Source organism: Tasmannia lanceolata, unplaced genomic scaffold (assembly GCF_043159265.1).
Source record: "Tasmannia lanceolata isolate RefF3 unplaced genomic scaffold, GAP_Taslan_0.1 ptg000023l, whole genome shotgun sequence".
NCBI classification, from domain to species: domain Eukaryota; kingdom Viridiplantae; phylum Streptophyta; class Magnoliopsida; order Canellales; family Winteraceae; genus Tasmannia; species Tasmannia lanceolata.
The window spans coordinates 7,177,982-7,250,070 of record NW_027518700.1 but is presented as its reverse complement, the minus strand read 5'-3'; the positions used below and the strand labels follow the sequence as shown (position 1 = coordinate 7,250,070).

General features: G+C 39.1%; 2 protein-coding genes across 2 annotated transcripts; one reads left to right on the top strand and one right to left on the bottom strand.

Annotated features, from left to right (window-relative positions):
• The first annotated feature begins 4,573 nt into the window (after positions 1-4,573).
• LOC143856253 (putative xyloglucan glycosyltransferase 5) lies at positions 4,574-9,318 on the top strand. The gene is made up of 5 exons (XM_077366415.1): positions 4,574-5,993; positions 6,764-7,072; positions 7,167-7,457; positions 7,548-7,661; positions 8,260-9,318. Exons 1-5 carry the CDS (start codon positions 5,274-5,276, stop codon positions 8,896-8,898), a joined length of 2,073 nt encoding a protein of 690 aa, XP_077222530.1. The 5' UTR covers positions 4,574-5,273; the 3' UTR covers positions 8,899-9,318.
• Positions 9,319-14,853: 5,535 nt separating this feature from the next.
• LOC143856670 (cyclic nucleotide-gated ion channel 17-like) lies at positions 14,854-39,707 on the bottom strand. The gene is made up of 7 exons (XM_077366937.1): positions 39,182-39,707; positions 38,200-38,746; positions 37,302-37,514; positions 36,813-37,123; positions 25,812-25,923; positions 19,904-20,140; positions 14,854-15,807 (listed from the first exon to the last, which is right to left on the bottom strand). Exons 1-7 carry the CDS (start codon positions 39,208-39,210, stop codon positions 15,070-15,072), a joined length of 2,187 nt encoding a protein of 728 aa, XP_077223052.1. The 5' UTR covers positions 39,211-39,707; the 3' UTR covers positions 14,854-15,069.
• Between the last annotated feature and the right edge of the window lie 32,382 nt (positions 39,708-72,089).

Below are 72,089 nucleotides of genomic sequence, written 5' to 3'. Positions count from 1 at the left end.
GAAAGGGATTATTTTTTTTGGTGGGTAAGATGGGGTTAGGCAGGACCCTACCAGATATATGATATGAAAAGAGATTACATCTAGGGGGCTCAAAAGCCAACAAAAAGGGAACAAGGTCCCACTTACAACCCACACACCCAAAATAGGCAAAGTAGACAAGAAAAAAGCTACAAGCGAGGGTATATATTCCCATTAGAATCAGCGACAATGATGTCCAGCAAATCTATAGAGAGGTCAACCACGGGAATATCCACTCCCTCAATGCAACAAGTGGGTTTAGAAAGAAAATCAGCAGCAACGTAAGCTTCCCTCCACACATGGGATAACTTCCAATTATTCAGACAGAAAAGAGCATCCCGACTATCAGCAAGAACCGGGATGGCTTTCTAGGGACATGTCCAAACTTCATTGATAACATTCACAGAAGTTAGAGAACCAGATTCAAGCAAAGTATAAGTGAGACCCTTCTCCGCTCCGAGTCTAGCCCCCAAAGGGATTAGGTTATTGATATGAAGGCCATCTCACTATCTTACCCCCATCCAATCAAAGTCTTGTAGATGGAACGGTCTGGGTGGTCAGATATCACAAAAGGTTTCAGTGGTATGGCCCACACTTTTATTGTTTTGTGCACGGAATTCTAGAATACATAGTGAAGTGGGCCCTCAGGCAGTTTTTTTTCTGGCAGTGGGACCCACTATTGTGTTTGTTTATGGCAAAGCACTTTTCTGCCTAAAGACCACTTCTTGGAAAAAAATTCCTCGGAAAATGAACTTTCCAGTATTTGATTTGACTCATTTTCTATGGAATTTTTTCCACTTCTAGAGATGGTGAAAGTTGGATGAATGGACGATGGATGTATGGTATGAATCTCATATGGTTTTGAACTGTCGGTGACCTTACTCGGCAAAATACACGGCAAAAACAATAATATGAGTGAGATAGGCGGCATGTCATGAATGTGGGTGGATCATATACATACAGGTGAGACATGTATACACTGATAAGGATCGTGTTATGGTGAGCCATTGCATTTACAAAGTGATCTTAGCCGTCCAATCGAGAGGATAAAACAATGTCCATCTATGGGTGGCCCTCTAGATGAAGTTTGTGTCACACTACAGAAACTAGTAGCCATGTTTTTTCTCAATGATTGAAGATCTTCTCAATGAAAACGAGTGTTTTTATCTAATACTTTGATGTTCAATGTGATATAAATGCGGTTCTATTGGATGTAGGGAAAAAATTTCAGATTTTTTCCATGGAAAATGAATTTTTTCAGTGCTTGGTACTTATTTTTCATAGAATTTTCTTCAAAATTGAAAAGGGCAATGATATTTTCACTCCCCCTACACTACGCATTCGCTCCCCTTTTAATGTGATTTGACGTCAAAAAGCGTTAATGAGGGGAGCGAATGCGTACTGCAGGGGAGTGAAAATATCATCGCCCAATCGAAAACTGTCATTGTTTTTAAAGAAAAAACTACACAAACCTACGAGTCCTTGGAGTTTTTTTTTATAGAATATTTTTCATAAAAATATCATATTCCATATTTTTTTTCCTTATTTACAAACACCTCCTAATCTACTATAATATAGCAAAACGATCCGATGTGGATTTTTGTCGATTTTTGTTGGTTTTTTCTTTATTTCGCAATTCCTGCGCCACTTGGGCGTACCCCACATACTCTCCTTATACTGTCTCTCTCCCCTTTTCCATGTCTCTCTCAAGCCACCACCACTGCAACCAAACCCTCTTCGGCACCGCTATCACACCTCCCTCTTAGCACTCTTTGCCGCCCCTTGCCTTCTCTCTTGGGCAGCCACCACCTTTTATCATCAACCCTGGCTCTTCCTGCAAACCCCGTCCCTCTTTACTCAAGGAAAGAAAGATGATGGGGAGTTGATTGGAATGAGCACCAAATACTTTTCGAAAGATCTCCTCCAAATCGCTAGTATGGCTCTCGAAATCAGGTTAATGTGTTCCAATGATTTTGAAGACATTTAGTGACGATGCAGTGCCTTGCACGTGTGCGGTCTAGCCCACATGCAAGGCGTGTTACTGGTGTCCTCATTGCAATGGCCTTATCTATAGGGAAATGATATCCTCCCCCCCCCCCCCCCCCGGGGTGAATTTATCCTAAAGCAGCGAACCACTCTCATGGAAACCGTTAACGGTGGGGGATTTTCTCTGTTTTGGTTGTGCGGGGGTGGGGGTATATCAGCGCCCTATCTGTAATATATACTAACCATGTTTCTCTCTCTTTCTATTGTCATTTGTTATCTTTTCGGCTCTGTTCACTTCTTTTCCCCGGAAAGGAAAGGAAAGGAAAGAATTTTGTTTTCCTTTCCTTTCCAGGTGACATGACAGAAGGAAAAGGAATCCAGGGAAATTGTCAAGGAAAATGTTTTGTTTTCCTTGGAAAGCCTCTTTCCGATATATTTAATCGGAAACCAAATATCGAGTAGCAGGGAAAAAGTTAATTTCCACGTCATTTTTAGCTTTTAAATAAGAAATTTCACATCTGATAATATTTTTCCCTGGAAAAGAAGTGAACACAGAAATTCTGTCTTGTCAAGGCCTTGTCAGGGAAAAAAGTTGTTTTCTAGGGAAAACAGCACCAGGGAAAAGAAGTGAACACAGAAATTCTGTCTTGTCAAGGTCTTGTTAGGGTAAAAAAGGCTGTTTTCCAGGAAAAACAGCACCAGGGAAAAGAAGTGAACAGAGCCTTCAAGAAAAGTTAATATTTAGAAACCTTTCCTTCTAAAAATTTGGTATAGCATTGATTTTAAAACGAGAAGGGCTTACCATTTTTCACCTCATGCTATGAATGGGACGGGGCCACTGTTTACCATTTTGCACCACAAATTTGGATACAGATTTTGATGGGGCGGGGACCAAGATGTTACCCCTATAACATTAAGGTGGGCCCCACAATTTTACACCTTATGTTTTGATGGAGTTGGGCCACCATTTACATGGAATACTAGTAGCACTTAACTTCCTGATATTTTAACATGTCAGAGGCCAACTTAGGCTCTGTTCTTTGAGAAATTATATGATTAAAGGCCCTATGAACACGGAAAGGTGGTATGATAAAGCTACCACCTGTTTGATTGTACGCTTCTCATTCTTCAATCTACATTAGGGGGGTGAAATGTGCTAAACACAAGTGATATTTACGCCCCTTTTCATCACCAGGGACACCCAGCGTCAGTGTATCAATGGCAAAAAGGGGGCTCATGTACTTTATGTCAGAAAAATCCAGAGGCTTTGATTGCAAAGTACACTGGCAAATGGGTGTCCCTGTGATAAAAGGGGCGTAGATATCATTTCCCTAAACAGAATTGCTTGGAGAGACTCTTCTTCGCACTGAAAATTTGGCTCAAATCCAATCTAAAAGGGTTAAAGAATGCTAAGCTTCTTTCTAATTACGTTTACAAGAAATGGGAAAAATGCTAGAAATTTTTTTCTGTAGTCCAAGGGCTATGATCATCGAATCAAGGTGGGACCAGTGATACTTTCATTGTGGAAAAGGTTAGTAACCATCCCTTTGAGCAGAGAATATGCCAGAGTTGGTGAGGAATTGCCAGAGGAGTATGCCGTTATGATTCACACTTTATTAAAATGTTGATAAATACTAATTCTTCTATTATTGCAAGGGATTTGCTAGGGACCATCACATAAGCTTATTGCAATCATAGACTCTAGTAATTAAAATCATAATAAATAATCAATGCTTTCTAGAAGAAACACCTTAGTGAAGTCATTAATACTAAAATGCCCGAAATCAAATATAAACTTAGGGAAATATATCAGCACAACCATGTTTTAATACTTGCACAGACCCAGCTTGTCTTTTGTTTTTTAATTGCCTCTGTTGGTTGCCGGGTTTTTTTTGGTTCTTGAGATTTATGTGGGAGAAAAAAAATCCAAGGAAATTGGTGGGAAAAAAGAGAGTCTTAGAAGTATCCCTGTAAAATAAAAAGCCCATGTTTGGTTGACCGGACTATGGTGGGAAAAAAAAAAACTTTGCTTGGTTGGTTGAACTGTTGGGAAGAAAAAAAATCTTCTCAAGCTTATTTTTGGTTCCTGGGATTATTTTGGGATTATTTTGGGATGGGATGAAAAGGCAATCATTACAAGAGTGGGATTAAAAAAATTCTAGTGCTAAAAGGCAACCAAACATTAGACCGGGACCAAAATTTTACTAAAACTACTTAGGACAAAAATTTTACTGGCAACCAAACGGGCTTCGGGGGAAGTGTAATAACCTTTTGACAGCTCTTTAAATACTAAAAGACAAGATGCATTAGTAAAAATATCAAAACATAGCTGTGCTGATATCATTTCCCTAAACATATACTCATTAAGGGGATAGTTTTGTCATTTCCCTCACCTCAGATATTTTCATACATCACATGGAAGCATGCGTGATGGCATTATTACATTAGTAAGCCATGACATCATAAAGTCGGTCCTTTTACACACTGTTAGAAAGATGTTAAAAAAAATAAAAAAATCCTCATTTTCTTTTTCTTGTTTCTAGATTTCGCTTAATTTATGCAATCTATGGCATATCTAAGGGAAAGCAAAAGGAAGGTTAATGACATTTGAGCTCAGATTTGGAGGAAATCAAAATCAGTTGGGATCTACATTGTCTGTAACTATTTATTTCTACCCATTTTTTCTACTTTTACTTCTACATGTTTGTGTTTGCTATTTTACTGCCATTTAGACTATTTTTTCATGTTCTGTGACTTGGATTCTACTCTACTATCAAAACCCAAACTGGGTTCTTTTCCTTTTTACAAAGTGGTGGAGTAATCTGGTAGTTCTAGGGTTTTTTCTTTTATGGTTTGTGGGTAATATTTTGTAAAGTTAAAATGTAGGATTTATTTGTTTTGGCGTTATTGAATAATACCCACATGGTTTAGAGCTTTACAACTGCAGATACCTTTCTCTATTATGCTGTTTTCCCAATGGTAGCTTGTAGAACAGGGTAGTAGATAGAGCTCTAGTTCCTTAGGTTTTACTTGCAACATTGGGTCTGAAATGCAGTTTTAGAAGTGGGTTTTTGAGGCTTTGAAGGGGGATCTGGTTTTTGATGGGGAAACTTGAAATGGGTTCTTTGAATATTTTGATTTTGAGATCTGGGTTATGAAGGCTTGGGGCATTGGGGAAGATTTAGGGTTTTGTTAGACTATTTAAAAAAATAAATTAGGGTTTTGTTTCTTGGATTGGGCCTTTCTCTCTACTGTAAATCTGAGGAGATATGGCTCCAAGCTTTGATTTCTCTGACTGGTGGGCGAAGGAATCACGAAAAGGAACCCCTGTTATAGTGACAATGGAGAACCCTAGTTATTCAGTTGTGGAAATTGATGGCCCCGATTCCACATTCCAACAGGTCGATAAGGATCGTGGGAAGAATGCGAAACAATTCACATGGGTTTTGCTTCTTAGGGCTCATCGAGCCGTTGGTTGCGTTGCTTGGGTTGCCACGGTTTTGTGGGCTTTGCTTGGGGCGGTTAAGAAACGGTTGATTTTCCAACAGGGAGTGGCTGTGGAGTCGGACAAATCGAGTAAAGGACGGTTACTGTTCAAGTTCATCAGAGGGTTTCTAGTGGTTTCATTGTTAGTTCTTGTGTTTGAGGTGATAGCCCACTATAAAGGTTGGAATTTTAGGAAACCCAATTTGCACATCCCACAGACGTCCGAGATCCAAGGGTGGATGCACACGGCTTATCTCGCATGGTTGTCGTTTCGAGCTGACTACATTGCTGTGCTAATTCAATTCTTGTCGAATTTCTGCGTCGCCCTCTTCATTACCCAGTCTGTGGATCGGTTAATCTTATGTATCGGGTGTTTTTGGATCAAGTACAAGAAAATCAAGCCTAGAATTGAAGGGGATCCTTTCAAATCCGAGGATGTGGAAGGGTCTGGTTATGAGTATCCCATGGTTCTTGTTCAGATACCAATGTGCAATGAGAGAGAGGTAAGAAACTCAGCTGTGTTTTTGTTTTCTTGTTATATTATTTTCCTTTTATTCGGAAATAATAGTCTCTTTCCTTCTCGGATCTCTGATAGCTTAGTTTAAGCTCATAATCCAGTATAAGGCCCTATTTGATTAGGATTATGACAAGCGATTGTGAGTGGTAAACCGATTATTGTACTCAAATTTAAATGTAATTTTGAGTCCAATAATCGGTTTGGCACTCACAGTCGTTTGCCATAATCTTAAACGAACAGGGCCTAAGAAGTAAACCTGTGGATTGCATATTAAGTGGATTTTAGTACCCATTTTATCCTTATTAAAGACACAGATTCTAAGTAGTAATGATAGCAATAGATCCAACTATATTCTAGAATGAGTGATGTTGTCGGCACTGATAGCGTTACTGAGCAGGGGAACCCATCCAATCTCCTCTCAGCACATGGCATGGATGGCAAGGCTGTTCCATTCATTTTTTTTTGAATGGTGACTGTTCCATTCATTTTGAATATGAAAAGCGTAGTTTTAGAATTTTTTAGCAACAAAAGGAGATAGAGCAGTAGGGTTCTCCAATTTCTCCACGCGTCATTATGTGATTCTCAGGTTCTGAGTTGGTTATACACCGGATTCCCATATCATATTTGTTATAGAATTCCTAGCAGACTTCGGAGGAAATAGGAACTCGTATCAACTTACCGGTGTTCTTTTTTATGATATTCATCCCCCAAAGGAACACTTCCTGAATTTTGATAGCAATCTGGCTTTGCCTCCAGGTATACGAGCAATCCATTTCTGCTGTCTGCCAGATTGATTGGCCGAAAGAAAGACTCTTGATTCAAGTTCTCGACGACTCTGATGATGAAAACGTAGTACGCTTGATAAAAGCGGAGGTTACCAATTGGAGTCAAAAGGGCATCAATATTATCTATCGCCATCGCTTGGTTAGAACTGGTTATAAAGCTGGGAATCTCAAGTCTGCCATGAATTGTGACTACGTCAAAGGGTATGAGTTTGTTGCAATTTTTGATGCTGATTTCCAACCAAATCCAGATTTCCTCCAACAAACAGTTCCATATTTTAAGGTAAACAAATCCCCCCGTTTTAGCAAATTTCACAAGGGCTATGCAATTCTTCTAGTGTATAGTGTATCAGTTCCTCCTCTATTGTGTGGTGCAGGACAATCCCGAACTAGGGTTGGTTCAGGCTCGATGGTCTTTCGTAAACAAGGATGAGAATTTGTTAACTCGCCTCCAAAACATTAATTTGTGCTTCCACTTTGAAGTGGAGCAGCAGGTTAATGGCGTTTTCTTGAACTTCTTTGGTTTTAATGGTACCGCCGGTGTTTGGAGAATCAAAGCTTTGGAGGAGTCTGGTGGTTGGCTTGAGAGGACTACAGTTGAGGATATGGATATTGCTGTTCGCGCCCATCTCAATGGGTGGAAATTTATCTTCCTCAATGATGTCAAGGTATTGTTTCTTCATGGAAAGCTGTAAGTTCTATAATGCTCGCTTTAGTCACTATTGCTTGTTGATCTTACTTGTGAGAGTGCTTTCCAGGTCCTCTGTGAAGTTCCGGAGTCTTATGAAGCCTACCGGAAACAGCAACATCGTTGGCATTCTGGTCCAATGCACCTTTTCCGCTTATGTCTTCCTGCTATTATAAGATCCAAGGTTTGTCATCTTGCTAGATTTTTAACCTTGCCGTTACCATCACTTTCCTAGTTTTGATAAGCGGATGGCTCTCAAATAGATGCATCTAATGTTTTGACCAAGGTTTCGGTGGAAATTTCAGCTGAAATCATGTAATACTATAACAAAAAATTCGGCTATTTTAAAATTTCCACCGAAATGTATAAATTTTCGTTGGAAATTTCTGGCTTTAAATTCAGTGAAAATTTTAAAAATTTCGGTGGAAATCTTTAACATTTCACAGAAATTTTGTAAATAAGGGTAAAAAACGAGATTTCAAGGCAAAATTTCGGGGAAATCCTGTAAAAAACTGATTCAATGTACTTTCAGTTTCGGTCTTCAGCCAAAATTTTGGATTTCGGCCTAAATTTAAAACTATGGTTTTGAAAAGGGTAGAAAGGAGAATTGTTTTCACTGGAAGAAGATATCTTGTCCCATTCCTTAATCAGTTTTTATGAATAAAATTTCGTTTCCATTTCTGAAAAAAACTTACTAGTTTTGATTATAAATAGCATCATAGCTTTTCCCATCCAGTTGCCGTCGCTTATGTTTTTTCTGAGACCTTAATTTTGTTTTGCAGATATCAGTTTGGAAGAAAGCAAACTTAATATTGCTATTTTTTCTTTTGAGGAAGCTGATCCTTCCCTTCTATTCGTTCACATTGTTTTGTATAATTCTTCCTCTAACAATGTTCGTGCCAGAGGCCGAGTTACCCATGTGGGTGATTTGCTATATCCCTGTTTTCATGTCGTTTCTCAACATTCTACCTGCCCCTAGATCATTCCCTTTCATTGTCCCCTACCTTTTATTCGAGAACACCATGTCTGTGACCAAGTTCAATGCCATGGTATCTGGACTCTTCCAATTAGGGAGTTCGTACGAGTGGGTTGTCACGAAAAAAGGAGGTAGATCATCCGAATCCGATTTAATAGCTGCCGCTGAGAGAGAATCAAAGATCATAAGCCATCCACAACTTCACAGAGGTGCTTCGGAGAGTGAGCTTGCCGAGCTGAACAGATTGAAGGAGCAATCAGAAGCTCCTCCCGTGAAAAAGATAAACAAAATCTACAAGAAAGAGCTCGCGTTAGCTTTTCTCCTACTCACCGCGTCGGTCAGGAGCCTGTTATCTGCTCAAGGAGTCCATTTCTATTTCCTACTCTTCCAAGGAGTGTCTTTTCTCCTCGTGGGTCTTGATCTAATTGGGGAGCAAATGAGCTAATATGAGAGAAAAAAAAATCCCATCTGTTCAATCATCCAATCGGAAATTCGAAGCCACAATGCTTTCCATTCACTCAATGAAGCTTGTTCAATATCTTCCCATTGAATTTTCGATTCTTCTCCTTCATTCTAATAAATAAGTTTCTCGTATTCAAGGTACCCAGATAGGATTTTTGTGAATCTTTCTCCCCTTTGAGCTCTCTTGTCTTCACTGTATGTCACAAACATTTTTCTCTTGAATTGATTGTGTTATATGTAGGATCAGTCTTTATTCTTGCTTGGGTGTGGTTTGGTATTCAGATTAAGCCATATATGTATTTGAAGAAGCTGAAGTTAGCTTCTGTTTTCCAATCCATTTATACTGAGATGTGTAACAGTTATCTGTACATTTGAATCAATTCAGTTTATTTTTAAAGTTAAAGATATCTGATGCCTCTTTCTTTTTTCTCTTTATGGCTTCTCTTCCTTTATTTTTTTATTCTTTTTGTTCCTTTTGCTGGATATGGCTTTGGTTTGGTAAAAGAAAGTGTCGGCAGGCAGTGAAGGATAAGGTTTGGGAAACCAAGGTTTTTTGGATATACCCATCTCTCTTCAATGATGGTTAAATGATATATATATTTGATAGGTGTGGTTAAATGATATATATAAGAGGGTAGAAAGAGATCCTGCTGTTGAAGCATGTGGGGCCCTCTCCAAGCATCTTTTTGTGACACACAACAGCCAAACATGCCATGTTCTAGTTTTAACAGCAGAGGTTTAAATCTCCTAATGTTCAGTCACTGTAGACAGATAACATGACAGTGCTCCTCCCTTAGTATAGTCACACATATTTTACCTTTGGAATTCCTGGGGAAGTGTATATCATGGGAGATCTTAGTTATTTTTTTTTAGCTGCTTTGGGTTTATATCAGGAAAAAGCTGGAAAATTTTGAAAATATATAATTTAAGAAAAATATAAAATAAACATATCATAAATTTATTGTGATATTTTTCACAATAAATGAAAAAAAAAGAAAGAAGTAGCCCTAGATTATTTTGGGTTTTTTAGGTTTACCAAAATGTCACTATGAAGTCATGATATTTTGAAAACAAAATGGAGATATTTGTGACTATGTCCCATAGTAGCATATATGTCTTGTCATTTTCGTTGGAGAAAGGGTTATACTAGTTGACGGAGATATTTCTGACTATGTCTCTTATCCCTTAGTGGGAATTGCTAGTCCATCGCAAAAGGCATTTTGCGGCTGCCAAAAGGCATTTCGCGGCTGGTCTGTTGCATGTCAGACCATCCACCTCGTGAATGAAGACAATAGACGAGCCACCTCGTGAATGAAGACAATAGACGAGCCGTGAAATGCCTTTTGCAATGGACCCTAGCAAATCCCGTAGTATATATATATATATCTTGTCATTTTCATTGGAGAAAAAGGTATACTTGAGTTCCAATAGAGGAAAAAGTTAGAAGGAAAAAAGAAGATGTGAGGTTCAACTTTATATTTGCTTACTAATAGTTTGGCCATGGGCCAAAGTTGTTATCAGGCCCTACCACACCCTTAGGCTCTGTTCACTTGTTTTTCTGGGAAAGGAAAAGAAAATGTTTCCCGGAATGTGACGTGGCATTAGGAAAAGAAATCCAGGGAATCTGTGCAGGAAAAGGCTTCCCTGGACTGTTCACTTGCACAGGAAAAGGTTTCCAGGGAAACTGATTGCCCTTCTTTTTGCACTAGTTTCCTAGGGAAATGAAATCCGTGTGTTTTTGGTTGGAAATGAAATCCCTAAAGGGGGGAAAATGGGCTTTTCCATGTCATTTTTTGACTTATTGCAGAAATTCCACATTTGTAATTCTATTTTCCCAGGAAAGCAAGTGAATACTAGAATTCTGTCTTGTTAAAGTCTTGTCAAGGAAAAAAGAGGTTGTTTTCCAGGGAACGCAAGTGAACAGATCCTTAGGCCCTTTTTGGATTGCAGGAAATTCTTTCTTTGTTTCCACTATTTAGGTGGAAATGATATAGTTATGGCTTATTTAGAGGGATATATTATAAATTAGAGGCCCTATTCGTTTAAGATTATGACAATAGATGGTGAGGGCCAAACCGATTGTTGGACTCAAATTTATGTCTGGCACTCACCATCGGTTGTCATAATCTTAAATGAGCAGTGCCTGAAACATGAATTGCTATGACTCGAATTACATTTTTCAAATGTAGTCAAACAATGGAAAAGCAGGAAATTTTGGCAATTATATAAAAGTTAAGGCCATTTCTGGCCACCAAGGTCAGTTGTCAAAGATGGGTTGGAACAAGCTCCTAAAAATCATTTCCATAGGTTGATCCTAACCCTCCGAGAGGGTTGATCATAACCTTCTATAGATCGGAGGGTTAGGATCAACCTATGGAAATGATTTTTGGGACACAACCTATTTAGGCTGTGGCCCATCTAATGGACCGTTTGGATCATCCTATGGTTCGGGCCATACTTTACTTTTAATAAAGTGAGGAGTGCCCTTATCAAAATACATTAGTGTTCCCTTTTTTGTTTGTTTCTCCCTAAGACTGAGTTTCAACCCTCTTTTGCTCCTTTAAAAAAAAAAAAAAAAAAAAAAAATTAAAATCATTTTTAAAAAAAGACAACAAATGGGGTGGAAATATCATTTCCCTGTGTTTACATGCCCCCCAAAAGGCATACCCATAAACTGAGAAATCTAAGCTAAAGATTTAATATAAGAAATAAATGCTTGAATATTCTAGAAATCAAGACCCTTTTAAGTTAGAAGCCAAAATATTTCATAAATTTTTAATAGTCCTTTTGATCATGTGTAGAAGAATAAACATCTTTTTTAGGGTTTTCTCTAGAAAAGTTTGATAATTGAATGCATGTAGGCCTTGATCCACAAGGCAAGAACTTTCTTGGGCCAGGTATTAGGACACAATAGACCCTAATGGTGGCCCATTTGATCAGTGGTCCAAGTCACCATAACGTATGCCATGTGCAATGTGATGACAATTATCACTATAATCAAAATTTTTGGACAATTTATGGACTTTCTTATATTTACTTTAGGTGTTCATGAATTTTTTTAAGGGGGTGTCTGGGCAATTTTGCATAAACAATTTCTACAATCTCTCTTTTGCAAATGAGAAGTGCCACCTCTTATGAATTAAAGGTGGCTCTTCTCTCCAGAAAAAGAGGGCCTGTGTAATGAGAAGTGCCAAGTTTTGTCAACCGACTCTTTGCTTGACCACTTTTAGATTATTATTTTTTCTTCTCTAATTTTTTCTCAGATTTTTTTATGGGAAGTACATATTCGTGCCCTTTTCTTCCCAGGCCACCCTTCTATTGTATTTTGATGACTACTCATTTTACACTACAATGGAGTGTCCACCGAAGAAAAGGGGGCAAATACATTTTTTGTTAGTTATTGTGTGGGGCCTCTCTCTCTCTCTCTCTCTCTCTCAAAAATGTTCTATCCACATTCAAGATTTCAATTGTATCTTTCTTTACGGCTCTGTTCACTCGTGTTCCCGGGAGACCAAATCCCGGGAAAACACCCCCTTTTCCCCCGAGAAAGCTAAAATTCGCATGTTCACTTGTCTTCACCGGATTTTGAAGGAGCCTAGGTGGAAAATGTCACATCTGACATGGAAATTGGGAAAAATGATGTGGAAATGAGTCTTTTCTCACAAGTGTGAGATTCCTTTTCCCTTTATTTTGGTCGGATTTGCTTTCCCAGGAAAACTAGTGAAAAAAGTGGGCAAGCAGTTTCTTGGGAAACACTTTCCTGCACAGTTCCTGCGCAAGTGAACATGCACTGGAAATCTTTTCCTGCACAGTTTTCCTGGATTTCTTTTCCTAATGCCACGTCAGATTCCCGAGAAACCTTTTCTTTTCCTTTCCCGGAAAAACAAGTGAACAAAGCCTACAAAAATACACTACCTCTCAATCATTCCTAGTCTGTGGTATGATAGATATTATTGAGGTCGCTACCTCAGTGTGTAGGCAAACATTACATGGTTTCTTTTTTTTTTATTGATAAGCTGGGGTTAGGCAAGACCCCTGCCAGAATTCATTAATGAAAAACAAAGATAATACATGAATCTAGAGAGCAACCCCAAAGCAACGGGAGAACAAGAAAAACAAAAAGCCAAAAAACAAAGGGACTGTAACCATCCAGCCCAAAACACCAAACCAGGAAAGCCACCCAAGGCACAAAATCAAGCAACAAAAAACAACTCCACCATGATTACCCCATATTTGTAGGGGGCTTGGAGATAGATGGTAAGATGCAGGTTGGAGATGGCCTAAGAAGAGAGATTGGAGATTACCCTTTTTTATCCTTTTTTTTTTCTGAACCGTTTGCCAAATTCCATGTTCAGCAGGAGTGCCCATTGGAGGATGATCCAGCATCTGATGCTTCAAAAGAGGAGGGATCAGAGGTAGGAGGGGTCCTCCTTAACTGGTCTCCAAACTTTCATTGGCTGAGGTTTCACTTGATTTGTCTGAAGATGGCAATGCTCGGAGCTATGGCTAAAATCTTTACACTGAGAACAAGCTTGAGGCTTGGATGGATTCTCCTGTAGAAGTGAGGAGCTTGATAGTGTCTGGAAGCGGTTGATCAGCATTTACTAAGACACACATTCTGGCATAGTTAAGTCTAGTAGTATCAGCCGTTTGAGTGTCCATATAGAGAGGTTTCCCAATCAGACTAGCTATTCTACTCAGGCAGTGGGAGTTCTAAAACTTCAAGTGTAACCCATTGAGTTTGATCCAAACAAGAATTTCCTTAATTTGCTTCCTCTCCATCAGCACCTCTGGATCTCATCTTTGGAGAATCAGGGGTCTTCCTCCATAATTCTAGCCTGAATCTTCTATAACCCTGGTGCAATCTTCCATAGAAAAGAATTTGAAGAGAAAAAAGCCTTGGTCCAAAGTAAATATTTGAAGGGCTTCACGAAGAGAAACAAAATATGGTCGTTTCCCAATAAAGTATCCAAAGGGACAGCCCAATAAAGATCATTCAAAAAATTGGGAAAACATTACATGGGTTTTGGATACATCTTAGTGCGCATGATATATCTAAAATAAGGAGATTTTAGGTGTAAGGCACATCATATTGACGGTTTGGATAATTCTATAGTGTGGTCCGTACAGTACTTTCTGAAAAATAAGGGACTATAAGGGGCTTACATCGTATAAAATGATTAAAATCTCATAAACAAGAGGCAAGTGCCCCTTTTCTTCACAAGTGTGAGGTCACTTATTGAGGAGGGGTAGTGCAAAAGGTTGAGTAAGGAGAAGAAGATTTGTATCTTCATAGGATTTCTTCATGCAGCCTCATAATTCCACACTTCACCTCTACATATTATACTCTTTACATTGATAGGATTATCCCAATATATTACACTCTTTATCTTAATAAGATTATCCAACTATTTCACTTTATTTAACAAGATAGGATTACCCTGTACTTAATAAACTTTACAATTTATATTGATAGGATTATCCAAATATTCACTATCTTTTATTTTATGATACTAAATTGACATTTTGTAAGAGAATATTGAGCCTCTAGCTCAATGGTCAAGTCTTTCTTCTTCAACCTTGAGGTCATGGTTTCAATCCTAGCATATCTACCAAAAAAATCCATGGAGGACACCCAAAAAATGCAAAAGAAATCAGTATGTAGCAATAAATTTACAGCTCCAACTTTGCCCTCTACCATAAAATTCCTGCATCTTGAAACGAAAATCCGTAAGTAGCTAAGAATTAGGTAAATTTACACAAGATATGTCCCATTGATTTCTCTGAAAATGTGACAGATCGTCTGTGTAATATTATGCTCTTGCTATTAGATGCATGGCCTTCCATGGTTTGTAATAAACTGGATATTGGGTTTGAAAACTCAATGGCTAAAGAGTGCTTCATATCATCTGGCCACTTGAACAAATCCATACACATCTTTAGTGTCAATAACCATGAAAAATGGTTATTTTGATGATTTTTGCAATACAAAATAAGCCAAATTCTGTTAGACTGTCTGAAAACATCGGTGTATAGTCCCTATTTTCATAAATTACAAACCCATAATTCATTAAAAACATATGGATACAATATTAAGTTCTAATCAAGCACTAGGTATTGATGTTAATATATATTACCATCATATGAGAAGCTACTAATAATCATCATGTTCAGTATAGAAATCGGGCTCGTCTGGCTTTTGTAATTTAGACGTCTCAACACTCCTGACCTTCTGAGCACCTCTCCTTGTGTTTGCCGCAAACCTTGATGCCAATATTGTCACCCCAAGATTTTGTTTAGTCTGAGAAGGACTTGCAGGGACCGCATCGTTATCCTCATCCTTCTCTTGAGATGTTTCATCGGCTAAATGCTCGTCCGATTGAAAGGAGAACGATTCCTGCATGCTAAGATCATTAGCCATCTTTCTTCTCCTAAACCGATGCCAAGCTGCCTGTATAAAACAAGCCGCCCATGTCCTCCAGTGGTGGGAGTAAAAACGAAAAGTATGTTGTAGCTTTTTACTGTGGAGACGTCTAAATTGGTTGGCAACAAATTTGAGGTCCTCTGCTCGTAATGCAAAAGCTTCTACTTCATTAAGTGCTTTGACTGTTCTTGTTGAAGAAGGCAAGTTGAGAGTGGACTTTGGGAGCAAAGCCCATGCGAGTAGCTCTTCGCCACAAAAATCACCAGGTCGGAGAGTTATAGAATTGAAGAAACCAGTCCTGCCCCCATTGGTGGTAGAACTCTCTAGTCGCCCTCGGATAACAAAGAGCATCTCCGTTATGTGGTCACCCTCGCGAACAATGAAGGTGCCTTCGGTGCTTAGGGAAGATACTAAGCGCTCACATATGGCATCGAGAAGTTGATCGTCCATCTGTGAGAAGAAAGGGACCTGCAATTTAGGAAAGTCAAATGAGGATTAGTAAAATGTATATATACTATGGGTTTGTATTTATAAAGATGGGATCATTAGCAGAATATGGTGTTAAGGTTAGATACCATACAAAATGCTCTAGTAGTGGCTCTAAAGAGACAGAGAACGCATAATGACTTTCAAAATAGTCACCCCTTGAGATCTAGTCCCATAAGGCTCCCAATCCCATAAAACTAATACCCTACTTCTCAGCAGTCGCCTCCCTCCAAAGATGCTCTTGTTCCTCCCAAAATCTCCATAACCACCTTGTGACGTGGGAGGTGGTTTGTCAACCTGGTCAGTGTGTGGTCATGGCATTGGAAACTTATTCAGTAGAAACAATGTGATTCTAGGAAAGAGATTGTGGAGATTGGGTGAGGATAGGGATGCATTTTGGAGATCAATATGATGAGTATATGTGGGTTGGGATGGGAAAGGTGGGAGGGAATAAAAATTGTTAGTGGCCGTGGCTCAGGGGTCTGGAGGCCTTTTTGTACTGTCATAAAGGTTATTCATATGTTAATTAGCTTTAGGGTAGTTAAGGACAATAGGGTCCAGTTTTGGGAGGATGTGTGGTAGGGTAAGAGTGTGCTTTCTCTGAGTTTCCGAGCCCCTATAGGATTATCTGTGAGAGGGATGTCAGGGTGTCTGATTGCATTGAGCATTTGGGAGGGAGCGTAGTTTCGAGGTGGGGGTGCCGGCGCCATCTCAAGGATGAGATCCCTGCTTATTCTGACCTTCTTGGGCGCCTAGAGAGCGTGTTTGTTGCGTTTGGAATCGAGGACCATATAGTGTGGAGTCTAGATCCTAAAGGACAGTTCTCGGCTCGTTCTTTTGTTGTCAAGTTGATTAGAGGTGGTCACTGTTTTAAATTTAAGCTGAAATATTTCGGTTTGGGCTGAAACCGAAATTACATTGAATCAAATTATTACATGATTTCCCTTAAATTTCGCCGAAATCTGAAATTTCAACCTAAATTTCATTTTCACCCTCATTTACAAAATTTCTACCGAAATATTAAAGATTTCCACTGAAATTTTCATCAAAATTACCGAAATTTCCACCGAAATGGCCAAAATTTCCACTGAAATGGCCGAATTTTCCCCAAAATTTATACAGTTCAGTGGAAATAAAAAAAAAAATAAAATGAAATTTTGGTCAATTTTACATGATTTTGGCCGAAATTTCCAACGAAACCTTGGAGGTGGTAGTCGGTTCCATTAGTGTTCCAAGGTTTGGTTGGTTGTCGTTCCTCCCGAAGTACAGTGTTTGCGTTGGAAGGTAGGCCACAGTAATTCTGCATTGGTCGTCGTTCCTCTGCCTGGATGTTCTCATGCGCAAAAAGTGCTTTTTGGCAAATAGATGCATGTTGTGCAAGGCCGATGATGAGAGCAGCAACCATCCAATCCTGCATTGGTCGCTTGCCTGGATTGTGTGGTGCCAAAGTCTTAGTTGATTTGGAATGGTGTGTGTGGTTCTTGATTCCTTCTTATCCCTGTTGAAAGGGTGGAATTGTAAGCATATCGGGCAACAATGAAGTCATTTGGAGTTTGTGCCCTTTTACGGTGATATGGTGTCTTTGGCTGGAAAGGATTTCGAAGACCTTTCACGAGAAAGCTAGGAGTATATATGGGATTGTGAGGGAAGTGAGGTGTCTGATCGCACCACGGGCATGTAGGCAGAAGGAGTTCTCAGATGATTCAATTGGGGTGATTAATTGAAACTGGTTTACCATTATCTCGGATAGGTTTCCCAAAGGGAAGTGCCACCAGAATTGGTTACACCTCCAAGCAACTCCATTAAGCTTAATTCTAATGGAGCGCATGTGGGCAACCCAGGTCTAGCAGGTGGGTAGTGATTTTCGGGATCACGATGAGGAGGCGTTGCTTGCATTTTTCCTGATTTCATAGGGAGTGACTCTAATGAGGCTGGGGTTTGTGCTGCTCTCACGAGGCTCAGAATGTTTTAGACCAAGGTTTCAAGTTTCAATTTTGGTATGCATCGTCGTGGTGGAAATGTAAATATATCAGTTTCGGATGGAAATTTCGGTGGAAATCCTATAAAATCACAGAAACGCATGGAAATATATGCAAATGATAGACTTTTAAGATTAAACTTCAAGAAGTGCTAGAATATGCATAAATACACACTCAAAAACCATCACAAAGCCAACCAAAATGGCCACCCATATTAGTTTAAGAACATCGAATGCCTAGTGACATGGGATGTCGCACATGTCTAATAATCCAATATATACCACATTTCACATCTAATCAATATAACTATTTACACATAATACACATACCACATTTCACATGCAATTCAGATAAATATAATTACAAAACACATATTGATATGGTATAAGTAATACACTGACGGTTTTGTCTTTGGTATTCATTTCGGTATTGGTGGAAGTGGAACATTTTGGTCGTTTCCTACTGGTTTCGATGGAAATTTAAAACTATGTTTTCAACACATTTCTTTTAGAGGAGGAGAAGGGTGCCTGCAAGTGGAAGGTGATTACTCCGATGTAATTGCTTGGATTAATGGCTGTTCTTTGGCAGTTCTCCACGGCCATCCACGAGATTAGGATCATTGCGAATGGATTTCTCCTTCCAATGGATTTTTTTCCATTTTCTTCGTAGCACTAACTCATTGGCAGATTCGTTGGCCAAAACGGGTGTTTGTATTTCTGATATATTTGAGGGGCAATCTTAGCCCCTCTTGTAGAGCTTTGTTTTGTTTTAATATTTTTTGGGAAAAATACACTTAGACCCCCTGTGGTTTCTGACACATTCAACTTAACCCCTAATGTTTAAAAAGTTACAAGTAGACCTCCTGTGGTTTCAATTTGTATAAGGTAGGCCCCTTCAGTTGACGGTTCGTCCACAGATTGAAGGGTTAGGATGATCCGATGGAGCTGATTTTTTGGGCACACCCTATCTATGTCAGGGCCCATCAAATGAACGCTTTGGATCATCCAAACAATGTGGGCCCATACCCGAATCCAAACACTACCAAAAACACAGTGGGCCCACATTGTTTGGATGATCCAAAGCGTTCATTTGATGGGCCTTGACATAGATAGGGTGTGCCCCAAAACTCAGCTCCTTCAGACCATCCTAACCCTTCAATCTGTGGACGAACCATCAACTGAGGGGGCCTACCTTATACAAATTGAAACCACAAGGGGTCTACTTGTAACTTTTTAAACATTAGGGGTTAAGTTGAACGTGTCATAAACCACAGGGGGTCTAAGTGTATTTTTCCCTTAATAATATTTACCTTTTATAAAGAACATGAATTTCTAAACTTTAGAACTGTTATTGGTGAAGCATGATCTCAGTCTAATCTGGAAAGTACTGCACTTTCATGAATTAGGGTTTTTTCCTTATTGTAATGATTCTCAGAACGCCATATAAAAGGGTGTGATATCAGGAGCCACCATAGAACAGGTTGTGAGGGTTTTGTAATCTCTTCTTCAGAATAGTGGATCGTTGGCTGCCGTGGATGTAGCCCATACCATACTGGTTGGGTGAACCACGTAAATCTGTGTGTTCTGTTTGTGTGAATTTTCGTTTAGCTTTTGCATATCGTTATTCTGCTGCGTTGTTAATTCTTAACAAGAACAAATTGGATAAAATGATTGAATTACAAACTTTTCTTTAGTTATTAGTAATTTAAGGATCTTTTCTTCATTCCAGAGGAAACTTTTGCTTTATACGTGTGTAGGTTCCTCTACATGGATGTGTAGGTTTCTACAAATTTGTGTGTGTATTTTGTAGGCCTCTATACATGCAGATCGGAGAGCAAGTCCAGCATTTCAAAACGAGAGGTGAAACAAATATAGAGCCATACCCATATAGAGTAGTCTCATTAAGTTTTGAGACCAGTAGTCAATATTTGAGCAAATAAACATTAAATGGCAGAAAATAGAAAATAAAACATACACTAGCATATTTTAGGGGGGAATTTGAATGAAAAACTAGCATAAGAAAGACGACATAATATAGATTATAGAACACATGTGCCCTAAAATGTAGACCACTAGGCAAAATTTTGGGCAAATACATACCCGTCGAACAAGGTCCAAGCATAAGTGGCGTTGAATATCTCGACGAAGATCAATAGGTAAGGCACGCAGAATAGATTCTTCATCTACTCCTCGCGTTGCAAGCCATTTGTATTGAACAAAACGCCGCACACGATCCCGTAAATATTGAGGTAGTTGACGATGTCTCATCCACTCTTCGGTATCTCGTCGCTTAAGTCTCCACTCTTCAAGCCTCACAGTGAGCGATTGCAAGTAGGTCTATACCAAACAAGAAACTAACACACAGTTAAACCACAAAAGGGAAAAAGCTTCACATATGAAACTAATTTCTTTCCTGCTACTCTCTACTCAACTAAGACAGCAATGGATTAAAGGTAGAAAGCTTATCTATGATACATGGATAAATCCACAAATAGGTGACAAAACAACCAAATTATCTATGATATATGCACAAAACCAAGGTAGATATTATGATGGCAGTTCTCCAGAACAACATGATAACCAATTGAGATAGCATTTCTTCAAGTAAAACGAGTACTGAGAATTACAAATTGCAGCAAACTACTAGCTCCAGTTACCATGCGAACATATCTATATCCATGCAAAGTATCCCCAAAACAGTAACACGGGCATAATCCCTAACACAACTTACATTTTTTAATAAATAAATAAATTAAAATAATCGAAAGCAAGAATATAAAAATGACCAAATTAAACACTTGGCAAAAAAATTATGCTATTAGGTAGCTTTGATATTACATGGATTCTTCTAAATGGGCGAAGTACCTGTATCGGATACGTCTTGGATTCCAATACTTCAAAATTCTCTGAGACACTTTTCTTAATGGTGCTCTGTCACATGATCTTATTCTCTGTGACTCTTCAAGATCTCTTTATCTATTTTTTTTTAATACTACTACCACAACTTGACAATTACCACATGGTTTGAGTTTTATTCATTCTAATGGTAAGTTTCTTAAATGGAAATAGAACGTTGAATCTACTTACCGATAAATTTTTTTAATATATTACTTGTTATAACCGTATCAATATGTAAAAAAATAAAATTTGAGAATTGATTAATTGATTTTCGTTGTTCAAACATGGAGGATAAATTAAGGAGGGTATTTGATTTCCAGTGTTCTAGTGACCACATATCATGAGTGTAAATGTATACAATTTTTGAACCGTATATTCTATACCAAGAAGAAAACTATTTTTGATTCAATAATCTTCAATAGGAGAACACTTGCGATGCTAAATAAAATAAAGAAGCCGTCTTATGTTGATAATCAGTGAGGATTATCTGAGCAGTTAGAAGCACGAAGCGGGTGCGGGGGCGGGGGAGGAGGCGGGGGCGGGGGCGGGGGAGCGTGGGGTCTAGAAGAGTCTTAAGTTTGGGAGCGCCATGGGAGCGTGTATGCAATATTTTCTTTATATATCTTTCAAAATTCAAGCACATAAAAAAATAATAGTTTCTAACCATTTTCATATGTATCTTTCAAAATTTAAGTACATCTAAAAGCTAATTTCTAACCATCTTCATTTGAGTGCACTCGTTCTTCGTGCCTTCGGAAGATGCACAAGCCTTTGTGCTTGCTCCAATGAAGTACTTTGAAGAGTTGGAGGAGTTTGATGTAAAGAAGTTGGTGATGGTGGGACTTATAGAGTAATAGAAGCAGGCTAGAGCGTCATTAGAGCGGTTCTCGTCTCTCTGGGGTCGTGCTCCCTGGAAGCTCCTTCCTAAGGAGAGCCGACTCGAGGTTCCGAGGTGGGAGCGGCACTCCGAGAGAAGGTTCTTGCTTCTAAGCTTGAGCACAAGCACAACTAGTGATGGGCCAAGGCTTTTTGGTAGGTTAAGCTTGAGTTTAACAGCCAAAGTTTTAGGTGCTCTTAAGAGCGGAGAGCCGTGCATGGGAAAGAAGGGACACTCAGCTGCTGGCGGTAAAAAAAATGAGTGCTGGTATGGAGACCGATTTGGGGACCTAGAGTGGAACTGAACAAATCACTACAACCACATGGCGTAGCACGGGTAGTTTTGCACTTTTGCCCAAGGAACCACGAATCGTTACTTGGACCGGGGAATCGCGTAAGCACAAGCGCAGCTAGTGATGGGCCAAGGATTTGTGGTAGGCTGGGCTCGAGTTTAATAGCCAAAGTTTTAGGTGCTCTTAAGAGTGGAGAGCCGTGCATGAGAAAGAAGGGACACTCAGCTGCTGGCAATAAAAAATAAGTGCTTGTTTGGAGACCGATTTGGGGACCTAGAGTGGACTCGAACAAATCACTACAACTACATGGCTTAGCAGAATGGTATTTCTCATGATATTACACATCAATCCTCCTGTGCGTACACCTCGCAACAGAATGGTGTAGTAGAAAGGAAATTGCGCTATCTCCTTGAGGTGGCACGCACTCTACTCTACTCTTTCAGATGCAGGTTCCTAAATCTTTTTGGGGGGAAGCCATTCTTACTGCATGTTTTCTAGCAAATCGCCTTCCGTCTTCTGTGCTGAATGGCGATTCTCCATATCACACATTATATCCACAACATGACCCTTTTCCCCTCAAACCCTGTGTCTTTGGCTGCGTCTACTTTGTTCATCATTCGGGTCCTGGTCGCGATAAACTGGATCCTCGGTCCGAATGGTGTCTTTCTGAGTTACTCTCGCACCTAGAAGGGATATCGCTGATACGGTCCCCGTCTGCGTAGGTGGTTTGTATCGGCCGATGTTACTTTCTTTGAGCCTGAACCCTTCTTCGGTTCTGGTTTTGTCCCTACCTCCTCCAGGTTGGAGCCTGAGGTGTCCATTTCTCTTCCTGCCCTTCCGGACAGTGCTCCTGCTTCTTTCCCTTCCACTTTTGACTGCCCTCCTAGTCAAGTCGAGTCCTGTGTTCCCAGAGTGGATCCTCCACCTATTAGGTTCCAATATGAACATTGTCAGCAGCAAGCACGACAGCCTCACGCCGACAAATCGTCTTCACAGGCAGAGATCTCCTTACCCTCTCTATTTAGTTAACCTCCTACCCCTCTCCTGTCGTTGTATCTGACTCACCTATTGCGTCGCGTACTCGTACTCATTCTCATTCTACTGCACACCCTATATCTCAGTTTGTTTGCTATGATCGTCTAACTCCTACTTTCAAAAGTTTTGTGCTCTCTATGTCTTCTGTTGTGTTACCACAGTCTTTGGATGAGGCTCTCAATCACCCAGGGTGGTGGGCTGCCATGGACCTTGAGATGACTGCTTTACATTCTAACCAGACGTGGGATTTGGTTTCTCTACCTGCTGGTGCTCGACCTGTTGGTTGCCATTGGGTGTTCTCCATTAATTATCTGCCCGATGGTACTGTTGAGCGACTGAAGGTTCGTCTCATTGCTAAGGAGTACACTCAGACTTTCGGCGTTGATTACAATAAGACATTTTCTCCGGTTGAGAAGATTCCTTCAGTTTGGGTTCTGCTGTCCCTTGTAGTCAATCATGGCTGGCATCTTCACCAGTTAGATGTGAAGAATGCCTTTCTGCATGGCGACCTCCTTGAAGAGGTGTATATGGAGCAACCTCCAGGGTATGTTGCTCAGGAAGAGTTGTCCTCTTCTGTTTATCGCCTCAGGAAGTCCTTATATGGGTTGAAGCAGTCTCCATGTGCATGGTTTGGCAGATTTAGTGAGGCAGTTATGTGGTTTGGCCTGAAACAGTGTGTTGTGGATCATTCAGTATTCAGTCTCAGTCCTCAGCAGGATGCATTATGTTGATTGTATATGTCGATGATATCATTATTACAGGTAGTAACTCAGGGGGAATTCAAAAACTGAAGGGCTTTCTTACAAAAAGAGTTCGCTACAAAGAACTTGGGGCATCTCAGATATTTCCTTGGATAGAAGTAGCATACTCCTCTAGTGGCTTATCTCTATCACAGAGAAAGTATGTTTTGGATTTGTTGGAGGAAACACGAAATCTTGGTGTAAAACCTGTGTCTGCACCTATGGATCCCAATGTAAAACTAGTTCCAGAAGAGGGTGACTTGTTGGAGGATCCTGGTAGGTATAGAAGGCTTGTGGGCAAGCTAATATACGTTACTGCTACTCGTTCTGATATATCCTATGCCATTGGGGTGATCAGTCAGTACATGACCTCTCCTCGTACTTCACATTGGAGTGCAGTAATTCAAATCCTCAAATATCTGACAGGTGCACCAGGAAAGGGCTTATTATTCAAATGGCACGGTCATATGCAAATTGAGGGGTTCTCTGATGCTGATGGGCTAGATCTCCTGCTGATAGGAGATCGACTACCGGGTATTGTACCTTTGTGGGAGGCAACCTGGTTTCATAGAAAAGCAAAAAGTAGGACGTCATTGCAAAGTCAAGTATTGAGGCAGAATACAGAGCAATGGTACATACGAGTACAAAGATTATCTGGTTGAGGTCACTCCTGTCTGAGATTGGTGTTGTGTTCCCTTCGCCTTCATAGTTGTATTGTGACAACAGGGCTGCCATCTATATTGCGACAAATCTAGTCTTCCATGAGCGAACAAAGCATATCGAAGTCGATTGTCATTTCATTCGTCAGAAAGGGGAGATATGTATTATATTCACTCGTGTTGCAGAACAGTTGGCTGATATGTTCACAAAACCATTGAATAAAGCAAAGTTGAGTGACATTTGTAGCAAGCTAGGAATGTATAACTTATACATTCTAGCTTGAGGGGGAGTGTTAGAATAAGCCTATGGGCATTCTAGTAATTGTACCTTGCTTTTCAGTATATAAATAAATCAGTGAGGGAGAGACAACTCTAACTCATTTTTCTCTTTCTCCATCTCTCTCTCGTAACAGTTCACAAAACTGTTTAGATTTCTAGATCTGGATCAAATTACAACTGGTTCTCACATGTAAAGAAACTAATAAAATGGCAAATATAACAAAAATCCTAACTCGGATTGATAATGCTCTAACATAGTTTAGTCTCAGAAATAGCATTACATCAAATGAAACCTATGATCTGTGGACATGGATTCATGTGTCGAGCGTTGACATGGATACAAGGTGTCTGACACGGCAACCCCTAAAAATCTAGCAACGGGACACGCCCATACGCGTACATACTAATCATATGTTGAAAAGAAATAAATATTATATTCATTTAACAAACTAATAAATCTTAGGATTAAGCAACTATAAGTCTAGAAGAAATATGAAATAATCAAATAACAGTGCATCCATCAATCTAATCCAATTATCTTTAGTCTCCAATATGCATCAAGAAAGAGAGACTAATAGGATACAATGAATATGATATTGGAAGAGTGTTTGTTTAGTGTTTTATGTTTAGAGGAGTGGGGATGACAGCAAATATTAGTTAAAGAAGAGTTAATAATAAAATAAGAGTTAATGATGAAAGAGGATGTAAACCAAGGTTGCCAGAGCGGGAATCGAAAGCGGTAATCGAAAGCGGGAATCGAAGGCTCCCAGGGAAGAATCCTACTCAAGGTTGCTAGAACGGGAATCGAAACGGGAATCGAAGTGGGAATCGAAGGCTCCCAGGGAAGAATCCTGCTTCCTTGATGTAAACACAATATTCGATAACAAGGAGTCTCTCACTTGACACGGTATAATGTCTCGACACACCCCCATATTATCAGTTTTAGCAGTATGTTTACAATATTTGAAAGGAGTGTTGATACATGACGACACATGCATCTGATGAAAATTCATGTGTCGGTTAAATTACAGAATGAAACCAACAAGATAGGTTGAAAAGACCAAGTAAATGATGAGAAGATCTTCTACAAGCCCATTCAAGAATTAGATAATAATTTTTCAAGATTCGCAATACAAGATACTCATTTAAACCTTGTAAGTTAAATGAGAAGGGGTAAGAATGATGCTAATTAAGTGAGAAAACTTAAGAATTACGCTATGATAAGTACCTGCATGTTGCCAATCAGGTGTGCAAATAAAACCAGACCCACTATGGCAATGAGTATTGCAAATGATGTTTCCCCAATGAATGTGCTGGTCGTCAAAGTCTGCCCATATGAACTGCGAAGAACAGATAAACAAGATTTTCATGAATTTTAATGAACATAGAAGGCAAATTTTTATCCATCAATGCATCAATTTTGCTAGTCAATCAATAAAGATATGTCAAACACAGAACCAGTTTTGTTAACCAATCTCATAGCCATGGTTTGAAATTTCAGTATCGGTTTTGGTTTTAAATTTCGGTCCCGGTCGAAATCCAAAATTTAGGTCCAAAATTTTGGATTTTGGCCGAAATTTAAAACTATTAACTAACCAACTTCTCCAAGAACTTAAGCTCTTGGAGAAAGGCGTTATTTATCTTTTATACTTTAACACTCCCCCGCACGTGTGGCCCATTTGGCAAACACGTGGCACATGTGGTCCCACTTTGGGCTGACCATCGCATGTGGATTTTTGCTATCTGGGTGGTTTGAACTCGAGACCTTTGCTTTGATACCATGTTAACTAACCAACTTCTTCAAGAGCTTAAGCTTTTGGAGAAAGGCGTTATTTATCTTTCATACTTTAACAAAAACCATGCTCATAGCATGGACATTGCGCTCTGCCAATCAAACCAGAGTAGAAAGCACACCCTTCAATCCACATGTAAACTGACCAAAACTCAAAACTATCATAACATTTTTTGCTAGTTTACTTTGCATAAAGGGGCTATGTTCACTGTAGGAGAATAATCGGCTGACAATGTTTACTCGATGACAATGTTCCACGAAGATCCCTGGTTCTCCACTGCAACAACGACAAGACTAGGGCCCTAGGAGTATTATTTCATTCCATATAAAAAAAATGAGTATTATTTCATTATAGACTGACTTAAGGTGCTATAAACGCCATCGAACATTGGTTCTCATCACATTTTTGCCTCTTGCTCTTCTAACTCGATGAAAACCACCGGCTACCAATCACCCACCAAGAAACCTAAACCAGGCTTCATTGAAAAAAGCATGACATCAAGCCCATACAAGTATTATTTTCAACATATTTAACGTAGTGTCATTCTGTTACAATGCTAGTTTTCCACCTCTCAAAGGTAGTGGCATGTTGTTCCAACTATTTATACAACAAATATAAATCACATAACAAATTCACATTTTTTTTTATTTTCATGTTTGAACAAGTGTGTTTATATTGATACTCCCCTCAAAATAAGTTCCAGAAATACCTCTCTTAAAAATTTTGATAATTTTCAAGCATGTTTGCACATGAATCGTCAAAGCTCGGTGGAGGATAATCACACGATCTCGGCTCATTCACATGCTCATGGCAAAGGAATGCAATGACAACAAAGTTAAAAAGAGTTCGGAAAATGTTGCATCACTTATTGTGAAGTAGAAAGTTATGCATACAAGCTAATATACATCATAACTGTACAAAATGAACTCGTTTTCTTTTGTCCCAACCATCTTGGTCGTGGTTGTTCTCTTATTCTCTTTTTAATAAAATTACCTTACCGTTCAAAAAAAAAGAGACTGTACAATATGAACTCGTTTTGCGTATTGGTAAAGCATGCCCACTTATATATCACATGATATAAGTGAATCATGAAGTATTTTTTAGTTTATTTTATAGCAGAAGGTACACAATATAATTTAATACATTATATATTTATGATTATCTACTATTAGATAAATACGATAAGTTGCATAGTGCATTATTTATCATTTTTTAAAAAATTGAGTGCATTATTTATCATATAAACTATCTAGAATATAATTGATCAAGTCTGTCATGAATCTAAAGGAGTGCCAGATCAAGACACAAGCAGCTCAACCTTGCCATTTTGAAGGACCATTTAATAACAACAAACCATCATTTCCATGTTCACCTTTACATAATACTTATCGTTTGTGCATTCTAATAATGACTCCACCATAGTATCTAGGAATTAGCTATGCATGGAATAGCAAAAACAACAATCAATATAGAGAAAAAGGACTTTATTAGTAAAAGACAGCATAACACCATCCACCTACTAGCAACATACAACTAAGAACTTAAAGAATCACTCCACATGGGCTTCTTGAGCATCACACCCAGAGAAAGAAGAGAAGAACTAATACTGATTCATCAAAACCAGTAAAGACTACAACAAATGAGAATTTATCTACAGTAAACTCAATGCAAGCACTAGATCTTAATCTTTGAAAGACTTAAAGCATGATTTCCATATTCACCCTTACATAAAACTTATCCTCTGTGTTCCAAATTAAACAGCCCAACTTAAGTGACTTAACTGAATGCATTATTCAACCTATCTTTAAGACTCTAACACATTACATTTGGTTTGCCCCAAATTCATAACTTTTTAACCCCAACTCAAGCCACACAAATTTCAACCTCTTTTGCAAAACCGAAGTGATAGGGCCCGCTTCCTTTCGCTAAAAAGAATCATTAAAAATCATAAAATATCTCCACTAAAGACTCTTTAAGAGACGTCCTCATTTACCCAAAATAAATCCCCTATTTTTTTATCTTATCTTCCTCCTTCTCTTCAAATCTTCAACCTTGTCCATGGATGAAACGGTGTACTTCTTTATCAATTGGGGCAAGTGAATACTGGCAAGCTGGGGTAAAACTGGTTCCATGAACTTCATAATTTTTTGGGAGGTTATCTTGCAAGGTAGTCATGCACCTAATCTGTAATGGCCTACTGCTTAGGTAACTGGCCCACCTAGAGTATACACCTCATTTTGGAATTTGGAGTGACCAAATCTTTTAATTCAATAGATGGAGAAAAAATCTTATATAAGAGTTTTGTGTAGATTAAATTGAATGAGCATAACCTTCTCCTGACAAGCTAACTCAAATATTTGCAAGAAAACCTCCTCTCCATAATAATAACACCCAAGGACCACCTCCACCCTAGCATTTCAAAAAATCAACAACCCATAAAAAACATTTCCAAACTCTTTCTAAAATCCAAAATATACCTAATCCTAAACCAAAAATCGAATTGTACCACTAACTAATAGGATCATACATAACATGAGTAGCCTGTAAAAAGGCCTATTTTACAAGCATTGATGGGACTAGACTTTTCACATTTTTTACACTTATTTTTTAACAATTTTTTCAAATAGCTTGCCAGATAAATATAAACCAATTTCTTTGGTAATATTTAAGGCTAGATATGTGCATGCATGTGTTAGATTTGGCAATTTTTTCTATTTTTCCTTTTTAGGGACTTCTTATATTTAAATATTTTTTATTTTTTCAAATGATTTGCTTTTAAATGATTGCTACATGTTTTTGATAATACATAGGTCTCGATCTACTCACTTTATACTATTGGTTTATTATTGTTGAACTTTCTATATAATTATACTTAATGCATTACGTAATGTTTCTTTGACAAACCTCCACTCTTTTGACAATAACTTTTTGTAGACAACTCCAATTGACGATCCGTTTTTTTTTTGTTGGAAACTAGACAGAAAAATCTTTCCATCGGTATTATATGATAAGCAACGTTTTGACTGAGAAATATTTTTGGAAAAATAGAATAAAACATGTACAAATCTTGGACTGGATTTTTAATACAACAAATCCTGAGCTCTGATACCACTTGTTGGCCCACTTTGAGTGGATTGATAATGCCGTGTAGTGATCATAAGAGCAGGGTAAGGGAGCTTGGGAGATACACAGTCAAAGGGCCCGTGTAGAGCTCCACCAAAAACACAAATGTAACACCAATATAAAAAGACTTTTATATATATCAAAACAACTTACAATGGACTTGGTGTTCTTTCCCCTTTTCCCTTAAAATCTCTAAACTTATTCTCCCTTGAAGCATCTCTTTAAGATTTCCCTTGAAGCTTTCCCCTTCTAGATACAAAAGTAACAGATCCATCAACTATCTTAACATTATCTTCACTAAGACAAGAAAGAAATGAAAGAAAACCATCCCTATTTCTAGTCATGTGATTGGAAACTCTGAATCAATTATCTAGGAAGTGAAAGGAGATGAAAAGAAAAATGATGGGCGGAAGCAAGGATACCTAACAAATCCACAATGGTCACGGATCTAGAAAATGTCTCAAGTGCACCAAGTCGCTTACCTGTCATCAAAGGCTGCCTGTAGGATCTATGGAAGAATTATCAGCGGTTGTATGCGAAGATGAGTCATAGTCTCTCCAGATAGCATATATAGGAGTCTTGCCCTCGGGAGTGGAAGTATGGCCATTGGTTCCTCTGAATCTTTGTTGCAGGTGAGGATAAAGCTCCCAAGACATCTATCTCACGTGTTGTTTCTTCCCACGATGGTTGCGTCTTTGGTTATCTTTTTCTGCTCCACTCATACCCCAGCCCACCCCTCTACTAGCGCTACCACCAGATCTAACACCTCTGGAATTAGATACCAATACTGACCACTTAGGATGTGGAGAACCTCATTTAGGAGGCTTTGCCTTATGCTTGCCTTTCCTTGATATAATTGGCAATGGCTTCAAGGGGAGGAAGGGAGTCCTACCATTGGATTCAAAGCCTTTGTAACTCAAGATCAGAGTTCATTCCAGTTAGAAATTCAAATATTCATCATTTTCTTGTTTGTTTCATCATGTCTTTAATGATAGGAGCAATGGGTTGGTAATGACCAAGCTCTTCACATGGCTCCTAAGGATACCATAGTACTCCTCAACGGAATCTCCTCTTGAACAAGATTTCATATATCCCGATATAATCGATAGACTAGCGATATCATTTTGTGGGAGTATGTATTGGCAACAGTGTCCCATATATATTTTGCAGCACACAAAATAATAATCCCCTTGCTGATGGGAGGCGCATTAAGTGTAACAGCCACAACAATAATATACGATTCTCAGATTCCCACTTTCATAATTGGGATAATCTTCGTTTGGATTTTTCATTCATCCATTTATATATCCTAGTTTGAATCTGCTTATAATAAACATCTTGGCAGATTGTGATCATTCAAGGTAGTTTGACCCATCCAGACTGACATTCGACATTTGGACTCAAGGGTGGTCCATCTGACCAGTTCCCTGGTCCGATATGAACTTGAATTTGTCATAGAACTGCCCAGTGCATTTTTTTCCAGCCATGATCCAACTTTAAACACATTAAACAACACTTTTTAATGGCTTCTATTCTGTTTTCTCCATGGAAAATAATTTTGGAGAAAAAACCAAGAAGAAATGCCACTTTCACAGTCACAATAGCCTTAAAATTGTGCTCCAGCACTATCAATATTAATCCAAACCAACCCAAACCATTTTCATAAGATCCACCATAAGAAAAGGATCCCAAGGCATGAGATTCCGCTTCGAAAAAAGTTCTCCTATGCAGAGATCAGAATATTCCAGATCTGTTCTTTTAAATCCCAGGCTGTCTGGATACTCGGATTTTAGAATCTTGGATTTCTTCAACCCCCCCCCCCCCAACCAATCTATAGTTGCCGCCGCCGCCGTAGCTGCTGGTGTTGCCCACCCAAACCCTAGCTGCTGCCCCTCCTCTCCTCCCATCACAGTTGCCACACACCCCACGCCCCCCACCCCCGCGCCCCCAACACACACACACACAAAAAAAAAAAACCTCCATACTAAACCCTTTTGTCTAGCCTTCTTCCTCCCTCGATGGACTGAATGTCATCCTATTCCTACATTTTTTTTGTTTCGAGGCTCCAGATCTTTGTTGTGTTGGGTTATGTCGTGTTTGAAGGTTAACTGCTTGTGTTCTTTGCTTTCATCCATTTTGGAGCCGTGTGGTGTTGCATTGGGTTGATTGCCTGATTGTTTATTGGCCTGGTAGTTGGTTGTTGGTTGATATCTTCTCCTCTTGTGGTTCGTAGTCTCATGGCTACCTCTTCCGGTACTTCTTCGATGGAGCTTCCTATGGTCCAGATGACATCCATCAAATTGGATGACTCTAATTACCCACAGTGACGTAGGGCAGTTGAGACATTCCTTCTTGCTAGTGGCAAAGTCGATTATCTTGAGAAAGACCCTCCTCCAGTTGATGAAAAATCCTATAGCATGTGGCGTAAGGTGGATGCACTTATTCAGACACTTCTGTGGAACATTATGGAGCCAAAGGTTGTGGGCCCGATGATGTATCTTCATTCTTCCAAAGCTGTTTGGAAGCGCCCCCGGACTTTTTATTCCGGAGTGAACAATCTCACACGGATATGTGATGTTTACTCGGAACTCCTACATTTACAGTGAGGTGATAAGTCGGTTTCTAAGCACTACTGTCAGTTCGTGACATTGTGTGAGCAGTTGGAAATGTACATGCCCTTTGCCATGGACGCTACGGTGTTGGCCAAGGGCCAAGAGGACTTGAGGGTGGTCAAGTTCTTGCATTCCTTAGGACCAGAGTTTCTGCCTATTCGTCAGCAAATTGTGGGTCTTGGCTCTCTTCGATCTCTTCATGAGGTTTTCTCACGTGTACAATGCTCTATGTGAGTTGAGGTGCTTGTTGACTCCTCTATGGTAGTGTTGTTACCTCTAGTGCCTCTATCGAGCATGCTAATCCCTCTGTTGTTTCGAAGGTCAAAACAAGGGGAGCAAGCCACTACCACATAAGAAGCACGGGTACGGGGTGCAGGTACGACACGACACGGGTACGTGGGTACGTGATTTTCCAAAAAAAAAAGATTGCGGGTACGCCGAATATTATATATTTTAATATTTTATTATATATTTATAAAAATTTTAAAAAAACAATTGGAGAATGGGTTGGGGAGAGAAGTCGAGAGACAGGAGGGAGATTTGGGGAAAAAAAGACCTAATGGTCTTTTTAGTTGTTTTTAAACCATCCCCCCCCATATTTCACAAACCCACCCCCCCCCATTTTGGTTTTTTTCTTTAAAAAATGGTTAAAACGTGTCCGCGCACCCCCCAGTGCACCCGACACGGACCCCAACCCACTTTTTTTTTCTTTTTTGAAAAAAAAAGGGGTACGCACTGGGTATGCGTACCCGACACGAGTGTGGGGGCTCAGAAGAGTACCCGTGCTTCCTTGACTGCCACATTTGCACAGCAAGGTAGCAATTCCTCCTATTTTCTTTCTACCTCTGGTTCCTAGCTCATTGATTCAGGGGCCTCAAATCATATGATCGGTAACTCTCGTATCCTCTCCTCCTTCCAGTCCTCGACTTTACCATCTCCGTCTGTTACTTCAGCTGATGGGACTTCCTCTCCTATCTCATGGGTAGGAGTCGCCTCTCTGTCTTCCGGCCTTAATCCTCTTAATTACGTGTTCCTAAATTTTCTTTTAATTTGCTTTTTGTTAGTCAGTTAACTAAAACTCTTAATTGTTGTGTCTTTTTCTCCATCTTCGTGTGTTTTCAGGATCTAAAGACTGGGAGGACGATTGGTTCGGGTCGTGAGGTGAACGGTCATTATTATCTGGATCAACCAATGACCACCGTCGTTTGCATAGCTCGATTGACGCCTTTCAGTGGCACTGCCAATTAGGACATCCCTCCGTCAACAAGTTGCGCAGATCTGGTGTTCTATCGAATCCTGTTACATCAATCCATTGTGAGTCCTGTGAGTTGGGTAAACACCATCGTGTGTCGTTCCCATCACGTCTAGTTAGTAGAGTTGCACGTTCCTTTGAGTTGGTCCATTCTGATGTTTGGGGTCTGTGTAGAACCTCTTCTTTATTTCGCTTCAAATATTTTGTTATATTTATGTATGATTATTCACGTATGTCTTAATTGTTTTTATTAAAAGATTGTTCTAAGGTGTTCTCCACATTTCACACTTTTTGCCACAAGGTGTGTCATCAATATAATTGTTCTATTGGATGCTTGAGGACTAACAATGCAAAAGAATATTTTTCTTCTGCTTATGGTTTTCGATCGGTCTTAGAGTCTCATGGCGTCCTTTATCAGTCTTCTTGTGCGTATGCTCCACATCATAATGGGTTTGCTGAGCAGAAGATGAGGTCTTTACTTGACGATATAGCTCGCACTCTTCTCTTCAGATGAAGGTTCCAAAGATTTATTGGAGTGGTGCAGTTCTTAGGCTTGCTTCCTTGGTAAACGTCTTCACTCTTCAGTGTTGGGTGGTCGTTCTCCTTTTTTTGTCCTTCACCCTTCAAGTGACCCCTTCCCTTTGACTCCACATGTTTTTGGGTGTGTTTGCTTCGTTCATAAGTTGGCTCCTAGCTTGGATAAGCTCGATATCCTTTCTGAAAAATGTGTCTTCCTTGTCTATTCTCGCACACATAAAGGGTATAAGTGTTATAGTCCTACATTACGGAGAACCTTTGTCTTTGCTGATGTTACATTCTTTGAGGATGCCTCCTACTTTTCTCCGTGTACTACTGATCATGTTCGTGACCATGGTTTGCCTCTTTCCATACCTAGTCCTGGTGTGACTGCTCCGCTCTCACATGTACAGGTTTATTCTTGTAGTCCTCGCCAGATTGTGCTCGTTGATCAAACCAGTTCTATCTCAGAGCCATCTCACCCCTTTCCACCTCCTCAGTCTGGGAGATCCACATCATGTACTGATCTCATCCATAGTTCTATTGAGTCATCTATTGCTTCTCGAACTCATTCACGATCTTCTGCTCACTTTATCACCCATTTTGTCACATATGATCATGTTTCTCCCTCTTACATGACTTTTCTTTCCTCCTTATCATTTACTGCCCTTCCTAAGTCTATTGTAGAGGCATTAGCTCATCCAGGTTGACGTTCTGCCATGGAGGCTGAGATGGAGGCACTTTACTCTTAACAGTACTTGGGAGTTAGTTCCGTTGCCTAAGGGTGTCCAAGCTATTGATTGTCGTTGGGTGTTTTCTGTGAAATATCTGCCAGATGGTACAACGGATCGGTTGAAAGCCCGTTTGGTGGTTGAGACTTATACCCAGACCTTTGGTGTAGACTATACAGATACTTTTTTCTCCAGTGGCAAAGATACCTTCAGTTCGTGTCTTTATCTCCTTGGAAGTTAATCGTGGTAGGCCCCTCTATTAGTTGGATGTGAAAAATGCCTCCTTACATGGTGACCTCTCTGAAGAAGTGTATATGGAGCAACCTCCAGGGTTTGTTGCTCAGTTGGAGATTGGTTCAGTCTGTCGTCTCCATAAGGCATTGTATGGGCTAAAGAAGTTTCCACGAGCCTGGTTTGGTAGATTTAGCGAGGCCGTTGGGCATTTTGGTATGAGGTAGTGTGCAATCGATCACTCTTTATTCAGCAATAATTTTGATGCTAGTTATGTCCTGTTGATAGGCAGGTATTCGACGACTTAAAAGGCTCCTTCAGATAGAGTTTTGCACCAAAGACCTAGGAGGCCTTCGGTATATTTTGGGTATCGAGGTTAGCATAATCTAGAGGCAGTCTTTCCTTGTCTCGGAGGAAATACGTTCTGGACATATTAAATGAGATGAGCTCCATAGGATTAAAGCCAACTAAGGTTCCTATGGATCCAACGTGAAGCTTTATCGAGATCGGGGGGAATTATTAAAGGACCCTGAAAGATATAGGAGATTGGTTGGTAAGCTAATTTACTCGACTGTGACTCGTCCCGACATATGTTATGCAATGGGAGTGACTAGTCAGTTCATGAGCTCACCTCGTACTTCACATTGGGGAGCATTCCTATAAATAGTTAAATGCTTGAAGAATGCTCTTGAAGAATGCTCCGGGAAAAGGCTTGTTTTTCAGGAAGCATAATCATATGAGATTGGAAGGGTTCACGTATACAGATTGGGCAGGATCTCCAGCAGATAGGAGATCGACTATTGGTTGTTGCACTTTTGTCGGAGGAAATCCGGTGTCTTGGCAGAGTAAAAAGCAAGAGGTGGTAGTCATATTGGGTCGAGGCAGAGTATAGTGTTATGGCCCATACATGTGGGGAGTTGATCTGGTTGAGGTATTACTGTCGAAGATCAGTTTCCTTCTTCATCCCCAGCATCACTCTATTGTGGCAACATGGCAGCACTTCATATAGCTTCCAATCCAGCGTTCTATGAGAGGACGGAGCATATCGAAGTAGATTGTCACTTTGTTCGTGAGAAGCTTCAAAGAGGAGAGATTAGCATCGTCTTCACTCGGTCTGGAAATTAGTTGGCAGATGTATTTACTAAATCATTGGGAAAGTCCAAGTTAAGAGATATTTATAACAAGCTGGGATTGTATGACACATACACTCCAGTTAGAGGGGGAGTGTTAGAAGGGTATTTCAGTATTTACATGTAACCCTAGTATTCACATGTGTGTGTGTAGCATATTATGTGAGAGTGGTTTAAACAATAGACTCTCACTTTCTCCCTCACTTCTCTTCTTCTTCAATGGAGATTGGACTCTATTGAATAGTGTCAATAACCTCATATAATATATCCCAAGCATAGGAAACCTTCTTGAATTACCCAAATGACCACAGCTGATCTTCCCCTTCAGATAGCTTTCAAGAGCACCCCTAAACCAAGGGTGGGATTACATGACTTTTGGATCTTAGGTCATTCATCTTTAGTGCTTTTTTTCCTTTCTAGGAACCCCAAATTATGCAATTGACACCAAAATCCCAGTCACCTAACTTGACATTTCTAATCCTAGAAACCCTCCCTCCTGAAGCTAATTGCCTTCAATATGCCTATATCTTAAGTCATAAGGACCATTTAAAAAAAAAAAAATTACATGTTCATCTAGCCTAAAATGTGAAATGACAATTAAACCAAGATGTCTCCCCATCTTTAAGTGATGATTAATTGACAAAGCATACAAAATAATGATACACTGTCCCAAAGAGTAACAATTTCGTCAAGTAATTCTATCAATTTTTAGCAAGTAAAAAACACGAAGCACCCAAACAAAATGTCTTTCAAATTGAACCCAAATACAATGAGAAACCAAGCCAGCTTATCATTGGCATGCATAAGAGAACTGCATGAGAGAGAGAGAAATAAATCATACCTTAAGTTCTGTAAACCCCACCACAGACAATATAAGTATTTCTCAATGAATCTCGAGGAGACGACATTATTAGTCAATGCATTTTCAAATATGCCATAGTTGAAACTGATACTATTATTACTGGGATTGCAATTATTAAACACAAGGGTGTTGCTTGCCCAAATCTGGCGATCACTACTATCCTTCGAATAATGACAGTCGAAAAAATTAAGACTGCATTTTATGCTTAGATGAATATCTTTCCGGCATTCCCTTTTCCAGCATGTGGTCTGTCGTTCAATTGACAGCAGATACCATGATGCTCCTAGGACCTATATAAAAAGAATTAGAATCACTAATTAAATTCTTTAATGAAAAGAGAAAACCTACACAAAAGATGATAAAAAAAAAATCCTGCAAAGTACTGTTAACATGTTCCTCTTTAGATAAAATATCAATAGAACAGAGTGAAAATAGAAAACAAAAAATAAAGGATGGACAATTACGTACATGACTAGCTAACATGTATAGTAGCAGATTATATGCAGCTCCTGCCCAAGCAGTCTTTGTAACAACTCCAGTAGCTTTGATCATTTGAGAAATTAATGGAAAAATTAGATACAATCTGGGAATATATTGGATCAGAACGATCAGAGCAAGTGCATTGTTTGTATGAGCAGCATTGGAGCCTCTAATTGCGGATATAATATACCAGATGACAATCTGCACCAAAATTCTAGAAATTAGTCAAGGTACAACTCATACAACCAAAAACATACCACTTGATAAGAAAAATATCAACTTACCCAGAAACTTTTAAGTGTCAAACAAATGTTATGTGTACTACATATTAGCTAAATCAAAAGATATCTGGTGTGGAGATTTAAACTGTTACTTATGCCCTGTTCATTTGAGATTGTGCAACCGATTGTGAGACCCAAACCTATTATCTGACTCAAATTTAAATGTAATTTTGAGTCCGATAATAGGTTTTGGGCTCACAATATGTTGTCACAATCTCAAACGAACAGGCCCTTAGTCAACTAACTGATAACAGATTATTTTACTCTTTCATCAGTTGGTCGATTAACTGATAATAGCTGAGTTTACTCTTTGATTAGTGGAAACAAAACTTGTCCAAGGACTTCTTTATGATCGCATTATTAGTAGAGAAGATCCGGAAGGCACTTAAAGAAAAATTATGTTGAAGAAAACACTGCTTCTGAGAGGACTTAATGAGACATAATGATCAATCATTAGAGGGAAAAAAAGAAGGAAAAAAAGGACTTAATGATCAACAAGTATAGAACAAGCTAGTGATGCAGAAACAATAACAAGCACACCAAAGGATGGGGTCCAACTACAAGACCAATCATGAAAATTTGTGGAATGAAGCCCAAGAAAATACCTGAGGAAGAGGCAGTGTTGCAGCCAAATCTATGAAGAAATCCGACTTTAAATATCTCACCGCAATCTTTTTAGGATCCATGACAAGTTCACCTCTCCCAAACACCCGTGAACTCGGGGCTACATATGCCGTCCTGAACTTTATGACCATGTGTAATACATAGAACAAATCGGCAACAGTTCGGAAACAAGTGACAACAATTCCAAGATTCAAGTCCATCTTCATACACGAATCACCCCTCACAGAATCACCCCTCACAGAAGGCATGTAGAAATACAATGGGTCAATGAAAAGAGCGACCAAACATGATAAAAAGAAAACTCGGTTCCATTGCAAGACAATCTCGCTCCCTGGATCAAGTATTCGTTTTCGCCATGGCTCGTGGTCTTCAGGGAAAACCTTAGACCCACTAATCTTAGGCCCCCCACCAGTTCTACCAAGAAGAGGGCCAGAAACATTGTGATGAGGCAATGGTTTTGGTAAGGGGTCTGTATCATTTTTGTCCCATGGTACTACTTGTGGCTGTGTTATCCCATCAGGATGGAACCTAGCAATCCAACCCAGAAAAAAAAAACATAATTCAGACTCTATAATTACGATTCAAATTCTACAATTACTAACAACACAGAACAAAAAACCATAATTCAAATTCTACAGTTAGTCCTAGCCCAGAAAAAAAAAAAAAAAACCCATAATTCATATTCTACAATTACTCTAAGGCCCTGTTTGGATTGCAAGCATTTAATGGAGAAGTTTGGAAAGGAAAAATATTTCTAAAAGTTCCAAATTTTTTACACATGAACAAATATAACTTGAACCAACCCGATTCAATTTTTAATCAGAGGCACCTTCAATTTATGATAATATTCCTCCAAATTAACCATAATCAAATTATTTCCCTCTAAATTGTGAAAATATCAATCCAAACAGGGCATAAATGATTCCCGAAGCAGAAAAAATAGAAAGGAAATTCCACAATTACCTTACAAGCTTCTCCTTGCTGATCCCCATAAGAAGAGAAAAATTCACAATAAAGAGAAATCAAAACCAATTTTATGAAACCGGGTCATGACTAATTTAAGAGACTAGTACTTCCCAAAGTGATTTTCTCTGATTTAGATTCTGATCTCAAAAGTAACAGTTAGGAAAGAAGAAAGACTTGGGATATAAGAATTACTATTCTCAATTGAATTCAATGGAGAAAAAAATAGTTGATGGAGTATGTAACAAGTTTTTGAGATCCCATTTATGAGCTTTTTAAGGGCTTTGAGGAAAACCCATGATGGGGGAGAGGGAACAAGAGCTAGGGTTTGAAACCCATGTCTTATGCATTTTGACTCTCCCAACAAAACCCTTTAAAGTATTAGAAGAGAGACAGAGAGATGAGAAAATGGGTGTCTGAAATAAATTTCTTATACAAAGACATGAAGACACGAAGAGTGGTTTTTAATGGAGGAATTGAGAAAATGTGAAAGCGTTTAGGAAAATGGAGAGAAAATTAAGATTGGGTGAGTGGGAAAAGGGAGTGGGGTAGGGTTAGGGTTTTAGTTTCAAAGTAAGTAAAAACTGAGGTCAAGATCAATAATTATTTTTGCTTTACCTTTGACTGTCCTTTCTTTTCCTTCTTTTTCTTTTTGGGATCTGTTCAGTTGTTTTCCTAGACCTGGCTAAAAAAAGGAAAAGAAAATAAACCAATTAAAAATATATAAAAATTAAAATAAAAATGTAAACAAAATTTAAAATGACCAATGCATCCTTGTCCCTAAAAAACAAAGTGGAAAATGGCTTTTACACCAAAAATCACCTATTCTGTAATCAATCTATCCTAACCTTACAACATGTGTAGTTTTCTATAAGAGGAATTCTAGACTGAATGGAGCCCTCGCAAAAAAGAGGTGAAAGGACTCCCCCATTGGCTGCACATCACCATCATGCATTAATCACGGCCGGTGAAGATTAGGTGTACATGGTCTGTTTAAGGCGAAGACAAAACAAACAAACGCAGCCGGTCTGGGTGTGGCTCTTTGGCTTAAAGTCATGGGTATGCTATAGATAGATACGTGCAAATTTAAACTTTATTAGATAAAAAATTTTTATCTAATAAAAAATTTCCATAGAAAGAAAATGAAATGACAAAGGAAAGAGACATGCGTAGTATATACTATAGATAGATACGTGCAAATTTAAACTTCAGAATTAAAAAAAAAAAATCTTTTTCGTGATCTTCACAGAGATCCCAGATGGGCAATGCAAGTGGGGCCTTCTTGAATTGTTATATGTGGTTAAACAACACACTCATTTCTCTTTACATAACTTTATTCAATGTTTTTTTTTTTGCCAATTTTAATGAAACCCTTTTAATTGCTGATTCTTCAAAAATAGACCCAATTATCAAACTGACTTGAGCATATTGTTGACAATTTGAAGGGTTTTTAAATCAAACAAGAAGATCAAAAGAGGAAGAAGAAGGGCATGATGGTTTGGGAAATTTCACCATTTTGAAATAGGCTATGGATTTGGGTTGCCCCGCAAGATCTACCTAGCATTTACCAAGCACTTTCTTTGGACATTGAATCCCTCCTTAGAGAAATCAAATAATGGAAATAAGTACCTCACATATGGTCAATAGGTACAGATTATTTTATGAAAACACTTCTAAATCAGGGGGGAAAATTCAAAGGTAAATGAACAAAATACCTTTGTTTGAGGGTTGAGTATCTAAATAAATACCACATGAACTGAACCTTTAAACCTGAAATATGTGTATTTTGCATGTTTCCCAAAGTCTGGTACTCTAGCTGTTCATGTGCATATGCCACGATATTGGGGCCTTTTTTTCAACAAAGAGATCTACACTTTCAAAGCCAAAACACGTGTGCTATACTGGTAAGGGTGTGGAAAGGCCTTCCTCACAACTAAACACCCTTTTATCATGCAAGTTTAAATTTTCTTGTTACTAACTCCAAAGTCCAAACATTCTAAACGTAGATCATTTGTGCTCTACCGGATTAACGTACCATATTAACGAACCAGATTAATGATCCAATCATCCATGTGTAAAACAAATTATTTGGAAGCCGCACCCAAAAAAAAGGAACCAAATCATTAGATTTTATATGCTGTGCGTGGATTCGAAAAGTAGTGCGGGGCCCACTTCATAGGATGATCTAAAGTGTTCACTTGTTGGGTTAAAACGTAAATATGTTGTACCCCATAAATCATCTCCTAGTATATGATCTTAACCCTCCGATGTGCAGTATCTCAACTGATCGGAGGGTTAGCATCATCCTATGGAGATGACTTAAGGCTACAAGTTATTTATGCTGTGGCCCAACAAATGAATGGTTTGGATCATCTTATGAAGTTCGCCCCACCGTACTTTTTTTTTTAAATACTGGACTTCACACGCCCACCACATGTAAAATTTCCCAAATCATTCTCTGATATTTACAAGACACTATAGTAATTTTGTCCCACTAGTGGAAGACTTTGAAGTCCACCAAGAAAGGGACTACACCACCATAAGCTTTTATCATGCAAAAGAGTGTCATGACGATCTACAGTATTGATTGAAAAACACAATAAGATGGGGAAGTGATATATTCCCACTCCACTTTTTCCCCGGGCCACTACCTCTAGTATTTATGACTACTTTTTACGCTACAAGTGGGTAGGCCGAGTAAGAAAAAGGGCCAAATAGATCACCTCCCCAACGAAAAACAGTGGACGTGTTGCGGTAGACTGCTAAGTGCACGTAACGGGCTAGTGGAAGAGATGAGTGTGGCGTAGAATAAATGAATAATATCCCACGCAAAGAGTTGTTATATAGAGAAGTGGAATAGTCGCTCCCTTTCTTCCCTGGGCCACCCACTCCAATGTATTTATGACCATTTTTTTTTAATGGCATTTATGACCACCCTTTTTACACTAAGGAAGGTGGCCAGGGAAGAAAAAGGGACAAAGATATCATTTCCCTTGTTATGTAATGCGTTATGCGTAGCCATATTTTCTCTTGGAAAATCATTAACGGACAGAAGCACAAGTTGGATGGGGCCCTTTTGTTAACCCGTCTATCCCATAGGGGGAGTTATACATTTGCGGTTTTTTACTTGGGACGGCCCCCTTCTAGTGTATTTATGACTACTCTTTTACACTAGAGGGGCTGTCCCAAGTAAAATAAAAGGTGGGGCGAATATATCAGTTCCCAACTTCCCATCCCTATATTCTTGAATCCTTATTTTGGATTTATGATGGATCATTTTTAGAGCCACCATACTAGTACGAAAGTAACCCTTAAAATACAATGGCAATCAGGGTCTTTCCTAACAACCACTGTTTGGGCTGCCATGTGGAGATGATTGGTTTGTTGATTCAACTATCCACAATTCAGACCTATTGCGTCGACCCCACTCCACTTTTGTCGCATCATCTTAGCCTCTAACCCACTCACCTTGTATAGATGTGAGGTGAGGTGAACTAGTGCTGATAATGTATACTCTCCTATTTCTAATGCTTAATATAAAGATTTAGTGATATAAGATATAAGAAAGTACTTTCTCATGAAACATTGTTCAAAGTACGGTTGCAACTCGGGTCGGGCGGGTCGGGTTTTGAAGAACCCAACCCTACCCGAGAAATATCTCGGGTCGGGTCGGGTTTTTTTCCAGAAAACCCACGATTCTCAAACCTGGCCCTACCCATGATAAATCTCGGGTCGGGTCAGGTTTTTTTACGTTGACGCAATTTTTTAAGGAAAACTCTTGTTTGACAAGGCAACTCAATTCATAGAAGTAGAAAAACTCAAGCACGGCAAACTCTTTAGTGCATTAACTAATAACTAGTCCAAAGAGAATAAATTGATGCATTACCAAATGAAAATGATTATACTCATATGAGATAAACAACAAACTATTTAGTGCATTAACTATTTAGTTTAAACTTGAAACCCTAGAGCTAAAGGGGGGAAACAAACAGAAGATGGAAAGAGCGCCTGTGATTGCGTGCGTGCGTGAGTTTTACTTTTAAGTTTTCACTTTTAAAGTTACAAAGTTTTAGAAAAAAAAATACATACTATAACTTAAGTAACTCGGGTCGGGTCGAACCCAGCTCGACCCTAGATTCATGCGGGCTTTTGGATCGTAGACCCGGCTCGACCCGAAACCCGAGAAACATGAACCCAACCCAAGCTATTTTCGGGTCGGGTCGATGCGAGTCGGGTAAAACCCGACCCAAGTTGCAGCCCTAGTTCAAAGTGCATACGAGTCAACAATCATGTTATTCAAAACAAGGTTTTAAATTTCGGGTTCGGAATGCATTTCAGTCCTCACCGAAACCGAAATTTCAGGCGAAATTTTGAAATTTCGTTCGAAATCCGTCGAAATAAAAAAGGGTAATATTTTATCCCATACAAAATTTCGATGAAATTACCGATTGAAATTTCGGGATAATATTAATTAACGATTAAAATTCAGATTTTTTTGGATATCCTTAAATTTCGGCCCCAAATTTTGGGGATAACGAAATTTCGATCGAAAATTTGTAACGATTCGACTTAACCCGGTCTCGACCGAAACCCTAAATTTCGGATTTCGGTTGAAATTTAAAACCTTGGCTCAAAGTACATACTATACTGTGTGTAAATAAATACTGTAAGGAAGTATATATGAAATGTTCTTCAATCTTTTTAAATGTTCATCACTCTGCGCCCGAGGCACCCAAGGTATCGTCTTCTCAGTCGGAGATCTCAGCTCCCTCATCTCAGATACCTCTTCTTCCCTCTCCAGATGTCAGGGGCGATGCCATAAATTTTGCACAAGGGGGGCAAAAATTATAGTAATTCTTTATCTATCTTAAAATTAAGATAGAAAAAATTTCTATCTAAAATTTTGCACAAGGGGGCAAAAATTATAGTAAATTTTGGAGAAAAAAAAAAGATAAAAATGGTGACATTAAAATTTTAAACTCATTTTCTATCTTAGGGATGATTGGAAAGCGGGGCATATTTTTTTAAAAGGGGTAAGTATAAAAAATTATTAAAAAATAAAGGTATATATATTTTTTTCCAAAAAATAAGGGGGGCAAAGCATTTGTTCGTAATAGATGGTCTCTCAAGTTCGTTGATTGTTTTGCTCTGCTCTTGAAAAACAAAGAATTTGTTCGTAATAGATGGTTTTTTATGGCAAGTTTTTCGGAACATTTCCGTTAGCACAGTTCCGATTTCTTTTCTGGATTAAGAGTATTGGTTTTTATGTTCCTTTTATGATTTTTTTGGGGGATTTTGATGGCAAGTTTTTCGGAACATTTCCGTTAGCAGAGTTCCGATTTCTTTCCTGGATTGAGAGTATTGGTTTTTATGTTCCTTTTCTGATTTTTTTGGGGAACTCATGTCTCTTGAGTTCGTCGATTGATTTGCTCTCCTCTTGAAAAACAAAGCATTAGTTCGTAATAGATGGATTTTGATGGCAAGTTCTTCGGAACATTTCCGTTAGCACAGTTCCGATTTCTTTTCTGGATTAAGAGTATTGGTTTTCATGTTCCTTTTCTGATTTTTTTGGGGAACTCAGGTCTCTCAAGTTACTTGATTGTTTTGCTCTGCTCTTGAAAAACAAAGCATTTGTTCGTAAGAGATGGATTTTGATGTCAAATTTTTCGGAACATTTCCGTTAGCAGAGTTCCGATTTATTTGCTGGATTAAGAGAATTGGTTTTTATGTTCCTTTTCTGATTTTTTTGGGGAACTCAGGTCTCTCAAGTTCGTTGATTGTTTTGCTCTGCTCTTGAAAAACAAAGCATTTGTTCGTAATAGATGGATTTTGATGCAAGTTTTTTGGAACATTTCCGTTAGCAGAGTTCCGATTTCTTTTCTGAATTAAGAGTATTGGTTTTTAGGTTCCTTTTCTGATTTTTTTGGGGAACCTAGGTCTCTCAAGTTTGTTGATTGTTTTGTTGTGCTTTTGAAAAACAAAGCATTTGTTCGTAATAGATGGATTTTGATGGCAAGTTTTTCGGAATAATTCCGGTAGCAGAGTTCCGATTTCTTTTCTGGATTAAGAGTATTTGTTTTTATGTTCCTTTTCTGATTTTTTGGGGGAACTCAGATCTCTCAAGTTCGTTGATTGTTTTGCTCTGCTCTTGAAAAACAAAGCATTTGTTCGTAAAAGATGGATTTTGATGGCAAGTTTTTTGGAACATTTCCGTTAGCAGAGTTCCGATTTCTTTTCTGGATTTAGAGTATTCGTTTTTATGTTCCTTTTGTGATTTTTTGGGGGAACTCAGGTCTCTCAAGTTCGTTGATTGTTTTGCTCTGCTCTTGAAAAACAAAGCATTTGTTCGTAATAGATGAATTTTAATGGCAAGTTTTTCGGAACATTTCCGTTAGCAGAGTTCTGATTTCCTTCCTGGATTAAGAGTATTGGTTTTTATGTTCCTCTTCTGATTTTTTTGGGGAACTCAGGTCTCTCAATTTCGTTGATTGTTTTGCTCTGCTCTTGAAAAACAAAGCATTTGTTCGTAATAGATGGATTTTGATGGCATGTTTTTTGGAACATTTCCATTAGCAGAGTTCCAATTTCTTTTCTGGATTAAGAGTATTGGTTTTTATGTTCCTTTTCTGATTTTTTTGGGGAACTCAGGTCTCTCAAGTTCGTTGATTGTTTTGCCCTGCTCTTGAAAAACAAAGCATTTGTTCGTAATAGATGGATTTTGATGGAATGTTTTTCGGAACATTTCCGTTAGCAGAGTTCCGATTCCTTTTCTGGATTAAGAGTATTGGTTTGTATGCTCTTTTTCTGATTTTTTTTGGAGAACTCAGGTCTCTCAAGTTCGCTGATTGTTTTGCTCTGCTCTTGAAAAACAAAGCATTTGTTCGTAATAGATGAATTTTGATGGCAAGTTTTTCGGAACATTTGCGTTAGTAGAGTTCCGATTTCTTTTCTGGATTAAGAGTAATGGTTTTTATGTTCCTTTTCAAAAAATTTTGGGGAGCTCAGGTCTCTCAAGTTCGTTAATTGTTTTGCTCTACTCTTGAAAAACAAAACATTTGTTCGTAATAGATGGATTTTGATAGCAAGTTTTTCGGAACATTTTCGTTAGCAGAGTTCCGATTTCTTTCCTGGATTAAGTGTATTGGTTTTTATGTTCCTTTTCGGATTTTTTTGGGGAACTCAGGTCTCTCAAGTTCGTTGATTGTTTTGCTCTGCTCTTGAAAAACAAAGCATTTGTTCGTAATAGATGGATTTTGATGGCAAGTTTTTCGGAACATTTCCGTTAGCAGAGTTTCGATTTCTTTTCTGGATTAAGAGTATTGGTTTTTATGTTCCTTTTCTGATTTTTTTGGGGAGCTCAGGTCACTCAAGTTCGTTGATTGTTTTGCTCTGCTCTTGAAAAACAAAGCATTTGTTCGTAATAGGTGGATTTTGATGGCAAGTTTTTCGGAAATTTCCGTTAGCAGAGTTCCAATTTCTTTCCTGGATTAAGAGTATTGGTTTTTATGTTCATTTTCTGATTTTTTTGGGGAACTCAGGTCTCTCAAGTTCGTTGATTGTTTTGCTCTGCTCTTGAAAAAACAAAGCATTTGTCCGTAATAGATGGATTTTGATGGCATGTTTTTCGGAACATTTCCGTTAGCAGAGTTTCGATTTCTTTTCTGGATTAAGAGTATTTGTTTTTATGTTCCTTTTCTGATTTTTTTGGGGAACTCAGGTCTCTCAAGTTCGTTGATTGTTTTGCTCTGCTCTTGAAAAACAAAGCATTTGTTCGTAATAGATGGATTTTGATGGCAAGTTTATCAGAACATTTCCGTTAGCAGAGTTCCGATTTCTTTTCTGAATTAAGAGTATTGGTTTTTAGGTTCCTTTTCTGATTTTTTTGAGGAACTCAGGTCTCTCGAGTTCGTTGATTGTTTTGCTCTGCTCTAGAAAAACAAAGCATTTGTTCGTAATAGAAGAATTTTGATGGGAATTTTTTCGAAACATTTCCGTTAGCAGAGTTCCGATTTGTTTTCTGGATTAACAGTATTGGTTTTTATGTTCCTTTTCTGATTTTTTTGGGGAACTCAGGTCTCTCGAGTTCGTTGATTGTTTTGCTCTCCTCTTGAAAAACAAAGCATTTGTTCGTAATAGATGGATTTTGATGGCATGTTTTTCGGAACATTTCTGTTAGCAGAGTTCCGATTTCTTTTCTGGATTAAGAGTACTGGTTTTTATGTTCCTTTTCTGATTTTTTTGGGGAACTCAGGTCTCTTGAGTTCGTTGATTGTTTTGCTCTGCTCTTGAAAAACAAAGCATTTGTTCGTAATAGATGGATTTTGATGGCATGTTTTTTGGAACATTTCCGTTAGCAGAGTTTCAATTTCTTTTCTGTATTAAGAGTATTTGTTTTTATGCTCATTTTCTGATTTTTTTGGGGAACTCAAGTCTCAAGTTCGTTGATTGTTTTGCTCTGCTCTTGAAAAACAAAGCATTTGTTCGTAATAGATGGATTTTGATGGCAAGTTTTTCGGAACATTTCCGTTAGCAGAGTTCCGATTTCTTTTCTGGATTAAGAGTATTGGTTTTTATGTTCCTTTTCCGATTCTTTTGTGGAACTCACGTCTCTCAAGTTCGTCGAATGTTTTGCTCTGCTCTTGAAAAACAAAGCATCTGTTCGTAATAGATGGATTTTGATGGCAAGTTTTTTCGGAACATTTCCGTTAGCAGAGTTCCGATTTCTTTTCTGGATTAAGAGTATTGGTTTTTATGTTCATTTTCCGATTTTTTTGTGGAACTCACGTCTCTCAAGTTCGTTGAATGTTTTGCTCTGCTCTTGAAAAACAAAGCATCTGTTCGTAATAGATGGATTTTGATGGCAAGTTTTTCGGAACATTTCCGTTAGCAGAGTTCCGATTTCTTTTCTGGATCAAGAGTATTGGTCTTTATGCTCCTTTTCTGATTTTTTTGGGGAACTCACGTCTCTCAAGTTCGTCGATTGTTTTGCTCTGCTCTTGAAAAACAAAGCATCTGTTCGTAATAGATGGATTTTAATGGCAATTTTTTCGGAACATATCCGTTAGCAGAGTTCCGATTTCTTTTCTGGATCAAGAGTATTGGTCTTTATGCTCCTTTTCTGATTTTTTTGGGGAACTCAGTTCTCTCAAGTTCATTGATTGTTTTGCCCTGCTCTTGAAAAACTAAGCATTTGTTCGTAATAGATGGATTTTGATGGCAAGTTTTTCGGAACATTTCCGTTAGCAAAGTTCCGATTTCTTTTCTGGATTAAGAGTATTGGTGTTTATGTTCCTTTTCTGATTTTTTTGGGGAACTCAGGTCTCTCAAGCTCGTTGATTGTTTTGCTCTGCTCTTGAAAAACAAAGCATTTGTTCGTAATAGATGGTTTTTGATGGCAAGTTTTTCGGAACATTTGCGTTAGCAGAGTTCCGATTTCTTTTCTGGATTAAGAGTAATGGTTTTTATGTTCCTTTTCAAAAAATTTTGGGGTGCTCAGGTCTCTCAAGTTCGTTGATTGTTTTGCTCTGCTCTTGAAAAACAAAGCATTTGTTCGTAATAGATGGATTTTGATAGCAAGTTTTTCGGAACATTTTCGTTAGCAGAGTTCCGATTTCTTTCCTGGATTAAGTGTATTGGTTTTTATGTTTCTTTTCTGATTTTTTTGGGGAACTCAGGTCTCTCAAGTTCGTTGATTGTTTTGCTCTCCTCTTGAAAAACAAAGCATTTGTTCGTAATAGAAGGATTTTGATGGCAAGTTTTTCGGAACATTTCCGTTAGCAGAGTTCCGATTTCTTTTCTGGATTAAGAGTACTGGTTTTTATGTTCATTTTCTGATTTTTTTGGGGAACTCAGGTCTCTTGAGTTCGTTGATTGTTTTGCTCTGCTCTTGAAAAACAAAGCATTTGTTCGTAATAGATGGATTTTGATGGCATGTTTTTCGGAACATTTCCGTTAGCAGAGTTCCGATTTCTTTTCTGTATTAAGAGTATTGGTTTTTATGCTCCTGTTCTGATTTTTTTGGGGAACTCAGTTCTCTCGAGTTCGTTGATTGTTTTGCTCTGCTCTTGAAAAACAAAGCATTTGTTCGTAATAGATGGATTTTGATGGCAAGTTTTTCGGAACATTTCCATTAGGAAAGTTCCAATTTCTTTTCTGGATTAAGAGTATTGGTTTTTATGTTCATTTTCCGTTTTTTTTGTGGAACTCACGTCTCTCAAGTTCGTTGATTGTTTTGCTCTGCTCTTGAAAAAAAAGCATCTGTTCGTAATAGATGGATTTTGATGGCAAGTTTTTCGGAACATTTCCGTTAGCAGAGTCCCGATTTCTTTTCTGGATTAAGAGTATTGGTCTTTCTGCCCCTTTTCTGATTTTTTTGGGGAACTCAGTTCTCTGAAGTTCGTTGATTGTTTTGCTCTGCTCTTGAAAAACAAAGCATCTGTTCGTAATAGATGGATTTTGATGGCATGTTTTTCGGAACATTTGCGTTAGCAGAGTTCCGATTTCTTTTCTGGATGAAGAGTATTGGTCTTTATGCTCGTTTTCTGATTTTTTTGGGGAACTCAGTTCTCTCAAGTTTCTTGATTGTTTTGCTCTGCTCTTGAAAAACAAAGCATTTATTCGTAATATATGGATTTTGATGGCAAGTTTTTCGGAACATTTCCGTTAGCAAAGTTCCGATTTCTTTTCTGGATTAAGAGTATTGGTTTTTATGTTCCTTTTCTGATTTTTTTGGGGAACTCAGGTCTCTCAAGTTCGTTGATTGTTTTGCTCTGCTCTTGAAAAACAAAGCATTTTTTCATAATAGATGGTTTTTGATGGCAAGTTTTTCGGAACATTTGCATTAGCAAAGTTCCGATTTCTTTTCTGGATTAAGAGTATTGGTTTTTATGTTCCTTTTCAAATTTTTTTGGGAGCTCAGGTCTCTCAAGTTCGTTGATTGTTTTGCTCTGCTCTTGAAAAACAGAGCATTTGTTCGTAATAGATGGATTTTGATAGCAAGTTTTTCGGAACATTTTCGTTAGCAGAGTTCCGATTTCTTTCCTGGATTAAGAGTATTGGTTTTTATGTTCCTTTCCTGATTTTTTTGGGGAACTCAGGTCTCTCAAGTTCGTTGATTGTTTTGCTCTGCTCTTGAAAATGAAAGCATTTGTTCGTAATAGATTGATTTTGATGGCACGTTTTTCGGAACATTTCCGTTAGCAATGTTCCGATTTCTTTTCTGGATTAAGAGTATTGGTTTTTATGTACCTTTTCTGATTTTTTTGGGGAGCTCAGGTCTCTTAAGTTTGTTGATTGTTTTGCTCTGCTCTTGAAAAACAAAGCATTTGTTCGTAATAGATGGATTTTGATGGCAAGTTTTTCGGAACATTTCCGTTAGCACAGTTCCGATTTCTTTTCTCGATTAAGAGTATTGGTTTTTATGTTCCCTTTCTGATTTTTTTTTGGGACCTCAGGTCTCTCAAGTTCGTTAATTGTTTTGCTCTGCTCTTGAAAAACAAAGCATTTGTTCGTAAAAGATTGTTTTTGTTGGGAAGTTTTTCGGAACATTTGCATTAGCAGAGTTCCGATTTCTTTTCTGTATTACGAGTATTGGAATTTATGTTCATTTTCTGATTTTTTTGGGGAGCTCAGGTCTCTCATGTTCGTTGATTGTTTTGCTCTGCTCTTGAAAAATAAAGCATTTGTTTGTAATAGATGGATTTTGATGGCATGTTTTTCGGAACATTTCCGTTAGCAGAGTGCCGATTTCTTTTCTGGATTAAGAGTATTGGTTTTTATGTTCCTTTTCTGATTTTTTTGGGGAACTCAGGTCTCTCAAGTTCGTTGATTGTTTTGCTGTGCTCTAGAAAAACAAAGCATTTATTCGTAATAGATGGATTTTGATAGCAAGTTGTTCGGAACATTTCCGTTAGCAGAGTTCGGATTTCTTTTCTGGATTAAGAGTATTGGTTATTATGTTCCTTTTCTTATTTTTTTAGGGAGCTCAGGTCTCTCAAGTTCGTTGATTGGTTTGCTCCGCTCTTGAAAAACAAAGCATTTGTTCGTAATAGATGGATTTTGTTGGCAAGTTTTTCGGAACATTTCCGTTAGCAGAGTTCCGATTTCTTTTCGGGATTAAGAGTATTGGTTTTTATGTTCCTTTTCTGATTTTTTTGGGGAACTCAGGTCTCTCAAGTTCGTTGATTGTTTTGCTCTGCTCTTGAAAAACAAATCATTTGTTCGTAACAGATGGATTTTGATCGCAAGTTTTTCGGAACATTTACATTAGCAGAGTTCCGATTTCTTTTCTGGATTAAGAGTATTGGTTTTTATGTTCGTTTTCTAATTTTTTTGGGAGCTCAGGTCTCTCAAGTTCGTTGATTGTTTTGCTCTGCTCTTGAAAAACAAAGCATTTGTTCGTAATAGATGGATTTTAATGGCAAGTTTTTCGGAACATTTCCGTTAGCAGAGTTCCGATTTCTTTTCTGGATTAAGAGTATTGGTTTTTATGTTCCTTTTCTGATTTTATTGCGGAACTCAGGTCTCTCAAGTTCGTTGATTGTTTTGCTCTGCTCTTGAAAAACAAAGCATTTGTTCGTAATAGATGGATTTTGATGGCAAGTTTTTCGGAACATTTCCGTTAGGAGAGTTCTGATTTCTTTTCTGGATTAAGAGTATTGGTTTTTATGTTCCTTTTCTGATTTTTTTGGGGAGCTCAAGTCTCTCAAGTTCGTTGATTGTTTTGCTCTGCTCTTAAAAAATAAAGCATTTGTTCGTAATAGATGGATTTTGATGGCAAGTTTTTCGGAACATGTCCGTTAGCAGAGTTCCGATTCTTTTCTAGATTATTTATAGCTAATTCATTTGTTTCTGTATCTGGATTGTCTTGAATTAGGATCCATTTCAGATCTGATCTGATTTGAGTTCACTAGTTTTGCTTAGGATTATCTAATTTTAGTCCACTATGATAATAGAATTTGTTAAGAGTGTTGTTTTTTTATGTTCCTTTTCTGATTTATTTGGAACTCAGCTCTCGAAAAACAAATACGTGATAGATCGATTTTGATGGCAAGTTTTTCGGAACGTTTCCTTTAGCAGAGTTCCGATTTCTTTTCTTAAGATATTACGTGATTATTTATAGCTAAGTCATTTGTTTGTATCTGGATTGTCTTGAATTAGGATCAATTTCAGATCTGATCTGATTTCAGTTCACTAGGATTATCTAATTTGAGTTCGCTATGAGTAATTTCAGACCTGATTTGAGCTAATTACTCTGTTTTAATATTTGAAATTTTGAATGCTTTTCCTGAAATTAGAATTATCTAATTTGAGTTCAATACTCTGTTTTTTTTTTATTAGTTTCAGATCTGATCTGCGAAACCTACAGTTTTGGGATTGTAAATAACCATCTACAAATAAGAATAAGGTAAGATGGAGAGTTTGAATCCTCTTACTTAGATGCTAACATTAGACCTCTAATCTCCATTGGTCACCTCTTTCGATATATGGGTCATAGGGACAATCATAGTAAAACTTTGATTCTTGATAAAAACTCGTCTCTTGATGTAAAGACTTTGGTTTTGCTTGAATGCATGTTCGTAATACCTTCTATTGAGCAGTGCCTTATTATGTATATAGTTTTCTTTTATCTTAGAAAAATTCATATTTTTTTAGTGTGCCGAAACTTTCCCTAACTATTATATGGCTATAAATGAGTAAGGCAAATGACGAGAAGTTATATGGTTCCCGATTGGGCATGCCTGTGTTAGCCTCTTGATATTTGATCTGGCCAGCTATTGGATCAAATATCAAGGGCCCGTGCCTCTTGCACGAGCATGCCCGACCGGTCACCGTATAAACTCGAGACAACCATGTTTTGATAATAGGCACGAGATCAACTTGTCCTATTTGCTTTAACCAACTGTTGAAGGTCAAAGGCTGCTAACAGGTTTTTGGGAATTCTAAAAGATGGTTAATGCACAGAGGACAAGGTGAGCTAGGGCATATCATCAAAATATGGTTGTGCTGATATCATTTACCATGTCTTATTTCCTTCTTGGGGAAAATTCTAGTACTCTAAGAGGACCTGCTTTCTGTAGACACCCTCATTTTGCTACACTTTAACCAACAATAACCTAATATATTGATCCGTGGAGTTTCATTGGTAAAGTATGCATCCTCAAATTTTCTGAAAACCGAAATGATAAAGAGATGTACCTGGTGAGATGATTAGATCCGAAAAATTGAAAAATACCCTGATTGGTGAATTTAGTGTGTTAAATCCATGTGAGAGCCCCTCTATCATGGATTTATATGTTTTAGGTCATTAATATCTCGATCTGACTTTACGGATCATCAATCGGGACAAAATAAGCTAGGATCACTTCACAGCCCGGGACCTCATTCCATTTCGAGACCCGATTTCCGTAAATCGTTAGATCAATGGCAGATCTTAACCTGCGTGTCTTTCCTTACTAAGAATTTGTGATCATTTAGTCAAAATAGGATCGATCAAGGTTAATCTCAAATTCAGATTAAACATTGTGTCACTTAATTGAGCAAAAACCCAGTGAAAAATCACGGATCAATGTGGGTGAACGAGAGCCGTCGAAATAATTTAACCAAATTATCAACAACAGTGCTTTCAGTACTTTAATTGTTGTCAAAATTCATATTTCAAAGGTTAGGATCATTCATCAAAAATTGATTAAGTTGGTTGGATCAATCGAATCGTCAATTTGATCAACGGTTGGAAAAACGATTCGCTGTTAAAAACCGACGGCTCGCATTGGTCAAAAATTCTGAAAATAATATTTCTATGGCAACATTGAGCTTAAATGAAAGAGGAAAAATCAACGATTTTAATGGCGAAAGAATTATCGAAATCGGACTTCAAAATCTCCTGAAAACCGCGTTTTTCGATTTTTACATTCAAAATATTTGAAAAATCTTTTACAAGATTCTAGGAGATTTGGAGGCATCATCTCGTCCATTCTTTCGATCGAAATTGATCTCAACCACCCAATCTTATTCCATATCATTGCAAAGATTTCAGGATATTTGGAGACCCGATCTCGCCCGTTCTTTCGATCACATGGAGATTGCAGTTAATCGCAACCATCCAAATCGTTGCCATTCTCTACAAAGGCAACCAAATTGGACATTTCCCTTACCTTGAAATTTGCTTTCAAAATCTACAAAGATTCCAAGGACAAATGGCATCATCTTGGACCTTGAATTGTTCCTAAATCTTTAGTACTTGATCCTGGCCGCATAAGTCCCTGCCATTTTTAACATAGCCATGGCTTAAATGGAAGATGCCAAAGAAGAGGGAGAATATTCTAGAAAAATCCGATCTTGGCCATTCTTTCCCCTTCCTTTTTCCATCACTCAATCTCCACCCTACACCTCTAGGCCCTAAAGATGGCAACCTGGCTCATCCCTCACATATAAATACCCATGCTCTCTTCTTTCAAAAAAGGAGAAAAAAAGAGGAATAAGACTCAAAGAAAACTACTAGAGAAATCCTCCATATCCCCGCCTTCAAATCTTGTCCTATTCAAAGGATACCCAAAATCTCCATCACAGGTAGGTACACTGTTCTCGAATTTTTCCCGAATTATTTGGTATTTTTTTAGATTTTTGCATGATTTTTAAGCATTTAAATGAATTTAATTCAATATTAAATGTGTGGGCTCAAAATCATGATCTGCATGAGTGTTTCAATTCCGATTCGTCCCGAAATTTAATGCACTGATCTTTTTAAATAGAGTAAAATAACCATCGGATCGGATCAGACATTGGATCAAGGGATTTCAAAAATTTGAGTGAATAACAGAATTTTATTTAAAATAATGGCTGAGAAATTACGAAATTCGAAAAAATAGCCATCTCAGGATGATCTATTTTTTGGAATTTTAAAATTTTCTTGTGTTCATCACATCAGAATAAGGTTGGAGGATGTTTTCCGGAGTCGTAATTTTCTCGAAAATCGTGTTTTAAAAATAGAAAACTCTTTAAAAATATCTTTTTGACGAAGAAAAATAAAAGATATACTAAACAGATTCCAAAAATAATGAAATTTCGCTCAAGTTCGTTGGTTGTTTTGCTCTGCTCTTGAAAAACAAAGCATTTGTTCGTAATAGATGGATTTTGATGGCAAGTTTTTCGGAACATTTCCGTTAGCAGAGTTCCGATTCTTTTCTGGATTATTTATAGCTAATTCATTTGTTTCTGTATCTGGATTGTCTTGAATTAGGATCCATTTCAGATCTGATCTGATTTGAGTTCACTAGTTTTGCTTAGGATTATCTAATTTTAGTCCACAATGATAATATAATTTGTTAAGAGTGTTGTTTTTTTATGTTCCTTTTCTGATTTATTTGGAACTCAGCTCTCGAAAAACAAATACGTGATAGATCGATTTTGATGGCAAGTTTTTCGGAACGTTTCCTTTAGCAGAGTTCCGATTTCTTTTCTTAAGATATTACGTGATTATTTATAGCTAAGTCATTTGTTTGTATCTGGATTGTCTTGAATTAGGATCAATTTCAGATCTGATCTGATTTGAGTTCACTAGGATTATCTAATTTGAGTTCGCTATGAGTAATTTCAGACCTGATTTGAGCTAATTACTCTGTTTTAATATTTGAAATTTTGAATGCTTTTCCTGAAATTAGAATTATCTAATTTGAGTTCAATACTCTGTTTTTTTTTTATTAGTTTCAGATCTGATCTGATTTGTGTCCACGGAAGATGGAAAATGATATCATAGACTTGCAACTCTCAGAACTTACCTCCTCATATGAAGAGCTTTTTCAAAGATACGAGTACTGTGTGAGTGTTTTGAGGGAAAAGCAAGCAGAAGCTGATGCTCTCCGGCTAGATAATGAAAAACTTCAATTTGCTATCCTCCAACTGAGAAATAGATTAGATATTATCTCAATGGGGCAAGAAGCTCCGCTAGACCTCGTATTGAATTCAATGTCTTTGATTCATGATGGGAATCCAGCAGATCTGCCAAGGCATTATGGAGCGAGTTCGAGTAGAGCTCAACCTCAGGTAATATGCCATTTATTTACTTTCCAGTAATTTTTTTAATATTTATTTAATTCTACTTTTATCCATCTAGGGTGCGACGAAAACTGAAATCTGCAATAATTGGATGAAATTTGGTGGGTGTCCTTACTGTATTCGGTGCCATTTTGCCCACGGCCCTCAAGAGCTCTTGCCAATTGGGCGCGACAGTACGTACAAAACTAAGGTTTGCTTGAATGTTCTTGCTGGTACAACACCCTATGGGGATATGTGCTTGTACCTCCACAGTACCTAAATTGCGAAACCTACAGTTTTGGGATTGTAAATAACCATCTACAAATAAGAATAAGGTAAGATGGAGAGTTTGAATCCTCTTACTTAGATGCTAACATTAGACCTCTAATCTCCATTGGTCACCTCTTTCGATATATGGGTCATAGGGACAATCATAGTAAAACTTTGATTCTTGATAAAAACTCGTCTCTTGATGTAAAGACTTTGGTTTTGCTTGAATGCATGTTCGTAATACCTTCTATTGAGCAGTGCCTTATTATGTATATAGTTTTCTTTTATCTTAGAAAAAATTCATATTTTTTTAGTGTGCCGAAACTTTTCCTAACTATTATATGGCTATAAATGAGTAAGGCAAATGACGAGAAGTTATATGGTTCCCGATTGGGCATGCCTGTGTTAGCCTCTTGATATTTGATCTGGCCAGCTATTGGATCAAATATCAAGGGCCCGTGCCTCTTGCACGAGCATGCCCGACCGGTCACCGTATAAACTCGAGACAACCATGTTTTGATAATAGGCACGAGATCAACTTGTCCTATTTGCTTTAACCAACTGTTGAAGGTCAAAGGCTGCTAACAGGTTTTTGGGAATTCTAAAAGATGGTTAATGCACAGAGGACAAGGTGAGCTAGGGCATATCATCAAAATATGGTTGTGCTGATATCATTTACCATGTCTTATTTCCTTCTTGGGGAAAATTCTAGTACTCTAAGAGGACCTGCTTTCTGTAGACACCCTCATTTTGCTACACTTTAACCAACAATAACCTAATATATTGATCCGTGGAGTTTCATAGGTAAAGTATGCATCCTCAAATTTTCTGAAAACCGAAATGATAAAGAGATGTACCTGCTGAGATGATTAGATCCGAAAAATTGAAAAATACCCTGATTGGTGAATTTAGTGTGTTAAATCCATGTGAGAGCCACTCTATCATGGATTTATATGTTTTAGGTCATTAATATCTCGATCTGACTTTACGGATCATCAATCGGGACAAAATAAGCTAGGATCACTTCACAGCCCGGGACCTGATTCCATTTCGAGACCCGATTTCCGTAAATCGTTAGATCAATGGCAGATCTTAACCTGGGTGTCTTTCTTTACTAAGAATTTGTGATCATTTAGTCAAAATAGGATCGATCAAGGTTAATCTCAAATTCAGATTAAACATTGTGTCACTTAATTGAGCAAAAACCCAGTGAAAAATCACGGATCAATGTGGGTGAACGAGAGCCGTCGAAATAATTTAACCAAATTATCAACAACAGTGCTTTCAGTACTTTAATTGTTGTCAAAATTCATATTTCAAAGGTTAGGATCATTCATCAAAAATTGATTAAGTTGGTTGGATCAATCGAATCGTCAATTTGATCAACGGTTGGAAAAACGATTCGCTGTTAAAAACCGACGGCTCGCATTGGTCAAAAATTCTGAAAATAATATTTCTATGGCAACATTGAGCTTAAATGAAAGAGGAAAAATCAACGATTTTAATGGCGAAAGAATTATCGAAATCGGACTTCAAAATCTCCTGAAAACCGCGTTTTTCGATTTTTACATTCAAAATATTTGAAAAATCTTTTACAAGATTCTAGGAGATTTGGAGGCATCATCTCGTCCATTCTTTCGATCGAAATTGATCTCAACCACCCAATCTTATTCCATATCATTGCAAAGATTTCAGGATATTTGGAGACCCGATCTCGCCCGTTCTTTCGATCACATGGAGATTGCAGTTAATCGCAACCATCCAAATCGTTGCCATTCTCTACAAAGGCAACCAAATTGGACATTTCCCTTACCTTGAAATTTGCTTTCAAAATCTACAAAGATTCCAAGGACAAATGGCATCATCTTGGACCTTGAATTGTTCCTAAATCTTTAGTACTTGATCCTGGCCGCATAAGTCCCTGCCATTTTTAACATAGCCATGGCTTAAATGGAAGATGCCAAAGAAGAGGGAGAATATTCTAGAAAAATCCGATCTTGGCCATTCTTTCCCCTTCCTTTTTCCATCACTCAATCTCCACCCTACACCTCTAGGCCCTAAAGATGGCAACCTGGCTCATCCCTCACCTATAAATACCCATGCTCTCTTCTTTCAAAAAAGGAGAAAAAAAGAGGAATAAGACTCAAAGAAAACTACTAGAGAAATCCTCCATATCCCCGCCTTCAAATCTTGTCCTATTCAAAGGATACCCAAAATCTCCAAAACAGGTAGGTACACTGTTCTCGAATTTTTCCCGAATTATTTGATATTTTTTTAGATTTTTGCATGATTTTTAAGCATTTAAATGAATTTAATTCAATATTAAATGTGTGGGCTCAAAATCATGATCTGCATGAGTGTTTCAATTCCGATTCGTCCCGAAATTTAATGCACTGATCTTTTTAAATAGAGTAAAATAACCATCGGATCGGATCAGACATTGGATCAAGGGATTTCAAAAATTTGAGTGAATAACAGAATTTTATTTAAAATAATGGCTGAGAAATTACGAAATTCGAAAAAATAGCCATCTCAGGATGATCTATTTTTTGGAATTTTAAATTTTTCTTGTGTTCATCACATCAGAATAAGGTTGGAGGATGTTTTCCGGAGTCGTAATTTTCTCGAAAATCGTGTTTTAAAAATAGAAAACTCTTTAAAAATATCTTTTTGACGAAGAAAAATAAAAGATATACTAAACAGATTCCAAAAATAATGAAATTTCGCTCAAGTTCGTTGGTTGTTTTGCTCTGCTCTTGAAAAACAAAGCATTTGTTCGTAATAGATGGATTTTGATGGCAAGTTTTTCGGAACATTTCCGGTAGCAGAGTTCCGATTCTTTTCTGGATTATTTATAGCTAATTCATTTGTTTCTGTATCTGGATTGTCTTGAATTAGGATCCATTTCAGATCTGATCTGATTTGAGTTCACTAGTTTTGCTTAGGATTTGTAGACACCCCATTTTGACAAGGCCCTAAACCCGCATATTCGAATAAAATCCCGAGGTCAGACGGAAAATGAATGAAATTAATCCGAGCAAAAGAGAATGTGGGGCCCGCTTGTGTGGGACCCGTTTGTGTGGGACCCGCTTTTGTGGGGCCCGCTTTTGTGGGGCCCGTTTGTGTGGGACCTGCTGATGTGGGGCCCGCTGATGTGGGACCCGCTTGCGTGGGGCCCGCTTGTGTGGGGCCCGCTGTTGTGGGACCCGCTTATGTGGTCAAAGAGAGAATAAGGACGGTCATCATTTTCTTCGTTTTTAAAGTGGGCGTAATGAGTGGTTTTGGTTTTCGCATGGCATCCAATGCCATTTGAAAATTATTTTTTATTTTTTTTTATTTATTATTTTGCAAAAAAATGGGAAATGGGGGGGGGGACAAGAGGGGGACAAAAAAAAAACCCATCATCCTCTCTCATGATGAGTCTTGAGAGCCTCCCCAGTCTTCTTCTCTCTCGCAGAGAGAAAAGACCAGAGGAGAGAAAAATCCAGGGGAGGGAACTGGAGAAGAAAAAAACCAGAAAGAAAAAAACCAAAAAAAAAAGAAAAGAAGGAGAAACAAAAAAAAAAAAAAAAGAAGGAGAAACCAGAGAAAGAAAAAAGAAGGAGAAACCAGAGAAAAAAAGAAAAGAAGGAAAAACCAGAGGGGAGAGGGAGAGATCTGCAGAGGGGAGAGAGAGAGAGAGGGAGGAGAGATCTGTAGAGAGAGAGAGAGAGAGAGAGAGAGAGAGTCTTCTCCTCCGGCAACCCAGCCGGAATCCGGCGAGGCCAAACCCATTTCCGACCGGCCATCCACCGATCACCACCATCTTCTCCGACATCCTCCCAACCAACCACCGGAGCTCCACCGGCATCCACATCTCCTCCACCCCACCCGCAGCGGGTCCCACAACAGCGGGTCCCACATCAACGAGTCCTACTGTGAATAGTAGTTTTGAATAGTACTTATAAATAGTAATTATAAATAGTAATTATGAATAGTAGTTTTGAATAGTACTTATAAATAGTAATTATGAATAGTAGTTTTGAATAGTACCTATAAATAGTAATTATGAATAGTATTTTTGAATAGTAATCTTGTATAGTAATTATAAATAGTAATTATAACAGTCTTCAGCACAGGAGTCAGTCCTTCAGTCAGTCCAGGAGTTTTTCCTATCATCATAGGGGTTAGGATTCTGTCCATCCTCTCATCAAGTCGTGATCTTTACCCGCTCCTGCAAGGTATAGGATGCTGTCCAACCCTTGCCGAGTTATTTTCCTGTTCGTTCCCCCATAAAGCATAGGATGCTATCCAACCTTTGCGGGATTCCAGAAGTCTCCCTACCCGTATGATGATAGGATTTTGTCCTCTTGTGTCGAAAAATTCAAAAACATCTGAAAAATCAAAAATCTCAAAAATCTCGAGTCATTAGAGTGTAGTTAGGAAAATCAGTCCGAACTACGTTGGCTTGATCCCTTTCAACAGGGTACGTAGTGCAGCTTGGGGTCCACATCCCAGGTCCAGCCAAACCTTTAAAAATAAACATTTCAAATATTCCAAAAAAATATAAAAAAACTTCAAAACCTTTTCAAAAAAGATCTTCCCCTAGAGTTAGGAGTCTGTCCTAGATATTTAGGGTGTTTTAGAGTTAGGAGTCGGTCCTGATTTGTATTGATATGGTGTGTCCTGTCGTGTGAGTGTCCCTAGAGTTAGGAGGCCTCAAGTCGATCGGTTAGACATTTAGTCGAACCGATGGCTAGACTAGGAAGCATATAGTCAACCCATGGTTTTCCTTAGAATGCACAGCCTAGATACACATAGGATATAGGGCCCACCTGCATTAGCTTAAGGCTAATCAACTTGCATTAGTTAGGGCATATAGAGTCCTAAAAATTACAATCCACTTGAATTTAAGCAATCGCACAAAAAGCTTTAAACATCAGTCGAGTCTAGTGGATCGAGTCTAGGATAGCGGTCCTAGAGTTTTAGGCATCGTAGTTTAGCATAGGACACCGAACTACGTTGGCTCTGATTCTTCCCGAGGCCGGGATACGTAGTGCAGCTAGGATGGATGGCCATCCTGGTCCGAGTCAAGTCCTACATTAGAATTTTAGGATTTGTCTTGTTGAGTCGTGTGTTGCGTATTTTGATGTGTTTTCTTATTTTCATGTACAGATCCTATACCTTTAGCTGTAGCATGCATGTGCTTGTCCACCAGAACTTAGACACCAATTAGGCATGTCACATATAATCTAACTATTCTTAGGCGACATATCTTTCATTTCTTTTGTGTGTGCTTCTTATTCATCTCCGAGACATGCATGATTAGCTAGACGTTATCTCGGGGATATCCGTTCCCATTTCGCATGATTTTTGCCCAAAACTCTTCAAAATTAATAATAAATGGCATAAGAGACCAGGTGCTAGCACTTGGGCGAATTGGGGGCGCCTAATCCCTTCCCCATTCGTCATCAGGCACGAACCCTATTTTATATCTCTAGTTATCCGTTGCAACAGAGCACAGCATGGGATCCAGGGCCCACTTCCTTGGATGGCGACTCTTTCTTTGTTCGAGGTGCGTCTCGAATCCGGGCTAGTCCTCGAATCGAGAGGTATCTCCCTTACATCGCCGCTCATGCTGTGAGGGGCACTCTTTCGAGAGTTCCTTGGTGGGGCTCTCCTTCACGTGGACGATCTAGAGAGACTCGTCGTGGGGGCACGTCCCCTCACGCCCGTCCCGGATCGGGGTCCACAGACTGGCGACTCTGCTGGGGATTTCTTGAAACATTGCCTAACTCTGTAAAAATGCCATTGTTACTAATTTTGAGGAAATTTGGGCCAAAATCGAGTTAAATGGGAACTTTATCGTTAGAAATCCAGGGGCACCAAGTAGGTGCGTAAATAAAACAAGGGATTCACACACTGCACATCATGCATTGTCATATTCTTTATTTCTTTCATTATTTTCCTTATTGGCCTCAGGGAATAGATATGACGCGCACCAGATGGGAGCCGTTGTATCTATTTCCTAGCTATGCGCCGGAGCTGCAGCCGTAGACACTGGGTGTGCTGGTGTTCTACAGCAGCCGATGAGCAATGAACATACTCTGTATAATGCTGGGTGTGCTGGCGTTATACATCAAGGGTATGGTCATAGACATAGTACCCTGCAGAAATGCCTGGGCCCTACTTTCATTTCATTATATTATGTATATATATTAGTTGCTCCCTTTAGAACCAAAATTAGGGAACCCTTGCTAGGACACTATATATATGTACTCATATAGGACGAACATATGTTGCTTACACATGTGAAGCCTAGAGTTAGGAGCCTTGTCCGATTTGTAGACTAGGGTAGCTCACCTTGTGTGGCTACAACGCGGTCCTAGTACACTCATCAGTCTGTCACGAGTCGAGACCTCTTTGGCTCCGCTAGATCAGGTTAGGGCCGGTGCCCCTGGTTAGGATGTATATATATGTATACATATTTGTTATTAGATTAGGGTTTACTTCCTAGTTAAGTTTTCCTTCATAATCTAATCAATTATTCTTCTCTATCCATTCTGTGGATTATCATCAGATGCTTGGCTCTCTTAGCCATGATCTATCTCCCATGAGTCTGATCCTTTGATTGATCCTGATCAGACCGTGTTCCACATGTCGATTGTGAGTCTATCTTGCCATTATCATTATCGGAGTGTGTGTTCTTGCTGAGAACCCTGCTTTATCTTGACCATGACGGCATACTCTTCATGTTTAGTTGCTGAGACCCTCCTAGTATAGCCGTCATGCTGCCAATTTTTTTTTAGAACCCTTGAGCGTAATCATTATCCTTTTGGGTTCATTGACAAACCATGTGCTTACCTTACCACATCTCCTGGTATAGCCGTTATGCTGCCGAATTTTCTCTAAATACCTTGAGTGTGGTCATCATCCTTTTAGGCTTGTTGACAAACCATGTACTTGTCGTACCACATCTTCATGTACAACCATTAAGCTGTCGGATTTTGATCCAAGGGAAGGATGTGTTGGCGCTACCTTTTGTCTCAACTTGCGCATTACATTGTCATGCGATTAATTCTCATTGAGCCTAGTGTTTATGGTGTCCATGACAGGAGTCTTAGTCACTCGTCTACCATCAACCCCAAAAAAGCTTTCATCTCTAAACTCGCTTGGTCTAGCCCACTATACCTTTTTCCTCTCACATTGCCCAGATGGCTAAGTATGCTGAAAGTCTCGTCTTGAGAGAAATAAGAGAGATGGTGATGACATCCATGACCTGATAGACAGGGATCCCCTCATTCTTCTTGAACTCAAATGCTTCTGAGAACCCTGCACATAACCGTGTTGCACCTCCTACACCCACCATGGGAACCACTCTACCCTTTCAACCCTTCATAGATCTCACCACCTTTACCTGTACCACTTCTGGCCTGAAAAATGATTGGGAAGGGAAAAGAAAAATGTCAGAGCTTGAACTTCTTGAAAATATCATACCAAAGAAAGCCTTGCCATTGTTAGGTGCTAAAGAACAATTTGAGCTGGGTCAACAGAAACCAAAGAGGCCCTCCCTTCTGAGATTCTAACTCCAGGATTGCTCTCTCAAATCATTATCATCATTAATGAAGGCACGTTGCCCTTGAACTTTCAGCGCCAATCCGTTGCCTCCGATGAAGTGTCCCATCTTTGAAATTTGCTTTGAAGTGTGTATACCGACCCTCCTGTCAAAGTTGGTAAGTCTAACCATGTCAATATCAATTCTAAGTATGTCGTGTTTTGTGGTCTCTCTCATTGTGAGCCAATGTCCCATCTTTTGTTGAATTTGATGGAGAGCCTATCGTGGCGCATCAAAAATCATTGTATGTACTTCAAACATTCAATGAAAAGAACATTTGATTCCAGTGTCGTCAATATTCTTGTATATGTTCACTCTTGGATCTAATGTTAATAAACAAATTAAGACACCCTCCTCGAATGAGGATGCCGATGAAATTCTCCTCGAGATTTGAAAGATAATCAAACGAGAGGAAGAGCGTCGAGCAAAGCCACTTGAAGATGAAATTGATACCGTGGATAGTGGTATCGAAATCCGAAACTCGGGAAATAAGGATTGGCAAAATCTCCCGAAGAGTGCAAAGAGTCGATAAACCTATTTAGAGGGTTCAAGGAAGTGTTGCTTGGTCCTATGAGGATAAATCAGAAGCGTGCCTTGGCACTGTTCAACGTGAGTCACCCTCAGCTTCAGACATCAGGTCGAAAGAAAAAAAAATTCAAATGAAGAATACCAGACATCAAATGCAATGAATGAAAAATTGAGAGAAGACTTTCAGACAACAAAGTCATGAGCATAGAACATGAACCCCAAGAAGAATGCTTGGGCTATAAATTGTGATGGAATTTCCAGTTAAAACATTCCAGGTGTAGGGGCATTCCCCACATCCAAGCAAAAAAATTAAAATCAGAATGAACAAAGAAAAATAAGATAGAATCCAGAGAAGAAAGGAGAAGGGAGCATGCCCCACGTCAACTCCTCAAGAACGTCAGAATCGCAGGAAGCAGAGTCGATAAATGGATTGAAAATTTCAAAATCATCTTCAGCATTCATAGAAGACCCAGAGCCGTAGAATCCCGAATATCAGTGCGAGATCCCAAAGAAAAAGTGGGAATTCAATCAGTCTAGCTTGCACAGTGCAGATGAAGTCTTGCCAGGAAATGCCGCCGGACTCCTCAAAAAAAAAAGAGAAAGAGAAAAAAGTTCAAAGCCATTGAACCTTAGCCATTCAAGAAGCTTGTATGCCAAAACATCAGAAGGCCATCCTTGGACGCCTGAGCCTTAAACGCCAAAAATCCCAAGTTCAAAAAAAAATCCTTTTGCGAACACCTTCAAGCCTCAACAAAATCAAACATTCTTTTCAAACACCCGCAAATTAGGGGCATTTCGGCCCGAACTACGTCTGACCTGATCCCCAACTCTTCGGGGGTACGTAGGCAACCTGATCAATTCAGGTTCGGTCAACCTTTGGGATAAAAATCAAATTATTCCCTTTCAACCTTTGGGATAAAAGTCAAATTATTCCCTTTCAACCTTTGGGATGAAAGTCAAATTATTCCCTTTCAACCTTTGGGATAAAAGTCAAATTATTCCCTTTCAACCTTTGGGATAAAAGTCAAATTATTCCCTTTCAACCTTTGAGCTTAAAAGCCAAATCATTCTGTTCCAAACCTCAGCGAACCACTCGAACCTGATCCTCCATTGTTGGGGTACTTAGGCAACCTGGCCAATCCAAGTCTAGTCGAAACTTTGAAATCCAAAAGAAATATCCAACCGTTTTGAACCCCAGCCCACTTAGAAAGTCCTTCTGGTGAACAAGCAGAGGTTCAAAGTCAAGAACAAAAAACGATGGAATCTGAAGACCCGCTAGGCTGAAAACCCGGGAGGGCGGTCTAGGCAAAATTTAGGGTCATTCACCCGCTAAGTTGACAACTGAAAAGTCAGCTTAGGCAAAAGTTAGGGTATCGAGCCCGCTGGATTGAAAACCCGAAAGGGCGAACCAGGCAAAAGTTAGGGCAGGCGGTCCGTCAGATTGAAAACCTGAAAAGGCAATCTGGTCAATGGCAATGACTTCCAGCAAAAAGTGAATCATTGAGGTGGAGAAACAGTCTTCAACCAGGGTAAAATCTCGGGGTCCAAGTAGTGCCAGCAAGCTTACTTTAACATTCCTCTAAACTGGGGCATTGAAACCGAGCAATCCAAAAGGGATAATAACCATGACCTAAACACCGAAAAAGGAGAGTAGTGCCTCTTGACACGGTCTTCGAAATACTCTAAGAGTGACTAAGCCATACCCTTAAAAAATGACACATCAGATCCAAGAGCGAAGTCGAAAGCGAGTCGAGTCCTTCGAGCAATAAGAGTCTTCTTTGATTGAGTCCTTGGAAATCTGTTCCTCCTTCATATTTGTGTTCCCTTTCCTTGCAAAGTCCAAACTGTCAGGTGCTGGAAGAATGGGAGTGTGTCCTCCAAAATGCGAAGAAAATTCAGAGTAAATCCTGGTTTAGGTATCAGAAGGGGCAAGAGATATCTTGTTCAAACCTACCCGAGACCTTAAGCCTCCAAAAGTGAGCCATGCGAAAGAAGAGATTTTCAGACTCAGCCATCATGGTTATTGTCCTATTCTCTCCATACAAAAAAAAAAAAAAAAAAAAACTTTGCATCCTCAAGCCTTCATGAAACGAAACATCTTTTCTTCAACCATCATTGTCTTGCCTTCTTAAAACTCCTGTCATGGAAACACAATATACTAGGGGCATCTTTTATGACTTGCGTCATAAAAGATGTCAAGCGCACAAAGGCAATCAGTAACAATGTCTCAAGCAAGTAAGGATAAGAGGGGTACAAGCACATCTCAAGCCTAACCTCTAAACTCCTCAGCTGAGTCCTCTCTTCAGAAGAGTCAATTCTCTAAGAAAATCAGTTTCCCAAGCGGAGTCTAGAATTTGCTCGCGCAGCCTTCAATCCCCGGCAAAATCAGAAAAAATGGTCAATATCCAAATCCCTGCAAGTTATCTGAGTCCAATTCTCAGCAAGGAACTCATACTCCCAATTTCCTCGGCAAGAGGCAATCAGTCTAAAAAAAAATAAAATAAAAAAAAAATAAAAAAAAAATCATCATTCGAAATCAATCAATTCTCAGCAATATCACTGTCCTTCCAAGGCTCTTCGTGGTTTGTCAGGCAGGCACATCATGGACCCTTGCTCCCTGAATGGCTCTTCGTGATCTGTCCTTTAGGATATATCATGGACCCGCTCTCCATGCTCATTTCATTCATCTCCATTACTTGTTATTCTTGTTGGGCTCTTCGTGGCTTATTGTCATGGACCCCAAATTTCATTCTAGGCTCTTCGTGGCTTATTGCCATGGACCTTAGATTCATTGCGTGGCTCTTCACGGTTTGTTGCCGTGGACCCTCGATTACTTCTTGGCTCTTCATGGTCTACCATTCAGGTATACTACGGACCCATGCTCCCCGATTGGCTCTTCGTGATATGTCCTTCCAGAAATATCATGGACCCACTATTCATAGTCATTCCATTCATATCTTTTACATGTCATTTGTTTCTGCATGTTGGGCTCTTCATGGCTTATTGTCATGGACCCCAAATTCAATGTTTGGCTCTTCACGGAGTATTGCCGTGGACCCTTGATTCCTTTCTGCTGGGCTCTTCATGGTTTCTTGCCATGGACCTTAGATTCATTGCGTGGCTCTTCACGGTTTGTTGCCGTGGACCCTCGATTACTTCTTGGCTCTTCATGGTCTACCATTCAGGTATACTACGGACCCATGCTCCCCGATTGGCTCTTCGTGATATGTCCTTCCAGAAATATCATGGACCCACTATTCATAGTCATTCCATTCATATCTTTTACATGTCATTTGTTTCTGCATGTTGGGCTCTTCATGGCTTATTGTCATGGACCCCAAATTCAATGTTTGGCTCTTCACGGAGTATTGCCGTGGACCCTTGATTCCTTTCTGCTGGGCTCTTCATGGTTTCTTGCCATGGACCTTAGATTCATTGCGTGGCTCTTCACGGTTTGTTGCCGTGGACCCTCGATTACTTCTTGGCTCTTCATGGTCTACCATTCAGGTATACTATGGACCCATGCTCCCCGATTGGCTCTTCGTGATATGTCCTTCCAGAAATATCATGGACCCACTATTCATAGTCATTCCATTCATATCTTTTACATATCATTTGTTTCTGCATGTTGGGCTCTTCATGGCTTATTGTCATGGACCCCAAATTCAATGTTTGGCTCTTCACGGAGTATTGCCGTGGACCCTAAATTCCTTTCTGCTGGGCTCTTCATGGTTTCTTGCCATGGACCCTAGATTCATTGCGTGGCTCTTCACGGCTGGTCACCGTGGACCCTCGATTACTTCTTGGCTCTTCATAGCTTATGGCTATGAACCCTTGATTCTCAATTTTTCTAATCCATTAATCACTCAATATCTTTCTTGCAAGGTTCTTCGTGGCTTATTACCACGGACCCCGGATTATGGCTTGGCTCTTCGCGGTTTGTTGCCGTGGACCCTCGATTTCTAGTTTCCTAAAAATAAAAAAATATAAATAAATTTCGTTCCGCGAGGCTCTTCGTGGCTTACTACCATGGACCCTCGATTCCCGTTTGCTTGGCTCTTCACGGTTCACCACCGTGGACCCTCGTTTTCTGCAAGGCTCTTCATGGCTTATTACCATGGACCCCTGATCAAAATTTTCATTCAACTGTTGTTCTTCCTTGTCTAATTTGGTGAAAAGCTGGACAACAACTCTCTCTAGTTATTTTGTTGTCAAGTCATGGTCCGTCGTTCCACAGTGTGCCGTCACCCAAGTGCGGAGTCAGGAATACCTGTGTGACCGATGTGTTACTCGAGTGTGACCGATGTGTTACTCGAGTTATTTCTCTGGTGGGAGGCTATCTCACCAATATGTTTTGAATGCTGAGTTATGTGTCCAGCATTTCACCAAATTAATATTAAGTCATGTTGAATGTGAAATTTTAAAACGAAAGTCTCTCTGAGAGCATCTTTGAGAGCATCAAGCCAATAATCAAAATCCTTTTCATTCAAAACCCCTGAGGCATCCCTTCCCTCCAATTCGAGTGAGACCCCTGAGACATCTGTTCCCTCCACGAGTTCAATCTTTGTAAAATAAATTTTGGGCCAGTCAAAATGTGTTGTCTGTTCAGCTTTGACATTCGCGCGACAAGCACACTCTGCCAAAGAGGGGCATCTGTAGACACCCCATTTTGACAAGGCCCTAAACCCGCATATTCGAATAAAATCCCGAGGTCAGACGGAAAATGAATGAAATTAATCCGAGCAAAAGAGAATGTGGGGCCCGCTTGTGTGGGACCCGTTTGTGTGGGACCCGCCTGTGTGGGACCCGCTTTTGTGGGGCCCGTTTGTGTGGGACCTGCTGATGTGGGGCCCGCTGATGTGGGACCCGCTTGCGTGGGGCCCGCTTGTGTGGGGCCCGCTGTTGTGGGACCCGCTTATGTGGTCAAAGAGAGAATAAGGACGGTCATCATTTTCTTCGTTTTTAAAGTGGGCGTAATGAGTGGTTTTGGTTTTCGCATGGCATCCAATGCCATTTGAAAATTATTTTTTATTTATTTTTATTTATTATTTTGCAAAAAAATGGGAAATGGGGGGGGACAAGAGGGGGACAAAAAAAAAACCCATCATCCTCTCTCATGATGAGTCATGAGAGCCTCCCCAGTCTTCTTCTCTCTCGCAGAGAGAAAAGACCAGAGGAGAGAAAAATCCAGGGGAGGGAACTGGAGAAGAAAAAAACCAGAAAGAAAAAAACCAAAAAAAAGAAAAGAAGGAGAAACAAAAAAAAAAAAAAAAGAAGGAGAAACCAGAGAAAGAAAAAAGAAGGAGAAACCAGAGAAAAAAAGAAAAGAAGGAAAAACCAGAGGGGAGAGGGAGAGATCTGCAGAGGGGAGAGAGAGAGAGAGGGAGGAGAGATCTGTAGAGAGAGAGAGAGAGAGAGAGAGAGAGAGTCTTCTCCTCCGGCAACCCAGCCGGAATCCGGCGAGGCCAAACCCATTTCCGACCGGCCATCCACCGATCACCACCACCTTCTCCGACATCCTCCCAACCAACCACCGGAGCTCCACCGGCATCCACATCTCCTCCACCCCACCCGCAGCGGGTCCCACAACAGCGGGTCCCACATCAACGAGTCCTACTGTGAATAGTAGTTTTGAATAGTACTTATAAATAGTAATTATGAATAGTAGTTTTGAATAGTAGTTTTGAATAGTACTTATAAATAGTAATTATGAATAGTAGTTTTGAATAGTACCTATAAATAGTAATTATGAATAGTATTTTTGAATAGTAATCTTGTATAGTAATTATAAATAGTAATTATAACAGTCTTCAGCACAGGAGTCAGTCCAGGAGTTTTTCCTATCATCATAGGGGTTAGGATTCTGTCCATCCTCTCATCAAGTCGTGATCTTTACCCGCTCCTGCAAGGTATAGGATGCTGTCCAACCCTTGCCGAGTTATTTTCCTGTTCGTTCCCCCGCAAAGCATAGGATGCTATCCAACCTTTGCGGGATTCCAGAAGTCTCCCTACCCGTATGATGATAGGATTTTGTCCTCTTGTGTCGAAAAATTCAAAAACATCTGAAAAATCAAAAATCTCAAAAATCTCGAGTCATTAGAGTGTAGTTAGGAAAATCAGTCCGAACTACGTTGGCTTGATCCCTTTCAACAGGGTACGTAGTGCAGCTTGGGGTCCACATCCCAGGTCCAGCCAAACCTTTAAAAATAAACATTTCAAATATTCCAAAAAAATACAAAAAAACTTCAAAACCTTTTCAAAAAAGATCTTCCCCTAGAGTTAGGAGTCTGTCCTAGATATTTAGGGTGTTTTAGAGTTAGGAGTCGGTCCTGATTTGTATTGATATGGTGTGTCCTGTCGTGTGAGTGTCCCTAGAGTTAGGAGGCCTCAAGTCGATCGGTTAGACATTTAGTCGAACCGATGGCTAGACTAGGAAGCATATAGTCAACCCATGGTTTTCCTTAGAATGCACAGCCTAGATACACATAGGATATAGGGCCCACCTGCATTAGCTTAAGGCTAATCAACTTGCATTAGTTAGGGCATATAGAGTCCTAAAAATTACAATCCACTTGAATTTAAGCAATCGCACAAAAAGCTTTAAACATCAGTCGAGTCTAGTGGATCGAGTCTAGGATAGCGGTCCTAGAGTTTTAGGCATCGTAGTTTAGCATAGGACACCGAACTACGTTGGCTCTGATTCTTCCCGAGGTCGGGATACGTAGTGCAGCTAGGATGGATGGCCATCCTGGTCCGAGTCAAGTCCTACATTAGAATTTTAGGATTTGTCTTGTTGAGTCGTGTGTTGCCCGATCCCGCGAGAGGGGCGGGGCGCGAGCCGCCGCGCCTTCTCTCTTGGTCTCTCGTATCCACGCGATTGGCGTGTGTTTTTAATTGTTGATTGTAATTCATCTTTTATGTGAACTTGGGATTACTAAGGCAATCCGAATTCCACACGAAAGAGACTGACAGAGTCGCCACCTAGATGTGGGATCTAGGACCCATAATTAACCAGAAATCTAGACTCGCTACCTGGTTACGAGAATGGAAGGTATGGGGAGTTATCCACCACATGCACCATTCCTGTCCGATAATCGGTCTTCGATTCCAAAAGCTAACTCTTTTAAATTTATTTTAAATGGCTCATTCAACTCTATGTTAATGTGCGAACTAAGTGACATGCATCCTATGATCTAATTTCAATGTGAATCCTAAATGTGTATCTTGATTTATTAATTTGTCTGGATTCAATCTAAGTGAAAGTTCTCCTAGAATTCTAATTTCATGGAAAGTCCTAAGTGATTTGATTAAGCATTTACAAGAAAATTAATATACAAAACACCACAATTTGTTTGTGGTGCCGACTCGCGGGTGGTATGCCATCAGACATCCAAGCTGCCTACGTACCCAAGCCTCACTGGGATCAGAGTCGACGTAGTTCGGTGCACCTAAGCTAAGTTACATATGCCTAACTCAACTAAGACA

Coding starts and splice junctions, on each gene's coding strand:
- LOC143856670 (XM_077366937.1), bottom strand. CDS start 39,210: ATGGGGATCAGCAAGGAGAAGCTTGTAAG. Junction 37,124..37,301: donor TATACATGTTAGCTAGTCAT/GTACGTAATTGT, acceptor CTTTTTATATAG/GTCCTAGGAGCATCATGGTA. Junction 25,924..36,812: donor TGGGGTTTACAGAACTTAAG/GTATGATTTATT, acceptor TGTTCTTCGCAG/TTCATATGGGCAGACTTTGA.
- LOC143856253 (XM_077366415.1), top strand. CDS start 5,274: ATGGCTCCAAGCTTTGATTTCTCTGACTGGTGGGCGAAGGAATCACGA. Junction 7,073..7,166: donor AAACAGTTCCATATTTTAAG/GTAAACAAATCC, acceptor TGTGTGGTGCAG/GACAATCCCGAACTAGGGTT. Junction 7,662..8,259: donor CTGCTATTATAAGATCCAAG/GTTTGTCATCTT, acceptor TTTGTTTTGCAG/ATATCAGTTTGGAAGAAAGC.